Here is a 72089-nt window from a genome sequence, read left to right as displayed (position 1 = left end):
AAAGGTCCTGATGACTGAGACGGAGGTGTAAATTTCCAATAGCAACCCAATCACCAAGCAAAGGCGAGTACCGGGCACGATCTAACAACCATGTTATTTGTAAACAACTGTGAAGGAATGTTAGTTCAAAAAGAAAGTTGTATCTGTAGGCTCTGTAACAAAGAAATGCCAATCCAGTTTTAATATCCATATGGACCGGCATCCATTGAGTGACTATCACTCCTTAGTGGGTAATGTGTTAAATAAGACCGATTGTTGGGTATGCTCTCAAGTACCTCAGGGACACAGCAAATCAGGGCTAGTACCATTTCCTTTAACGTTAGGGGAGGTACTTGAGCTAAGTGGTGGGAGACCGGTGGACCGGAGGTTTAATATCTCCAGCCCTCCTAGTTTGAAGCTCCACCAATACCATGTGGATAGGTCCCTCATATGTTTTAACATCTCCAATCCCAGAAAACCGGGAAATTGGGAAGTGTCATGGAGCAACCTTACCATGACCTTTTCACACAGAGCAGATAGAATGCCTACAGATACAGAGCTGGTACGCCATATAGCCAGTAGAGGAAAATCTTTCCGGTATCGATATACCTTAGGAAATAGGATTACTAGAGTTGGAGAGGTATCACCAGGATACTGTGCACATATCGTACAAACCGATACGTGCATTAAGCAGATGGAAGAATTAGGGTCAGGAGATTTCACCTGGAAGGTTTGTAACATGGTCATGTCCTTCTCCGTCCCTTATGTTCTCCCCGATGATGCATATTTCATATGCGGGAGAAAGGCGTACAAATGGCTTGCCCCAAACTCTGAAGGATTGTGTTATATTGGAAAAATATTGCCTGAAGTGATGACTGTTACACATGACAAAATGAAGGACATACACCGTGGTGCCCAAGCTCCTTATACTCACACTCATTACGAGCACCGAGTTAAAAGACAACTGTCAGAAAGGTTAGAGCATCCGGCCTCTGATCTTATCCATGAATCCACCGGGATTCAGGTTCTGGTAGCGTTAGATTTCACTCGTACCGCTCGGGGAGTGATGAATTATAGATACATTTCCGCACTCGCCAATTTGTTAGATAATATCACTGAAATGTATGATGACACGTTTAGATACACTGGAGGAGAACTTCAAGCTTACAAAACAGAACTAGTTCAGCATAGGATGGTTCTTAATTACCTTACAGCAGTAACAGGCGGATAGTGTGTTACATTGGCAACACAGTACGGCATAAAGTGTTGCACGTATATCACAAATAGCACCGAGGATCCGGTAGAGGTCATAGACCAAAAGATGGATGATATTCTGCAATTAAAGTGGGAATTTCGTCGAAAACACAATCTCACCCTTGCTGCTGTAGGTAATGAGCTGACTGGTTGGGTGTCATGGTTGAACCCGCGAAATTGGTTCTCCGGTTTGGGAGACTGGGCTCAAGGAGTCATAATGGATGTTGGAAAGTTTCTACTATGTATCTTGGGTGTCATTATATCGATTGGATTGATATTTAGATGCGGGCAGGCTTTAATGAGGTGCAAACAAAGTACAAAAGTGATGAGCTTGAGGAGTGAGGAAACCGTAATTAACCTGGATTTGATTTATGACCCAATGATAGAAACCAGAATGTGATGAAAATGCGATTATACGGTCCGTTTCTTTCACCTGTTTTTCTGCTTTTCTCCAAGATACAAAGACCCCCTTGGACGAGGAAGTTGACGAGGCGCTATACAGACAACAGACAAGCACCAAAGAAGAAGATTTGACAACTTTAAATATGGACACTTGATGAACTTTGCCATGGATCCCCAGTTTCCCTAGTATTTTTAAACTCACGCTAGCCCAACATTTTTGTAAATCTGATGGCACTGACAAAGCTTGTTGCTCATGCCTAAGGAGCAAAACAGCGCAAAGAAGACGACTCTCAACAGATACCGAACACAACTTCAACAACAGATGTACATTTCCCTGACATAGAATATCATTGCATTTTTCGTAAGTGTTCTTTATCTTCATCTCTACAACCCTCAGGTAACGACACACATAGACGATAGGGAATTCAGGCACAGATATCAGCAACCACATACCTCCCCCATTCATGTATCATCAACTAAAATGTGCATCCCCATTTTGTTACAACCACAGCCGAAATGAGCTCGGTAAAGTTTGACAGCCCATCCACAGACCTGTACCACAGGATAAGAAGGAATTCAAATGTATACTTCGCAATACCTCGAAGCTTGATTTACCACACGTACGGCACGATGATACATGACCCTCCAAACATGGACTCATACACACATGCTTCTGCTTTCTCACTAGGTCATACCCTCTTCACACCTTCTCCTCTCTCCTCCCCTACCCAACCATGGAAATCAATTAACCCCTGACTTACATTTTTCTCCTTAAATGTTTTGTGGCAGTTATTATTGACTGCCAAAGGGTGGACTGTCAAAGTCAGAAAAATGTCTCAATGCACGTTGCCATATTTGCACCGCACACTGGTCCGCGCTGCGCGTGCATGCGCTCTCCCGTGGATTCGCATACCCGCAATAACGTGCACTCGCAGGCGCGGTATGCGTATTTACGGTAGAGTTTATGTAGTCGTAGCGTGCGACTCATTCGTTACAAATGTTCACAATTAATGTAGTTTATAGATTATGGTCCCTTTGATAGATTCTGAAAGTTTGGTTAATATAGAATGTCCCTGAACGGAGGAATCCCTCTTTGTATTGTGCGAAGGGTCTAACAGGAGTCAGACAGTGGTGTTTGGTACCTATCGGAAGAGTATTTAAATAGCAATATTCCGGTGTTGGTTTGGAGCAGATTAATCGCTCGTGCGAATAGTTATGGACATAAGAAGTTATGTCCATTTATTTATTATTATTTGTCCTTACTTAGTCATGCATCTGAACAGTTGGAGACAGGCATCAGTAGGTCTCAAATGTCTCTTTGACCTCAGAGATCCCCCAAACAATAGTTTGCATGTTAAGAGGGCCTCATATCTACACATGCATAAGGTAAACACAGGAATAGTAATTGAAGATCAATTGTACTCCAAATCAGTATCTTTCCCGCAGACGGAGTACAATAGTCTTTAATTACACTGAGCTTTTGAGACTCAATGAGGAGGGTCAACACCTGTGTTTACAAATGGGGCTGGATTTGTATACAGGAGAATGAGGGCTGAGATGTCATTGTCTCAACTGAAAGTGGACATCATGAATATAGAACAGAACCCAGACAGGATTCTGTTTTGTATTCACCAAACAATACCCCCTCCAGAAGACAGGAATGTGTTAGTTATCACCCATTGTTTTGCATAACCAGGGCCACTGATATGAATCAACTTGTGACCTTTGTTATAATGCGAAGCCGAGTTCCTGCGTCCAATGGACAGTGAGACTGTAGGGACCAATAGATTGCATTGTGTGAGCAGCATAAATAGGCAGGCCGACCACATCCAGCTCACTCTCTCATCAACGGTTATCTGCTGATAGCCGGGAGCTGGATATCGAGGCGCAGGCGATCATACCCTTTGTGCATAAGTTTCTCTCCGTAATCATTGTCTTTCTGTGAGCCAATTCCTCTCTCTCTCTCTCCATCTCTCTCTCTCTTCTTTACTCTTATATCTCTCATAGTATTATAGCATTGTATTGTATAGCATTCAGGTTAGTATAGTATTGTCTTTTTGTATTTATTGTTTAGATCTGTGGTTAGGAAGTCTCTGTTATATTGTAGTGTATCATTTGTACTGTTATCCCCTTTTACAAGTATATTAGACATATTACAGTTAATAGGCCTTGGAACCTAAATCAGCATCTGTGTATTTTCTATAGTGATAAGTGTTCACTTGAGCATCGGTGACGCTCAAGCAGCTTTGTAGTTAGTCAGGTTACACAAGGTTGCACTTACACCCTGTACTCACATTAAGGTATTCAGTGTATTTCATTGGTATAAGGTTTTATCATAAAGGTATAGTGTTGTGAGCGTCTGCATCGCTGGTGACCTCCTCGTGGTCTCGAGCGTAAGCTACGCCATAGCGAATCATTACCCTAGACATAACCAATAACGTGTCCTGTGATCGCTGGGCCGTGAGCGAACGTGACGCTTGAGCGTCTCGCCTACGGCTGAGCGATCGTTACGCAACTAGCGTACCATTACGGTACTTCTTAAGTAAACAGCGTACAGTGTTCTTAGCTTCATAAAGGGTTGTTATAAGGCAAAGGAATTTAGCATTGTCAGCGCGCTCGGGTTAACCGAGCAAGGCGGGAAGATCCAAGTCGCTCGGACCCGTGAAAAAAAACATGAAGTTCGGGCGGGTTCGGATTCAGAGAAACCGAACCCGCTCATCTCTAATTATAACCTGCATGAACTTTATAAGAGACAATATCGCCCACCTGCATGAACTTTATAAGAGACAATATCGCCCACCCTGGGCATTAACCGCACACCTTTAGATTGGCCAGTATACAATAAATACAGTGGCTCACAACAATTAATTCGCATCATATTGTTATTTTTGTGATTTCTATATCCAAGTGCAAACTCAAATTTGGGTCTGTTCATACATTATCCTTTATTACATCTGATGTGCATTCGTTAGCTAAACACACACACCTTAGGGGTTGAGCGCAGTTCTATTGTGGTATATCCACTAAGCTTTTCCATTTACATATAGGTGGGTTGGAACACCCATCAGAACGAGCAGCACACCCCGGCTAGCTATAGAATAAAGACACTCAGTGCGCAGAACCCTCCAATTTATAGTGAAAGAGAATTAACAAAAGATGTTCTGGTCTTCATTTCTGCTAGAACCGTCTGTCTACATAGGCACAGAGAGGAAAGTATATAAAATCCATTATTACTATATACAACAATGTTGCAAAAGAACACACCTCCTGTCTCCTGTGAGCTAGGTACACACCCTCTGATCTCAGACAGTAGTTTCACTCACCTTGCTCTCAGGTAAATAAAACTTTCCATCATTAGAGGCATACGTATTAGTTTCCGCTGATTTGTCCCAATAACTAACATAACAGTGATAAGGGATGTAGATCCAGGGTAAGTTCTCAATTTCTTTATGCCAGGACAACTGCTCTGACAAACAGCTGTCCCATTGAATGCTAACACCCAGTGGCGGATTTTAACTAGGGGTTGCAGTGCTGCAGCCCCTCCAGTAAAATCCACCACCCAGGTGCATATTTAGGGGTGAGGCAGTCCCTAGAAACAATAGTAATGGCCACACCCCGCCTACCTAATTGTATTATTTTTATTGATTGGTTATAAGCCCTCACTTGATGATAGCCAAGTTAATAGAATAATAAAAAGAAAAATCCACTATGACTTATTTTTATTTCAGTGTATAAACTAAGTAGGACAGTTTACAGGGGCACTATAGGCATGTTTTACCCATTTACACTCCATTCAAGATGGAAATATTTTGCACTTATTGACACTTTTTGGGTTGACAGTACCAACACAAGCATCCAAGTGCCACCCCTAGGCATGTGCCTTACATGCCTAATGGGAAATTTGCCACTGCCACCACGCCCAGTGCAGTTAACCACTGAGTCTGTGCACTGGCTGTTTTCCCATTGGAAGCACTACCTGTAAATCAAACGCCAGATAGGCAGTCTGTCAGCCTTACCCGACTACTCTGAGCTGTAGCAGATTCAGTCCCTGGAAGTCAGATTTGTATACATGCACCAGTCCGGACCTCAGACTGGACTGCAATACAGATATCCCCCTTTGTACAATATGTAGGAGACGCCACTGTTACCTATGTTTTTCACAACAGATTTTATTGGCAAAATATTGCACTGCTGGGTTCTGTCTCTGTAATGTTCCTGTCCTACCTTAAGTCACAATTGCGCACAATGGACCAGTGGGAGTGGAGAGCTCTTCAGAGATCCCTCTTGGCATTCTGATTTTATCATTGGAAAGAGTCTGCTGCCTCATGCCTCACAGCACAGAGGTCTTAAGTTTCATTCCCACCTCAGCCCTACATGTGTGGAGTTTCTGTGCTTGTGTGGATTTCCTCCCACACTACAAAAATATACTGGTATGTTAATTGGCTCCAACAAATATTAACCCTAGTTTGCAGGGCCATTTCTAGCCAATTTGGCTCCCAGTACGAGATTTAAAAATGCGCCCCCCCCCCCCCCCATTCACATAAGAAAAAATGCGTGTCCCCCCCCCCATAGATATAAAGAGGAAAAGTATGCGCGCGCGCTCCCGGCAAGGGGGCGTGACCTCGTCAAAGTGGGCATGGCTTTGTTAAGATGGGCGTGGCCTCATCTGATCTCATCATCACGGCCACCACAGGATAAAAAAAAAAAAGCCCTCATTTTACACATTACAGCAGGCAACTGTCCCCATTTTACACAGCACGGTAGGCAAGTGCCCCCATTTTACACAGCACGGTAGGCAAGTGCCCCCATTTTACACATTGCGGCAGGAAAGTGTCCCCATTTTACACATTGCACAGGCACGTGCCCCCATTTTACACAGTACGGCAGGCAAGTGTCCCCATTTTACACATTGCGGCAGGAAAGTGTCCCCATTTTACACATTGCAGCAGGAAAGTGTCCCCATTTTACACATTGCGGCAGGCACGTGCCCCCATTTTACACAGTACAACAGGCACGTGCTCCCATTTTACACAGTACGGCAGGCACGTGCCCCCATTTTACACAGTACGGCAGGCACGTGCCCCCATTTTACACAGTACGGCAGGCAAGTGTCCCCATTTTACACAGTACGGCAGGCAAGTGTCCCCATTTTACACATTGCGGCAGGAAAGTGTCCCCATTTTACACATTGCAGCAGGAAAGTGTCCCCATTTTACACATTGCGGCAGGCACGTGCCCCCATTTTACACAGCATGGCTGGCAAGTGACCCCATTTTACACATTGCGGGGACATGCCCCCATTTTACACATTCCGGCAGGCAAGTGTCCCCATTTTACACATTATGGCAGGCAAGTGTCCCCATTTTACACATTGCGGCAGGCACGTGCCCCCATTTTACACATTGCGGCAGGCACGTGCCCCCATTTTACATAGTACAACAGGCAAGTGTCCCCATTTTACACATTCCGGCAGACAGGTGTCCCCATTTTACACATTGCGGCAGACAAGAGTCCCCATTTTACGGCAGGCAAGTGTCCCCATTTTACACATTCCGGCAGACAGATGTCCCCATTTTACACATTTCCGGCAGGCATGCGTCCCCATTTTACACATTCCGGCAGACAAGTGTCCCCACTTTACACATTCCAGCAGACAGGTGTCCCCATTTTACACAGTACGGCAGGTGGGGGAAGGGGGGGGGGGGAAGAGAGAGAGAGGGGCTGACTTACATTTGAAGCGGTTCTTCCCGCTCTTCAGCCGCCTCTCCCTCGTCTGCGCAGCGCTGGCTGGCTTGGCTCCCCCTTCTCCCTCCTGCCGAGTGCCCAGCTCGGGGGGCGGAGTTTCACGGAATGATGCGATTGCGTCGTGACGTCAACGCAAACGCATCATTCCGCAAAACCCCACCCCCCGAGCTGGGCACTCGGGAGAGGGGAGGGGGGTTTGAAAGTGCTCAGGAAGTGCCGTGGCGGGCACCCCGTGCGGTTGCACGGCTCGTCCGCCGCAAGAAATGGCACTGCTAGTTTGTATGTGCTAGGGAACATAGATTGTAAGCTCCACTGGGGCCAAATATTCTCTCTTCAGAGTGCTGCACAATGTGTGCAGTATAAAAGTCCTTGTACAACTCCAGGAACCTAAATATGTCATTCATAAGGAAAATAAGAATTTACTTACCGATAATTCTATTTCTCGGAGTCCGTAGTGGATGCTGGGGTTCCTGAAAGGACCATGGGGAATAGCGGCTCCGCAGGAGACAGGGCACAAAAGTAAAGCTTTTACAGGTCAGGTGGTGTGTACTGGCTCCTCCCCCTATGACCCTCCTCCAGACTCCAGTTAGGTACTGTGCCCGGACGAGCGTACACAATAAGGGAGGATTTTGAATCCCGGGTAAGACTCATACCAGCCACACCAATCACACCGTACAACTTGTGATCTAAACCCAGTTAACAGTATGATAACAGAGGAGCCTCTGAAAGATGGCTTCCTAAACAATAACCCGAATTAGTTAACAATAACTATGTACAAGTATTGCAGATAATCCGCACTTGGGATGGGCGCCCAGCATCCACTACGGACTCCGAGAAATAGAATTATCGGTAAGTAAATTCTTATTTTCTCTATCGTCCTAAGTGGATGCTGGGGTTCCTGAAAGGACCATGGGGATTATACCAAAGCTCCCAAACGGGCGGGAGAGTGCGGATGACTCTGCAGCACCGAATGAGAGAACTCCAGGTCCTCCTTTGCCAGGGTATCAAATTTGTAAAAATTTACAAACGTGTTCTCCCCTGACCACGTAGCTGCTCGGCAGAGTAGTAATGCCGAGACCCCTCGGGCAGCCGCCCAAGATGAGCCCACCTTCCTTGCGGAATGGGCCTTAACAGATTTAGGCTGTGGCAGGCCTGCCACAGAATGTACAAGTTGAATTTTGTTACAAATCCAACGAGCAATCGACTGCTTAGAAGCAGGTGCACCCAACTTGTTGGGTGCATACAGTATAAACAGCGAGTCAGATTTTCTGACTCCAGCCGTCCTTTAAATGTATATTTTTAAGGCTCTGACAACGTCCAACAACTTGGAGTCCTTCAAGTCGTCTGTAGCCGCAGGCACTACAATAGGCTGGTTCAGGTGAAACGCTGATACCACCTTAGGGAGAAAATGCGGACGCGTCCGCAGCTCTGCCCTATGTCGAATGGAAAATTAAATAAGGGCTTTTATAAAACAAAGCCGCCAGTTCAGATACTCTCCCGGCCGAAGCCAGGGCCAGTAACATAGTCACTTTCCATGTGAGATATTTCAAATCCACCTTCTTTAGTGGTTCAAACCAATTTGATTTGAGGAAATCTAAAACTACATTTAGATCCCACGGTGCCACCTTAGGCACCACAGGAGGCTGTATATGCAGTACTCCTTTGATAAAAATCTGGACCTCAGGGACTGAGGCCAATTCTTTTTGGAAGAATATTGATAGGGCCGAAATTTGAACCTTAATAGATCCCAATTTGAGACCCATAGACAATCCTGATTGCAGGAAATGTAGGAAAACGACCCAGTTGAAATTCCTCCATCGGAGCACTCCGCTGCTCGCACCACGCAACATATTTTCGCCAAATACGGCGATAATGCTTCGCGGTGACTTCCTTCCTTGCCTTTATCAAGGTAGGAATGACTTCTTCTGGAATGCCTTTTCCTTTTAGGATCTGGCATTCAAAACGCCATGCCGTCAAACGCAGCCGCGGTAAGTCTTGAAAAAGACAAGTACCCTGCTGAAGCAGGTCCCTTCTCAGAAGTAGAGGCCACGGATCGTCCGTGACCATCTCTTGAAGTTCCGGGTACCAAGTCCTTCTTGGCCAATCCGGAGCCACTAGTCTTACTCCACTTTGCCGTATAATCCTCAATACCTTTGGTATGAGAGGCAGAGGAGGAAACACATATACCGACTGGTACACCCAAGGTGTTACCAGCACGTCCACAGCTATTGCCTGCGGATCTCTTGACCTGGCGCAATACCTGTCCAGTGTTTTGTTGAGGCGAGACGCCATCATGTCCACCATTGGTTTTACCCAACGGTTTAATAGCATGTGGAAAACTTCTGGATGAAGTCTCCACTCTCCCGGGTGAAGGTCGTGTCTGCTGAGGAAGTCTGCTTCCCAGTTGTCCACGCCCGGGATGAATACTGCTGACAGTGCTATCACGTGATTCTCCGCCCAGCGAAGGATCCTGGCAGCTTCTGCCATTGCCCTCCTGCTTCTTGTGCCGCCCTGTCTGTTTACATGGGCGACTGCCGTGATGTTGTCCGACTGGATCAACACCGGTCTTCCTTGAAGCAGAGGTTCCGCCTGGCTTAGAGCATTGTAGATTGCTCTTAGTTCCAGAATGCTTATGTGAAGAGACTTTTTCAGGCTCGACCACACTCCCTGGAAATTTCTTCCCTGTGTGACTGCTCCCCAGCCTCTCTGGCTGGCACCCGTGGTCACCAGGATCCAATCCTGCATGCCGAATCTGCGGCCCTCCAATAGATGAGCCTCCTGCAACCACCACAGAAGGGATACCCTTGTCCTCGGCGACAGGGTTATCCGCAGGTGCATCTGAAGATGCGACCCTGACCATTTGTCCAACAGATCCCTTTGCATGGAATCTGCCGAAAGGGATTGCTTCGTAAGAAGCTACCATTTTTTCCCAGGACTCTTGTGCATTGATGTACAGACACCTTTCCTGGTTTTAGGAGGTTCCTGACCAGGTCAGATAACTCCTTGGCTTTTTCTTCGGGAAGAAAAACCTTTTCTGAACTGTGTCCAGAATCATCCCCAGGAACAGCAGACGAGTTGTCGGCATTAATTGGGATTTTGGAATATTCAGAATCCATCCGTGCTGCTTTAGCACCTCTTGAGATAGTGCTAAACCCATCTCTAGCTGTTCTCTGGACCTTGCCCTTATTAGGAGATCGTCCAAGTATGGGATAATTAATACGCCTTTTCTTCGAAGAAGAAATATTATCTCGGCCATTACCTTTGTAAAGACCCGAGGTGCCGTGGACAAACCAAACGGCAGCGTCTGAAACTGATAGTGACAGTTTTGTACAACGAACCTGAGGTACCCCTGGTGTGAGGGGTAATTGGAACGTGGAGATACGCATCCTTGATGTCCAAGGATACCATAAAGTCCCCTTCTTCCAGGTTCGCTATCACTGCTCTGAGTGACTCCATCTTGAACTTGAACTTCTTTATGTACAGGTTCAAGGACTTCAGATTTAGAATAGGCCTTACCGAGCCATCCGGCTTCGGTACCACAAAAAGAGTGGAATAATACCCCTTCCCTTGTTGTAGAAGAGGTACCTTGACTATCACCTGCTGAGAATACAGCTTGTGAATGGCTTCCAAAACCGTCTCCCTTTCTGAGGGGGACGTTGGTAAAGCAGACTTCAGGAAACGGCGAGGTGGCTCTGTCTCTAATTTCAACCTGTACCCCTGAGATATTATCTGCAGGATCCAGTGATTTACCTGCGAGTGAGCCCACTGCGCGCTGTAATTCTTGAGACGACCGCCTACCGCCCCCGAGTCCGCTTGCGAAGCCCCAGCGTCATGCTGAGGCTTTTGTAGAAGCCGGGGAGGGCTTCTGTTCCTGGGAAGGAGCTGCCTGTTGCTGTCTCTTCCCTCGTCCTCTGCCTCGTGGCAGATATGAATAGCCCTTTGCTCTCTTATTTTTAAAGGAACGAAAAGGCTGCGATTGAAAGGTCGGTGCCTTTTTCTGTTGGGGAGTGACTTGAGGTAGAAAGGTGGATTTCCCGGCCGTAGCCGTGGCCACCAAATCCGATAGACCGACCCCAAATAACTCCTCTACGCATCGCCTGTCCACTGTCGTGTCCATAAAGCTCTTCTGGCCGAAATGGACATAGCACTTACCCGTGATGCCAGTGTGCAGATATCTCTCTGTGCATCACGCATATAAAGAAATGCATCCTTTATTTGTTCTAACGACAGTAAAATATTGTCCCTGTCCAGGGTATCAATATTTTCGATCAGGGACTCTGACCAAACTACCCCAGCACTGCACATCCAGGCAGTCGCAATAGCTGGTCGTAGTATAACACCTGCATGTGTGTATATACCTTTTTGGATATTTTCCATCCTCCTATCTGATGGATCTTTAAGTGCGGCCGTCTCAGGAGAGGGTAACGCCACTTGTTTTGATAAGCGTGTTAGCGCTTTGTCCACCCTAGGAGGTGTTTCCCAGCGCTCCCTAACCTCTGGCGGGAAAGGGTATAAAGCCAATAACTTCTTTGAAATTAGCAGTTTTTTATCGGGGCACCCCACGCTTCATCACACACGTCATTTAATTCTTCTGATTCGGTAAAAACTACTGGTAGTTTTTTCACACCCCACATAATACCCTGTTTAGTGGTACCTGTAGTATCAGCTAAATGTAACATCTCCTTTATTGCCAAAATCATATAACGTGTGGCCCTTTTGGAAAATACGGTTGATTCGTCACCTTCACTACCGGAATCAGTGCCTGTGTCTGGGTCTGTGTCGACCGACTGAGGCAAGGGGCGTTTTACAGCCCCTGACGGTGTTTGAGGCGCCTGGACAGGCACTAAGTGAGTGTCCGGCCGCCTCATGTCGGCAAACGACTGCTTAAGCGAGTTGACGCTATCCCGTAATTCCACAAATAAAGGCATCCATTCTGGTGTCGACCCCCTAGAAGGTGACATCCTCATATTTGGCAATTGCTCCGCCTCCACACCAATAACGTCCTCATACATGTCGACACACACGTACCGACACACAGCAGACACACAGGGAATGCTCTATACGAAGACAGGACCCACTAGCCCTTTGGGGAGACAGAGGGAGAGTCTGCCAGCACACACCAAAAAGCGCTATATATGACAGGGATAGCCTTATGATTAAGTGCTCCCTTATAGCTGCTTTTATATTAATATATTGCCATTTATTTTGCCCCCCCTCTCTGTTATACCCTGTTTCTGTAGTGCAGTGCAGGGGAGAGACCTGGGAGCCTTCCTGACCAGCGGAGCTGTGACAGAAAATGGCGCCGTGTGCCGAGGAGATAGGCCCCGCCCCTTTTCCGGCGGGCTCGTCTCCCGCTATTTAGTACATTTAGGCAGGGGTAAATATCTCCATATAGCCTCTGGGGCTATATGTGAGGTATTTTTAGCCTTTTTAAAGGTTTACATTTGCCTCCCAGGGCGCCCCCCCCCAGCGCCCTGCACCCTCAGTGACTGCCGTGTGAAGTGTGCTGAGAGGAAAATGGCGCACAGCTGCAGTGCTGTGCGCTACCTTAAGAAGACTGCAGGAGTCTTCAGCCGCCGATTCTGGACCTCTTCTTGCTTCAGCATCTGTGAGGGGGCCGGCGGCGTGGCTCCGGTGACCATCCAGGCTGTACCTGTGATCGTCCCTCTGGAGCTTCATGTCCAGTAGCCAAGAAGCCAATCCATCCTGCACGCAGGTGAGTTCACTTCTTCTCCCCTCTGTCCCTCGTTGCAGTGATCCTGTTGCCAGCAGGAATCACTGTAAAATAAAAAACCTAAGCTAAACTCTCTAAGCAGCTCTTTATGAGAGCCACCTAGAATTGCACCCTTCTCGGCCGGGCACAAAAATCTAACTGGAGTCTGGAGGAGGGTCATAGGGGGAGGAGCCAGTACACACCACCTGACCTGTAAAAGCTTTACTTTTGTGCCCTGTCTCCTGCGGAGCCGCTATTCCCCATGGTCCTTTCAGGAACCCCAGCATCCACTTAGGACGATAGAGAAACAGCAGTTTCTGCATGATTATCTGGTGCAAATGGCTTAATAAATAGGCTAGTAAGTCCTCATAAATGCCTGTGGGCCATTTTACAATATTTAATATGAATGCATGGTAAAAAAAAATGCCTCCATTAAAACATATTAAAATAACTCTCCAAATAAGCCTACAGTATATTGTACAGTATTATGCATACCGGCATTAAACATGGGTGCTAAATGAGTGATATTTTCAACATTAGAGAGGGCCTAGCATTTTGATTCAGTGCTAGGCTTTGCATACCACATTCTGACACTGCAGGCCTTACTGAGCTTTATGCACTAGAAGGCAAGATATCACAGACTGACAAAGCAGGCGTGATTATGTGCAGTTACATAATACCCTGCATGTGTTCTACATTGTGTACAAATACAGCCCTGAGTCTCCTGGTGCTTTACCATTTTTATTGATCTGCCATGTTTGTGGTGGATGCCATGAAATATCAGTAGACCAAAAACAGAATGTCTAAAAAAGGCAATGCCATTGCAAAATGGCTTTATTCAGTAATAGTCAGTCTTAGGTCCTCCTCCTTGCTGTAGCCGTATTGGCACACTATATTGTTAAGAGGAAAGGGTTTTAGAGAACCTTGGTACCACAATATATAGGGAAGAACACTTCATCATTCAGCAATATACCAAGACACTCACTCCAAGCATAGGTAGGCCACAGGGGCATGGTATCTATCACCAGCCACCCAAGACAGATCAAATAATATTTTCCTCATCACCATTTATAAAACATTCAGAAATATATGTATATATCCTGTATATTCCACAGCACTTTAAGAGAATAGCCATTCACATCAGTCACCGCCCATTGGCACTTGCAATCCTTAATTCCCCATTGAGTACACACTTTTTTTAGAAGCCAGTTAGCCTACCAGTACATTAGTCACAAAATTTGACTAGAGAGAGTTAACTTTTAAATCATTGTAAGAACTAGCAATCTATGAGAACAATGCATTGTGCTGTAAAATAAGTGACCAATGATTTCAGACTTCCTGTAAAACGATGGTGTGTGACCTTACAGATGCTGACACATCCCAGCCCTGCAAACAAAATGTACAAGTCGTCATGTTCATACACAATCTTTAGTGCTTATACGGGGAAGGGTGCAATCTGTAACAAGGCATAGGGAGTGCTATTACAGCTTTTTAGAATGGAATTAGACCAGTAGATGTGTAATATATTGTGACATTTACAATAATAAATGTAAGTGTCCATTGCAGACTAGTATCTCTCCTGTTGGGTGGTCTTCAGTATGCCGACTGACGGGATCCCGGCGCCGGAATCCCAACAGCCGGCATACCGACACATTCTCCCTCGTGGGGGTCCTTTGGAGGGAGAATAAACGTGCCACCGTGCCTGTAGCTTGGAGAGTGCAGCGAGCCCGCAAGGGGCTCATTTGCGCTCGCCACACTGTCGCCAGGAGCCCAACCGCCGGCATACCATACTGAACCCCTCCTGTTGGGGTAATACAGATGAGAAGAGACGTTTTGGATTAAGCCACAATGACATAAAATGATTTGTAGTTAGATATTTGTCAATGTTGACTTTTTACACGTTTAAATAAAGGTGCTCTGTATATACATGCATTAAAATAGAGCTATTATAAACCTTTGTTATTTATATAGTGCCTGCATATTACACAGCACTTTAAGAACTATTTCAGAATTCACATCAGTTCCTGCCCCCATTGGAACCTACAGTTAGCCCTGTGTCATCACGTGAAAAAACAAAAAAGTTTAGACTGGCAGAAGCCAAATAACCTAGCAGGTAGGAGGAAACGCGCAGACTCGCGAAGATGAACACTCTGAAGAATAGCGCATCACTACAGCAGCAATGCTAACCACTGTCACCAGGTACACACAAAATGTAGACATTGCAAATGTCAGACAATAGGCTGCAGTTATGATTGGTTAAGACCACTAGTCAACATGCAAACATTATGTTGTCACCACCATTCTAACAAAACGTTTACTACCACACCCACATCACTAAACTCGAAGCTCTCAAAAATAAATGCTTTTACACCTTTTAGGAGGCTGAAATTAGTGTCTATGGACATGAATTATAGCTTATTTTTTATTTTATTTTTTAACAAAATTCAGTTGTTCAAAGCCTACACCAAAGATTTTTTTAGAAGCTCACGGATAATTCCCTTGTTTAATGTAGCAGTATAATCTCCAGCACAAGTGATTTGTCTTCATAAGTGAAGGATTAATACAATAGCTAGCTTACAGTGCAGCATGTACTATATGCCAGTGATGGCTAACCTTGACACTCCAGCTGTTGAACTACACATCCCAGCATGCCCTGCATTCGTTTTAGCAAGGCCAAATAGCAAAACTGGAGCAGGGCATGTTGGGATGTGTAATTCAACAGCTGGAGTGTTAAAGTTAGCCATCACTGTACTATGTAAATATTCACACCTTTTAGCTTTTGTAAAAAGTTCTAAAATCCTCTGCCTTCATTTGATATGCATATTTGTTCCTCTAATCAACTAAAAGGGAAACCGTGCAATAGCAGATCACATAAGGTTGCTCCTTATAAAGCAAGCTCACTTTTGAAAATTAAGCTCAAACCACAATGTACTTTATGTTCTAAATTAGTCTAATAATGGCCCGTTTCATTTACACAGTATAAAGCACCGCAACTTTAAGATTACAGATTAAAGAGGAAGTTACTACATAAAAATATAGGCACAAAACGGACGTACTCATTAAGTACATTACAGCAAATAAAAAACTTCTAAATACACATGAACAAACTAATCTAGCAAAACCCCAAGGGTAATTCCTTTTCTGTGCATGACAGAGCAATGCCAGAGGCCATGCATGCCTTCTGCCTCAGCATTACAGGGTTAGAGCTGTGACCAGTGTGTAATCTTGATAATTGCAGCTTTCATCTTCATGGCCATGCCCAGATATTACTCATTCTGTACTTCAGCTTTGCAGGAAGTACAGACAATCCGAGAGAAAATAAGTTTTGTACCATTAAATATTTGCTGTTTAATGGCAGTGCATACAATGCCGCAAAATTTAAGAAACTTCCAAAATCCTTGCTGGAAAACTGACACTGCCAGCATGGTTCCAATTTATACACCCCACGTGCACTTTAGAATGTAACAGCAGCTGCTATGTAACTGCTATGGCAAAAGCAAGGGTTAAATATCCATCCACTCATCTTTGTTCTGCACGCAGTCTCCGGCTCTGAGCCCCGCCTTGCTTCCCCCACAACAATGGCTTACACGTGAAAAGGAGACGCTTGGCTCAGACATCACAGCAATCTTATTGAATACATCATTTACAATCTCCACCCCAGACTATTTCTTATCAGGAACGTGTTAATCATTAAAAAGCCCTGATAGTCTATGGAGAGCATCTGTTGCATTAATGCTACTTTACACATACTGTACATTGTGTTTAAATAAGTGCATGTAATTGATTCCAGGTTAAATTTATTTAATTATAAAAGCTGCAGCATGACTAAAGCCATACACCTACAAATGCCATACAATTACGCAATTTAGTTTGGTTGCACCTGGACATGCCAAGATAAGCAGGTGTTTAGAAATACATATCATCTAGTATTAATACTGAATCAGCAGTCAATACACTGATTTCATTGTATGGCACTGAACAAGCAACACATCTATACACACACTTACGAGTGTACCATGTAAAAGGTTAGCAGGATAATCTACAGCTGCAAGTCAGACTACACCCACCTGAAACCCATACTATAGTGAGAATGAGCATTGCAAAGAAAAATGAACATTACATAAGCAGTACCATCATTGTGGTCATGGTCAATGCAACACAAAAGAATAAATTAGATTTCTGGGAATAGACCACAAGATCCCCAGAGTGAACTGAGCCCCCTTTGTGCTAGCCCATACTTTTCTTCCAGCACCATGACTTGGCAAGGTTAGAAGAATACAAGAATCAGAAAATGTTTTATACTTTTTATTTGCATATTGAAAAAAATTGTGCATTCCAATAATTCAAATCATTTTGAACAAATAAAATGGCACTCAATTTGACCGCATTTTACAGCTCGCCGGACCTTGGTGCAGCTTCCCTTTCAACACATCACCACATGTTACTCTACTTCTGTAGTTCCACTCCGATTCGCCTTTCATCGTGCAAGGTCTCTCATGCAACCAAAACCAGCGCCTTCCTTCAGTGTTCAGTAGTTCTTTAACTTTTCTGTTTGTTTAACAGGGCAGCACAGTAAACTTTTTCCAACCTCTTTGTATCTTAGTTATTTCTTACAAAGTTAAACAGCTAAAAGAAGAAAAATAAGAAGGCAATGCTTGTGGAATGTACAGTGCATATCAAGGTGATTGGTTTCATTATCAGTCAGACGCTTGCTTCTCTTGCTCAATTGCTAAAAAGAAAAAGAGGGCGGGGAAGAAAAAAAAAATCACTTTAGACATAATCCACAGAAGCAGTTCTTTAGATCAGATAACTGTACAAAAGCAGGCGCAGCCAATAGGCGGTTCTTGGGCAACATGAAAACGCAGCAAGCTCAAATAAAGCACAGGTTAACAATACTCACTTTCTTTAGAAGGAAGTGGGTTTTTCTCTTGCGTTTCTGTTTTCTTCAGCTTGCACTTATCAAATTTCTCAATCTCAGTCATATCTGGTTTGTCAGACATTTTGTAAATTGATCTACACAAAGAATAGAAGAAAAAAATTAAAACGTCATCCTCAAAGGTGAGAAAAAAAAAAAAAAAAAAAAAAAAAAAAAAGAGGCACTTGATATTAGGGGCTGCCACGCCCTTACATCCCTTGGTTTCACTATGCATTCCATCTGCGTAATCTGCTGTTTAAGCAGGCAATGTTTATTCGTTATCTAGATCGTTTTCAGAACACCACCCACGTATTACATCATTAACAGTAGTGGGGGGGGGGGGGGATAAAATAAAAAAAAAAAATCTGCTGCTAAATATGGAACTACGGGTTTTACAATAAGGGATTGCCACCCACTAGCCTAATCAATAAACTGGCGGCACGCCAGGTATGGGCATATACAGCATGTGATCGGGGAGGGTAGCCGTTCCTTGCTGGCAGATGAAGTCATGCATTCTTCTCTTACAAAGGGCTGCAGCTAACCCAAGGAGCACTAACCACCGCCCAATTCTGCTTCAGCCCCCGCTCCTTCTCAGCGGATGATTAGCATAGCACCTCATCCCCAGCTACACAGCGGTAGTCTAGCACGCAGCACCCCGGATCTGCGTCTGTGAAGATCCCTACCACCATACATGCAGCCAGACTAATAAAGAGACGACGACTGAGTGCAATGCAAACCCAGCAACGCATCTACCCAGCCAGGACAGGAAGGGAAAGGGTGGGATTGCTGTAAAACGCACCGATACTGCAAGCCTTGTTCAGCTACAGGAAAATAACTGGAAGATGGACATTAGCATGCCAATATAGAATTTAACCCTTCTTTATAAAGAAAAAGGATAGGGCAACTAAATAAGTAACCACTAAAAACAACATGCATTTGGATACACTCTGTCCAACCAATAACAATGAAATACAGCAACAGGAAAGGCTAAAAACATGTCTATATATCCATAGCTGCTTACCAACAACACACAGCACACTAGCAGAAACAGTCCTCGCAGAAGCAGCCTTGAGTGTGACAGAGAAGCGCTGCAGCTGCTTTTATATAACCTCCTTTATGCAAATGAGGCCTGTCGTCAGCAGCCCTGTAACCCTTCCCTTTCAATGGGCAGCACACTTTGCTTTTCTGCTACGTACGTGCTATCCAGCATTCTATATTCACACGAAAATAAGAACAAATCTTTATTGTATATGATTTTTTTTTATTTGTTATTACTGTAGCTATAGTAACTTCAAAGTATTTATAAAGACTGAAGGCAGCACGATGAAGTCGTTGTTGTTTAAATCTAGGCTGAGTAATGCAGGATGTGATAACATGTAAAGTATTGCACAATGAAACATGTTATCATTAAATAAGAAGTATAATGTAACCTTGTGTTGCATTGTTTGTGTTTCATGATCTTGCTCTTTATTTCTACCAATACTGCAGGACTAGTTGCAACACATCTAGGTAAGTGATCCTAGGTGTAATATTGCAGTGAAAAGGCATATGCATAGAAAAAGCAATTTATATGGGCCCATGTTTTTGTAAAAATCTCACTTATGCATACAACAGTACTGTACCTCCTTAAAAAAAACCTAGCAGTGCACATTCCACTCCTTGTTCCTCTTTGCACATAAACTATTTACTGTTTGTAAGTTCTGATAGATATTGCTCAAGACCCCTTGTAGCTTGTACTTGGCTGAGATCACTGATCCATCCCACATGTTAGTTTTGGAAGACAGATTGTAATAGTATCTTGGTTAAAATACTTTTCTCTCTAACTTTGCAGATATGTCTAGCACTGAGGGGGTTAATGAATGTAATAATGCTTGTAGAGATCTGTGGTAAAGGAATAGTTAGACAGGAAGTGTGTTTCCTGTTCATATATTAACTGTATAAAAAGAAAAAGAAAACCTTAGTGCTATTTAAAATTCTTTATAGTGAATTATTAGCCTATCTCTCACCTACTTTTGTAACAATATGTAATGTTAGATTTGTCACAGTGCGTGGAAAGATGCAGCTGCATTTTCATCAGTAGTACTGATCTTTAAGGCCTACTAAACGAGGTGACATTCAGCATTAGAAAGACCACGCCTGGACAGGCAGATGGATGCTACCAGTGCGAGTGGCAGAGCATATTGCTATCCATGGTTTGCACTGAGAAACATTCATTTGCTAAATTAATTTCCAAGTAAGGAAATGCAGATGCAGAATTTAGCACATTTTGTTTTGAATACTTCCTCTACAACTCCCACACAAGAGAGGACATAGATCCGTTTAATATTATTCTAATGACACTGTGGATTATACCAACTCGCTAAAATAGGGAAACTGTGTCATGACTACGTGTTATGTGGTAATGGTTTCTCAAATCAAGATAGAAAGGTCCACAGATTACCCCACGCAGTATCTCTGTGCATAGGCTGTGTAGGCCAAATTTGTTAAAGGGGAAGTTATTATATTAATATATAGAAAAAAATAACTTTTCCCCAGAAATCTATTTCCCTTTAATGCTAAATAACATGTTGTATGTAGACTAGAGACTTTATGGGGCCTATTTATCAAACATTTTTCATAAAATGAAGAAATGGTAGTTGAATATTTTTAGGAATTGTTGCTATGTATGTGCTAGCAGCCTAATGCAAGAGATTTCACAGAAATCCGCAGTAGGCTAATTAATGCTGCAAACTGCAGTCCCCTTTATTGTTAATGAGGATTAGGATAAGTTTGGTAGTGTTTATACACCAAAGGTTCTCAATCGCAGGCCTCAAGGCATCCCAATGGTCCAGGTTGTAAGGTTATCCATGCTTGGCCACAGGTGACTTAATTAGCCTTTCAGACAAATCAATTTAACCATCTGTGCTGAACCATGAAAATACCTTAAACCAGGACCATTGTGGGCTGCCTTGAGAACCTTAGGTATGCACAGCCTCAGATGCCATAAACTTCTTTATGCCTATGTAGGACTATTTGCCTGAGAATACCTCTCCCACAGCCTCTGGCTGGCTTTGGAAATTGACACTGTGTGCATCTTTCACAAATATGGAAAACTCAGACGATGCTACCGCTGCGAGTTTTCTTTAGTACAAAGAAGGCAGAGCCGTAACTAGGTGCGTGCCGATGGTGCCTTGCCCACAGCGCAACTGCACTGAAGGCGCACCATCGGCAGCACACCCTCACGTTGGGCGTTGTAGTCAGTGAGGTAGTAGTGTAAAGTTGCTGTGTGTCGGCGCCTGTCTCCCGCCTCTGTAAGGGACGGGGAGCGGTGTGGCAGGTGCCATTTGTTGGTAGAGAGCCTCCGTGCGTTGATGCTGTCTGTCAGACCCGCTTGCGTCTCTACAATGGGGAGGGAATGGGAGTGGTAGTGCAGGCAGCAGGCCCGTTACATGATCCGCCGCTGGAGCACTGCTTAGACAGTGAGACCCTGTCAATGGAGAGAGGGGGAGCGCTACTGCAGGCGGTAGCTCGGATCAGCGGTGAGCCATCGCCAGCGATGGAGAGGGGCAGGGAGCGCCAGTATATGATGGACAGCGCCTGTGAAGCCTCGATGCCAGAGCGACCACACAGGTGACTCTCTCTTTCTCTCTCTCTCTCTCTCTCACGCATGAATCCCCAAGTCTGCGAGAAAAAGCCACAGTCAGGGGTTCATGCGTGGGGAAACCCACTGATTCACCAGTTTATGTGGAATCGGTTTCCACGCGATAATCGACAATTTTAGGCACAAAGAAAAGTTATTTAATTAAATAGTCTTTCCCTGTGCTGCACAGTAATTATATGACAATTAGCCTTGGGCTAACTGAATATGCCCCTTTTTTTTGTGCAATTATACAAAACTGAACACCAGGTAAAATATTAACTAATAGCAGAATAAAAACCATTAATGTCTCCTTACTGTATATGTAGCCTCTGCCCACCAGGGATTATTAGAATATCTTATTCCAGGAAAGGAAAAATGCTTCTTACTGCGCATTGATGTAGTCATGTGAATAACTAAGGCATAAAAAGCCAGAGCCGTAACTACGTGTGTGCCAGGTGTGCCTGGCATACAGCGCAGTCGCCCTGAGGGTGCACGGCCAGCAACTATGTCAGCGGCTTGTAATGAGTCAAATTGACTCATTACAAGCCGCCTGTGCCATTTGCGCCGCTGTAGAAGAGGAGCAGCATCAGCGGAGGACCCAGAGGAGGGAGGGGGACTGGAGCCGCAGGAGCAGTCCCTCTAATTGGTAGCGAAGCCGCTGCAGCAGTCCCTCTCCTTCCACATTGGCTGGCCGGCGCTGCTGTGAATGCTGGGATGCGCTTCCCTCATCCCAGCATTCACAGCGGCGGCGGGCAGCCATTGCGGGAGCAGAGGGACTGCTGCAGCAGCGCCTCTACCAATTACATAGCGCTGCTGCGAGCTCCACTCCCCCTCGCTCCTCCTCCTTCTTCCCTGCCCGGGATCTGCCAGCACCGAGGAGCGTGACTGCCTGAGCCAGTAGAGAGAGATGGTAAGTCTCTCTCTCTCTCTTCTGTCTGCCGTAATGTGTAAAAAGGGGGACGCGGTCTGCCGTAATATGTAAAAAGGGAGACCCTGTCTGCCGTAATGTGTAAAAAGGGGACGCTGTCTGCCGTAATATGTAATAAGGGGACGCTGTCTGCTGTAATGTGTAAAAAGGGGGACGCTGTCTGCTGTAATGTGTAAAAAGGGGGACTGGCTGCCGTAATGTGTAAAAGGGGCTCTACCTGGCGCTACTGTGCGGCGTAATTTGAATGGAGACTACTGTGCACCGCAGTACGAATTGGTATTATTTTGTGGCCACACCCATTCCCCATGAAGCCATGCCCCTAAATTTTTGCCACGCGCCTACGGCGCGCACTGCCCGTATTTTACATGAGTGGGGGGCACCAATGCCGTTTCTTGCACACAGCGCTAAAATGCCTTACGGCACTGAAAGAAGGGGAAGTTATGTTTAAAATGAAAAAGTCTATTGACTTTTAATAATTGTGATTATTAATAAATAGGTTCCTATATCTTTATCTTAGGGCCCATACACACGGTGAGATTCTGGCTATGCCCGATTCTCACTATGCGACGGGTTAGGTTGGCATCGCAAGCACATAATGAGTGTGCTTGCGATACTGACTGATGAGCGATTTTGGCTGTCAATTTTGACTATCTCTTCTATAGAGAAAGTCAAAATTGACTTTCCTGCACAGTCTATCCATACCTCCCAACGTGACCCTCTCTAGGAGGGACAGAATGTTCTGCTCCTGCACTTCCCTCTTAATGTATGATTGCCATCACCTGTGGTGAAACACCTTTCTTATCCATGAACCTGTTCAACACAGGTGCCGGCAATCATAAATTAAGAAAAAAGTCCAGAAGCAGAGCATTGTGTCCCTCCTGGAGAGGGTCATGTTGGGAGGTATGGTCTATCTATGCATGTGATGCCGCCTGTGCGGGACCGCGCATCGGCATCGAATCGGGATCGCAAGGTGACTTTCACCTTGCTATCTGCACTAACTTTTCTTACGATTTTAATTATATAGTCAAAATCATAAGAAAATATCTCACCGTGTGTACACACCATTAGAGCACAGGTTCCCAAAGTCAGTCCCCAGAACCCCACACAGTGCATGTTTTGCAAGTAATCCAGCAGATGCGTGAGTAAAATAATTTGCTCCACCTGTGGACCTTTTTAAATGTGTCAGTGAGTAATTAATACACCTGTGCAGCTGCTGGGTGACCTGCAAAACATGCACGGTGTCATTTATAATATTGTGCTTTGGAAGTGGATTGGTAACATTAATATTTTGGTTGCAAGTGGTCATTTATGAGAGTCTCAACATACTCTTTAGAGCTATTAAGTTTAATAAACACAGTTTTTGCATACCATATTGAGTCCTAGGTAAAGTCAGCTGAGCAGTGAGCACTCACAAACCTATGTATAGACATCTCACTTCCAAAATGATAGATTGTGTGGGGAATTCGGTTAATTGCGTTATTTTTTTAAGCAGTTTTTTGCCCAATAGTCATTATCAGTCAATTCAATTATCCCCCATTTTCATGCAAAAAACATACCTGGTTTAATGCAAAAACACAGGGATCTGACAACTTATCTCAGATCCCTGTATTTTCATGATTGTGGCCAGGAAAAATGGCATTTCGGGCAGGTGAAACAATGATAAGGCGAAACAATGATAAGTCCTTTTTTTTAATGCTCTTACACAGTATTCACTTTTAGGGGGGTGTATATCAAAGCATGGAGATAGATAAAGTGGAGAGATAAAAAGCTCTATCCAATCAGCGTCTAACTGCTATGTTACAGACTGCGGGGCCTATTTACTAAGCCTTGGAGAGAAATAAAGTGGATGGAGATAAAGGCCAGCCAATCAGCTACCTAACTGCCATGTCATAGGCTGTGTCTAAAAAATGACATTTAGGAGCTGGTTGGCTGGTCATTTATCACTCCTTATGCGTCTCAACTTTATCTCTTTTTAAGGCTTTATACATTTGGGCTAAAGTACCAAACAACTAGCTCCTAACAGTCATTTTTCATACATTCTGTAGAGTCTGTAACATGGCAGTTAGGAGCTGATTGGTACTTTATATCATTCACTTTATTTTCAAGGCTTGGTAAATAGACCCCTGTGGAGCAGATGTATTAAGCCTGAAGAAGTGATAAAGCGAAAGGTGATAATGCACCAGCCAGTCAGCTCCTAACTGTAATTTTTCAAACCCAGGCTGTAACTTGACAGTTATGAGCTGATTGGCTGATGCGTTATCACCTTCCGCTTTATCACTTCTCCAGGCTTAATACATCTGCCCCCGTGTTTGAAAAATGAAAGTCAGGAACTGATTGGCTAGTGTTTTATTTATCTCCAGTTTACCCCATGTTTTGATAAATACCATCACATACCTCATACCTGCCTACAGGGGTGTAGCCAGAACATTGTAGGCCTCATAGCAACATCTCGAAGTGGGCCCTGTCCTAATGCTTTTAGACACAAAACACCTCTCTGCAGTAGTTGTTATTTTTATGCCCCATAATAGGGGTATATTTACTAAAATTCGTATTTTCCCGACTGAGGTCAAAGTTCAATCACGAATGACATCGAAAGTGTAAATTTGCAACTTTTTGAATTTATTACGACTAATTTACTAAGCTGTCGTATTCTGCATTTTCGTATTTACCGATGTCGATGCCATTCGTTTTTTTTTTCCAGTGTTTTACGTGAGTGACTTGAAAAACACTGCCGACTTTAACACAATGAATCTCGTCCGGATCTGAGAGATCCATGCTGGGCTTCATTGTGCACCTTTATTAAAATAGAAATCATTGCTAAATTCTTATAAAAAAATGCGTGGGGTCCCCCCTCCTAAGCCAAACCAGCCTCGGGCTCTTTGAGCCGGTCCTGGTTGAAAAAATATGGGGGGGAAAATGTCAGGGGTTCCCCCATATTTAAACAATCAGCACCGGGCTCTCTGCACCTGGTCCTGGTTCCAAAAATACGGGGGACAAAAAGCGTAGGGGTCCCCCGTATTTCTGAAACCAGCATCGGGCTCCACTAGCCAGATACATAATGCCACATCCGGGGGATACTTTTATCTAGGTCCCACGGCCCTGGCATTACATAACCAACTAGTCACCCCTGGCCGGGGTACCCTGGAGGAGTGGGGACCCCTTCAATCAAGGGGTCCCCCCTCCAGCCACCCAAGGGTCAGGGGTGAAGCCCGAGGCTGTCCCCCCCCATCCAAGGGCTGCGGATGGGAGGCTGATAGCCTTTTTGTTAAAAATTGAATATTGTTTTTAGTAGCAGTACTACAAGTCCCAGCAAGCCTCCCCGCAAGCTGTTACTTGGAGAACCACAAGTACCAGCATGCTGTGGAAAACCGGGCCCGCTGGTACCTATAGTACTACTACTAAAAAAAATACCCCAATAAAAACAGAAGACACACACCTTGAAAGTAAAAGTTTAATACATACATCCACACCTCCATATACACATACTTACCTATGTTCACACGAGGGTCGGTCCTCTTCTCCATGTAGAATCCATGGTGTACCTGTTGAAAAAATTATACTCACAAAATCCAGTGTAGATGGCTCCTCTTCTTTTCTATTTGTAATCCTGGTACTTTGCAAAATAACAAAACGGACACCCGACCTCGCACTGAAAGGGGCCCCATGTTTTCACATGGGACCCCTTTCCCCGAATGCCAGGAACCCCCCCTGACTTCTGTCTAAGAGGGTTCCATCAGCCAATCATGGAGCGCCACGTTGTGGCACCCTCCTGATTGGCTGTGTGCTCCTGTAGTGTATGACAGGCAGCACACGGCAGTGTTACAATGTAGCGCCTATGCGCTCCATTGTAACCAATGGTGGGAACTTTGTGGTCAGCGGTTGACCGAAAGTAACCTCACCGCTAACCACAAAGTTCCCACCATTGGTTACAATGGAGCGCATAGGCGCTACATTGTAACACTGCCGTGTGCTGCCTGTCATACACTACAGGAGCACACAGCCAATCAGGAGGGTGCCACAACGTGGCGCTCCCTGATTGGCTGATGGAACCCTCTTAGACAGAAGTCAGGGGGGGTTCCTGGCATTCGGGGAAAGGGGTCCCATGTGAAAACATGGGGCCCCTTTCAGTGCGAGGTCGGGTGTCCGTTTTGTTATTTTGCAAAGTACCAGGATTACAAATAGAAAAGAAGAGGAGCCATCTACACTCAATTTTGTGAGTATAATTTTTTCAACAGGTACACCATGGATTCTACATGGAGAAGAGGACCGACCCTCGTGTGAACATAGGTAAGTATGTGTATATGGAGGTGTGGATGTATGTATTAAACTTTTACTTTCAAGGTGTGTGTCTTCTGTTTTTATTGGGGTATTTTTTTAGTAGTAGTACTACAGGTACCAGCGGGCCCGGTTTTCCACAGCATGCTGGTACTTGTGGTTCTCCAAGTACCAGCTTGCGGGGGAGGCTTGCTGGGACTTGTAGTACTGCTACTAAAAACAATATTCAATTTTTGACAAAAAGGCTATCAGCCTCCCATCCGCAGCCCTTGGATGGGGGGGACAGCCTCGGGCTTCACCCCTGGCCCTTGGGTGGCTGGAGGGGGGGACCCCTTGATTGAAGGGGTCCCCACTCCTCCAGGGTACCCCGGCCAGGGGTGACTAGTTGGTTATGTAATGCCAGGGCTGCAGGGACCTAGATAAGTGTCCCCCAGCTGTGGCATTATGTATCTGGCTAGTGGAGCCCGGTGCTGGTTTCAGAAATACGGGGGACCCCTACGCTTTTTGTCCCCGTATTTTTGGAACCAGGACCAGGCGCAGAGCCCGGTGCTGGTTGTTTAAATATGGGGGAACCCCTGACATTTTTTCCCCCATATTTTTTCAACCAGGGCCGGCTCAAAGAGCCCGAGGCTGGTTTGGCTTAGGAGGGGGGACCCCACGCATTTTTTTTTAAACAAAAATAACAATTTCCCACCCCTTCCCACTGAAAAACATGCACGGATCTCATGGATCCGTGCATGCCTATCCGAACACGGTAAAAAAAAGCTGGTCTGTTTTTTTTTTTAGCACTTTTTCATGATTTGAATTTTAGCACGGCAGTGTTTGGCTATTGTCGGCAGTGTTTGTGATTTGCACTTTTTAGTAAATGACCGATTTCTACCAAATTCAAGGCGTATTTGACCGATGGTGTATTGATTCGTAATTTTTTCTTAGGACTTCCAAAAAAATACGAATACCCTCATCACTGCCGTGTTTTGAGCTTAGTAAATTCCCGAGATGACACTTTGAAGAAAAAACATCATCTCGGTCAAAATCGGGACCTTAGTAAATATACCCCGTAGTGTCCTAGTTTATTGTATTAACCATAGTAGTGCCCTGGTTCACATGATGTCATATTGTAGGGCTACCAGTACACATTATGCTACACAGTGCCCCCAATTCACATTATGACATACTGTACAGTGTCCCCAGTTCATATTATACCACACTATAATGCCTCCACTTCTTATTGTGCCACATTACAGTGCCCCAATTCATATTATGTAATATTATAATTAGTGATGAGCGGGTTCGGTTTCCGTGAAAACGAACCCACCCGAGCTTTACATTTTTTTACACGGGTCCGAGCAGACTCGGATCCTCCCGCCTTGCTCGGCTAACCCGAGCGCGCCCGAACGTCATCATCCCGCTGTCGGATTCTCGCGAGATTCGGATTCTATATAAGCAGCCGCGCGTCGCCGCCATTTTCACACGTGCATTGAGATTGATAGGGAGAGGACGTGGCTGGCATCCTCTCCGTTTATATAGTTAATTATTAATAGTATACTACACAGTTGATCTGATTGCTTAGCTTATTGTGGGGAGGATTGGGGACTGGGGAGCAGCTGTTAGGAGGAGTACAGTGCAGAGTTTTGCTAGTTTTTTATCCGTTCTCTGCCTGAAAAAAAAGCTTCATACCATATCTGTGCTCAGTGTGCTGCATGATATATATCTGTGCTGAGTGCTCACACTGCCTAATTGTGGGGACTGGGGAGCAGTTATAGCAGGAGTACAGTGCACAGTTTTGCTGACAGTGACCACCAGTATACGTTTGTCTGCCTGAAAAACACTCCTGTGGTGGCTTTTTTTTATACTAGTTTAGCAGTCTGCTGACAGTGTCCACCAGGTCCATTATACTGTATATAGCAGTACGGTAGGCCACTGCTGTACCTACCTCTGTGTCGTCACTCGTCGTCTATAAGTATACTATAGTATCCATCCATCTACATTGTATACCTGTGGTGTCTTTTTTTTATACTATAAACGCAGTCTGCTGACAGTGTCCACCAGTATATTATACTGTATATAGCAGTACGGTAGGCCACTGCTGTACCTACCTCTGTGTCGTCACTCGTCGTCCATAAGTATACTATAGTATCCATCCATCTACATTGTATACCTGTGGTGTCTTTTTTTTTATACTATAAACGCAGTCTGCTGACAGTGTCCACCAGGTCCATTATACTGTATATAGCAGTACGGTAGGCCACTGCTGTACCTACCTCTGTGTCGTCACTCGTCGTCCATAAGTATACTATAGTATCCATCCATCTACATTGTATACCTGTGGTGTCTTTTTGTTTTAATACTATAAACGCAGTCTGCTGACAGTGTCCACCAGGTCCATTATACTGTATATAGCAGTACGGTAGGCCACTGCTGTACCTACCTCTGTGTCGTCACTCGCCGTCCATAAGTATACTATAGTATCCATCCATCTACATTGTATACCTGTGGTGTCTTTTTTTTTTTTATACTATAAACGCAGTCTGCTGACAGTGTCCACCTGGTCCATTATACTGTATATAGCAGTACGGTAGGCCACTGCTGTACCTACCTCTGTGTCGTCACTCGTCGTCCATAAGTATACTATAGTATCCATCCATCTACATTGTATACCTGTGGTGTCTTTTTTTTTTTTTTATACTATAAACGCAGTCTGCTGACAGTGTCCACCAGGTCCATTATACTGTATATAGCAGTACGGTAGGCCACTGCTGTACCTACCTCTGTATCGTCACTCGTCGTCCATAAGTATACTATAGTATCCATCCATCTACATTGTATACCTGTGGTGTCTTTTTTTTATACTATAAACGCAGTCTGCTGACAGTGTCCACCAGGTCCATTATACTGTATATAGCAGTACGGTAGGCCACTGCTGTACCTACCTCTGTGTCGTCACTCGTCGTCCATAAGTATACTATAGTATCCATCCATCTACATTGTATACCTGTGGTGCCTTTTTAGTTGTGCGCATTAAAATATGGAGAACTAAAATGTGGAGGTTAAAAAAATAGGGAAAGATCAAGATCCACCTCGTGCTGAAGCTGCTGCCACTAGTCACGGCCGAGACGATGAAATGCCATCAACGTCGTCTGCCAAGGCCAATGCCCAATGTCATAGTACAGAGCATGTAAAATCCAAAACACAAAAGATCAGTAAAATGACCCAAAAATCAAAATTAAAAGCGTCTGAGGAGAAGTGTAAACTTGCCAATATGCCATTTACGACACGGAGTAGCAAGGAACGGCTGAGGCCCTGGCCTATGTTCATGGCTAGTGGTTCAGCTTTACATGAGGATGGAAGCACTCATCCTCTCGCTAGAAAAAAGAAAAGACTTAAGCTGGCAAAAGCACAGCAAAGAACTGTGCGTTCTTCGAAATCACAAATCCCCAAGGAGAGTCCAATTGTGTCGGTTGCGATGCCTGACCTTCCCAACACTGGACGGGAAGAGCTTGTGCCTTCCACCATTTGCACGCCCCCTGCAAGTAGCACCCACAGTCCAGTTCCTGATAGTCAAATTGAAGATGTCAGTGTTGAAGTACACCAGGATGAGGATATGGGTGTTGCTGGCGCTGGGGAGGAAATTGACAAGGAGGATTCTGATGGTGAGGTGGTTTTGTTTAAGTCAGGCACCCGGGGAGACACCTGTTGTCAGTGGGAGGAATATGGCCATTGACATGCCTGGTCAAAATACAAAAAAAAATCAGCTCTTCGGTGTGGAATTATTTCAACACAAATGCGGACAACAGGTGTCAAGCCGTGTGTTGCCTTTGTCAAGCTGTAATAAGTAGGGGTAAGGACGTTAACCACCTCGGAACATCCTCCCTTATACGTCACCTGCAGCGCATTCATCATAAGTCAGTGACAAGTTCAAAAACTTTGGGCGACAGCGGAAGCAGTCCACTGACCAGTAAATCCCTTCCTCTTGTAACCAAGCTCCCGCAAACCACACCACCAACTCCCTCAGTGTCAATTTCCTTCTTACCCAGGAATGCCAATAGTCCTGCAGGCCATGTCACTGGCAAGTCTGACGAGTCCTCTCCTGCCTGGGATTCCTCCGATGCATCCTTGAGTGTAATGCCTACTGCTGCTGGCGCTGCTGTTGTTGCTGCTGGGAGTCGATCGTCATCCCAGAGGGGAATTCGGAAGACCACTTGTACTACTTCCAGTAAGCAATTGACTGTCCAACAGTCCTTTGCGAGGAAGATGAAATATCACAGCAATCATCCTGCTGCAAAGCGGATAACTGAGGCCTTGGCAGCCTGGGCGGTGAGAAACGTGGTTCCGGTATCCATCGTTACTTCAGAGCCAACTAGAGACTTGATTGAGGTACTGTGTCCCCGGTACCAAATACCATCTAGGTTCCATTTCTCTAGGCAGGCGATACCGAAAATGTACACAGACCTCAGAAAAAGAGTCACCAGTGTCCTAAAAAATGCAGTTGTACCCAATGTCCACTTAACCACGGACATGTGGACAAGTGGAGCAGGGCAGACTCAGGACTACATGACTGTGACAGCCCACTGGGTAGATGTATTGCCTCCCGCTGCAAGAACAGCAGCGGCGGCACCAATAGCAGCATCTCGCAAACGCCAACTCGTTCCTAGGCAGGCTACGCTTTGTATCACCGCTTTCCAGAATACGCACACAGCTGAAAACCTCTTACGGCAACTGAGGAAGATCATCGCAGAATGGCTTACCCCAATTGGACTCTCCTGGGGATTTGTGGCATCGGACAACGCCAGCAATATTGTGCGTGCATTACATCTGGGCAAATTCCAGCACGTCCCATGTTTTGCACATACCTTGAATTTGGTGGTGCAGAATTATTTAAAAAACGAAAGGGGCGTGCAAGAGATGCTGTCGGTGGCCAGAAGAATTGCGGGCCACTTTCGGCGTACAGGCACCGCGTACAGAAGACTGGAGCACCACCAAAAACACCTGAACCTGCCCTGCCATCATCTGAAACAAGAGGTGGTAACGAGGTGGAATTCAACCCTCTATATGCTTCAGAGGATGGAGGAGCAGCAAAAGGCCATTCAAGCCTATACATCTGGCCACGATATAGGCAAAGGAGGGGGAATGCACCTGACTCAAGCGCAGTGGAGAATGATTTCAACGTTGTGCAAGGTTCTGCAACCTTTTGAAATTGCCACACGTGAAGTCAGTTCAGACACTGCCAGCCTGAGTCAGGTCATTCCCCTCATCAGGCTTTTGCAGAAGAAGCTGGAGACATTGAAGGAGGAGCTAAAACAGAGCGATTCCGCTAGGCATGTGGGACTTGTGGATGGAGCCCTTAATTCGCTTAACCAGGATTCACGGGTGGTCAATCTGTTGAAATCAGAGCACTACATTTTGGCCACCGTGCTCGATCCTAGATTTAAAACCTACGTTGTATCTCTCTTTCCGGCAGACACAAGTCTGCAAAGGTTCAAAGACCTGCTGGTGAGAAAATTGTCAAGTCAAGCGGAACGTGACCCGTCAACAGCTCCTCCTTCACATTCTCCCGCAACTGGGGGTGCGAGGAAAAGGCTACGAATTCCGAGCCCACCCGCTGGCGGTGATGCAGGGCAGTCTGGAGCGAGTGCTGACATCTGGTCCAGACTGAAGGACCTGCCAACGATTACTGACATGTCGTCTACTGTCACTGCATATGATTCTCTCACCATTGAAAGAATGGTGGAGGATTATATGAGTGACCGCATCCAAGTAGGCACGTCAGACAGTCCGTACGTATACTGGCAGGAAAAAGAGGCAATTTGGAGGCCCTTGCAGAAACTGGCTTTATTCTACCTAAGTTGCCCTCCCTCCAGTGTGTACTCCGAAAGAGTGTTTAGTGCCGCCGCTCACCTTGTCAGCAATCGGCGTACGAGGTTACTTCCAGAAAATGTGGAGAAAATGATGTTCATTAAAATGAATTATAATCAATTCCTCCGTGGAGACATTCACCAGCAGCAATTGCCTCCAGAAAGTACACGGGGACCTGAGATGGTGGATTCCAGTGGGGACGAATTAATAATCTGTGAGGAGGGGGATGTACACAGTGAAAGGGGTGATGAATCGGACGATGATGATGAGGTGGACATCTTGCCTCTGTAGAAGGAGAGATTGATTGCTTCTTTTTTGGTGGGGGCCCAAACCAACCAGTCATTTCAGTCACAGTCGTGTGGCAGACCCTGTCGCTGAAATGATGGGTTCGTTAAAGTGTGCATGTCCTGTTTATACAACATAAGGGTGGGTGGGAGGGCCCAAGGACAATTCCATCTTGCACCTCTTTTTTTCTTTCATTTTTCTTTGCGTCATGTGCTGTTTGGGGAGTATTTTTTGGAAGGGCCATCCTGCGTGACACTGCAGTGCCACTCCTAGATGGGCCAGGTGTTTGTGTCGGCCACTTGGGTCGCTTATCTTAGTCACACAGCTACCTCATTGCGCCTCTTTTTTTCTTTGCGTCATGTGCTGTTTGGGGAGTATTTTTTTGAAGGGCCATCCTGCGTGACACTGCAGTGCCACTCCTAGATGGGCCAGGTGTTTGTGTCGGCCACTTGGGTCGCTTATCTTAGTCACACAGCTACCTCATTGCGCCTCTTTTTTTCTTTGCGTCATGTGCTGTTTGGGGAGTATTTTTTTGAAGGGCCATCCTGTCTGACACTGCAGTGCCACTCCTAGATGGGCCAGGTGTTTGTGTCGGCCACGTGGGTCGCTTAGCTTAGTCACACAGCTACCTCGGTGCAAATTTTAGGACAAAAATAATATTGTGAGGTGTGAGGTGTTCAGAATAGACTGAAAATGAGTGGAAATTATGGTTATTGAGGTCAATAATACTTTGGGATCAAAATGACCCCCAAATTCTATGATTTAAGCTGTTTTTTAGGGTTTTTTTGAAAAAAAACACCCGAATCCAAAACACACCCGAATCCGACAAAAAAATTTCGGTGAGGTTTTGCCAAAACGCGTCCGAATCCAAAACACGGCCGCGGAACCGAACCCAAAACCAAAACACAAAACCCGAAAAATGTCCGGTGCACATCACATAATGTCGTCCAGTTCATTTTATAACACATAAAATGATCAGGTTCATGGGCATAACTAGATATATTGTAGGCCTCAAGACATAAGTTTGTAAGGGTCCCTATGTACCACCCAATAGTGAAAAATGTATATAACACATGTAACTGTGACAGGGAAGGTGGGCCCCTCTTAGCTCTGGGCCCCTATAGCAGCTGCAATCCCTGCACATATGGCAGTTATACCATACCTCCCAACATGACCCTCTCCAGGAGGGACAGAATGCTCTGCTCCTGGACTTTCCTCTTAATTTATGATTGCCATCACCTGTAGTGAACCACCTTTCTTTTCCATTACCCTGTTCAGCACAGGTGAAGGCAATCATAAATTAAGAAAAAAGTCCAGAAACAGAGCATTTCTCTTACGTCCTAGAGGATACTGGGGTTCCATTTAGTACCATGGGGTATAGACAGGTCCACTAGGAGCCATGGGCACGTTAAGAATTTGATAGTGTGGGCTGGCTCCTCCGTCTATGCACCTCCTATCAGACTCAGTTTACAAAATGTGCCCGGAGGAGCCGGTCACGCTTATGGAAGCTCCTGAAGAGTTTTCTGCATTTATTTTATATGCAGAGGCGTAGCTAGGGTTTTCGGAGCCCAGGGTAAGATAGAAAATGCCCCCCCCCCAAAAAAAAAAAAAAAAAACACCAAAAGGAGCATGTGCGCGCGCCGGAAAATGGCCCACAGTGCCAGGTACATTGCCCCACAGTGCCAGGTACATTGCCCCACAGTGCCAGGTACATTGCCCCACAGTGCCAGGTACATTGCCCCACAGTGCCAGGTACATGCCCCACTCAGTGCCAGATACATGCCCTACTCAGTGCCAGACACATGCCCCACTCAGTGCCAGATACATGCCCCACTCAGTGCCTGTTACATGCCCCACTCAGTGCCAGTTACATGCCCCATTTAGTGCCAGATACATGCCCCACTGTGCACCCCCCCCCGTCACTCACCGCTTGTTGAATTGAATGTTGATATCTATGTGAGGGGAGGAGAGCGCAGCGCCTCTCCTTCCCCTCACCGCTCCAGGTCTCCGGCGGCTGTCTGGCGCTGGTTTGCTAGCCAATCGGAGCTCGCGGACCGGCAGCCAATCAGGAGCCGGTCCGCAAGCTCTGATTGGCTAACGCCGCCGGAGGCCGGACACAGCAGCGCTGCTGGCAGCGCTGCTAGGGCTTTCAGCGGCGGTGAGGGGAGGGAGAGACGGTGCGCTCTCCTCCCCTCACATTTCGACTTGACGGGGGCGAGTGGGGCATGATGCCCTGGCCACCTGCGGCGCCCCCCCTCTCCTGGGCCTGTCAAGGCGCCCAGGGCACGTGCCCCACTCACCCTACCCTAGATACGCCTCTGTTTATATGTTTATTTTCAGGCACCAGTCTGCCTGCTTCGTGAGATTTAGGGGGGGAACGGCCCAACCTTTTGAAGGGTTAATGGTCCCATTTCCCGCTGTCAGGACACTGAGCTCCTGAGGGAACTTTTCGCAAGCCCCACCACGGTGAGCGTACATTCCCGCAGCATGCCGCCACCCCTAACAGAGCCAGAAGAAAGAAGAGTGGTGAGTACTAAGCCGGCATCCCGGCTAGCGGGTCGCCGGCCATTATGGCTGCACGAGGGTATGGAGACACACGGCTTCTAACTGGGGCGGAATGCATCTCCAGACACAGTACACAGCTGCGTCTCAGTACACTGTACACAGTACCCACACTGGCAAAAACAGCCTTAAAACGGTTTTCTCTCCATTTTAAGCACCAGATTACCTCAGCCAGTATAAAAAAAGCGAGAAGACCGAGAGTCATTGAAGGGGCGGGGGCTTCACTATGAGCGGATCCAGCAGCTCACCAGTGCCATTTTCCCTCTGCAGTGGACACAGACACTGACTGACAGGGGGGATCCGGTCTGAAGGTCGACACTGTCTAGGTCGACAATGTTTAGGTCGACCACTATAGGTCGACAGTCACTAGGTCGACATGGATGGAAGGTCGACAGGGTTTCTAGGTCGACATGTGCTAGGTCGACAGGTCTAAAGGTCGACATGAGTTTTTCACATTTTTTTCTTTTTTTGAATTTTTTTCATACTTAACGTGGACTACGATTGGAACGGTAATCTGTGCCGAGCGAAGCGGTAGTGGAGCGAAGGCACCATGACCGAAGCATGGCTTGCGAAGCGAGCCATGCGAGGGGACGCGGTGCACTAATTGGGGATCCCGGTCACTCTACGAAGAAAACGACACCAAAATAAAAATTAAACCTCATGTCGACCTTTAGACCTGTCGACCTAGAAACCCTGTCGACCTTCCATCCATGTCGACCTAGTGACTGTCGACCTATAGTGGTCGACCTAAACATTGTTGACCTAGATACTTTCGATTTGATGAACCACACCCCTGACAGGGATGCGCAGCTCCTCCGGAGAGACTCCAGATTACCTCAGTGGTACCAGGGGGTCATAGCAGGGAGGGAGCGATTATTAGTGTGTTTGTAAAATCACGACGCTGATGTATAGGAGGATTTACAAGGGAGACCTTGCCCTGCAGTCCCGGAGACCAGTCGCAGCTATGCTTAGAAGATGGCGCCCAGCGTCTCAGTCAGGGAGTGAGGGACAGTGTGAGGCAGCTCCAGGGCGGGAACACCAGCAGTAGATGGCGCCCTGGGCCGGGGAAGGGGCTACAGGTCAAACGCCATTGCCCCTATGCTGGTCCTCACCACCTGGTACTATGGAGTCTTCATAAAGTGGGCATTAGTACACCTGACCTGTACCCCTATGCCCTGGTGGTTATAGTGGGGTCCTTGCTTGGCGACAGTGTCCACGCCAGCATCTCCCTAGACTGCGATCGGAACGCGATTTTGTGGTGGGTCCCACCTGGGGGACCCTCTTACCTCCTCCATTCTTAGCAGACATGTGAACCAGGAGAGCGCTGTGACCATGTACCCAATGCCAAAGCGTCCCCGCCGCAAGTACCTGGGAACTGAGCCAGCGGGAGTATGCAACACCGATGGGGAGGTGATGGAGCCGCAGCATAGAATGTCACCCTGACATGTAAGTGCTGCGGCCCTTGAAGTCTTCAAGAAAAAGCTATTTTTAAGGGCTGTCCAGTGCAGCCCCCCTGCTAAGTGACCTGCTCTGAGCGGGACACCAACTCAAAACTGGGCTCACAGCGCCTGGAAGCGGAGTTATAGAGGAGGCCCCAATGCATCCTTGGACAGTCTAAAGCTTTAGCCTGTTGGTGTTTGGATTTTTAGGTATGTTTAGCATTTATTTTATTTATTAACAGTTTCTTATATAGCACAGCAAATTCCGTTGCGCTTTACTGACTTTATTATACCTTCCAATTTAGAACAGTTCCAAACTGCTGGCTCTGTATCGGATTGTAGCCACACCTGCCATGGAGTGCCCGGCCATCAAATCGTCCTTTTGAGGGGAAGAATGAGCAGACCAGAGTGTCTGAAGTGCTGCACAGGCCACGTTGATGCATGACTTCCATTCTCTGTGACACGTGACCATGGGCGAGATGTACTAAGCCTTGAAATGTGATAATTTCACTGTGATAAAGTACCAGCCAATAAGCTTCTAACTTCCATGCCACAGGCTGTGTTTAAAAAATGGCAGTTAGGAGCCGGTTGGCTGGTTCTTTATCATAGTGAAATTATCACTTTTCAAGGCTTAGTACATCCTGCCCCATACCCCCTCCTAGTGCATGCAGCCAACACTTCGGATGATTATGTCATCACTGCTGTGACTTTGTGACAATATGCCACTCCAGCAGGTGGTGTCTTGTAGGAACAGGAAAAGGAAAAGAACTGCGCTAATCCTACAAAAACTCTCTTAAGCTGGTTGCTGCTATATAACACGATGCAGGTATACTATAGGATCCCACTGAGAACAAACAGATGTGGTAAATATAGTGTTCAGTGCACCCCTAGCTTAAAGCATTTCACTAAAGCATTCTATGACTATAAATGATGTCAACATTGAGACAGTGATGACATTTCATAAAGGATAATTTATTAAAAACGAGAATAAATTTTATGAGTAATAAAAAGTGTACTTGGATACACTGAATGCGCTCAAAATTAAACTATCTAGTTCCGGTACACATACCAAACACATAGACAAACATATATATGTGAACCTGTGGGCACACTGATAGCATTTTACCCCACTAATGGTTAAGTTCTTAGACTGTGATATCAAATAAAAGTCAATACGGAGGCAGTCTCTGCTAATGAGTGAAACTTATTTTGTTTCTCTGCCTACCGTATTCTTCCTCTCCCGTTTGCTTTATAAAGTTGTCCATGCAGGGAAATCCTCACATTCGTTGGTGGTGTAGTGGTGGTGACTGTAGTCTGCCGGCAGACTTCCGCTGCTCCGTGTTTCCGTCCGTGTGGCCACTCAAGCGTGATCGATTACTCTGCAATCAACGCGTTTTGCCTAGAGAATAGGCTTCCTCAGGATGGCTGTGTAGTCGATCTACAGTTCTCTGCTACCTTTATTTGCTGCGGCGAGGATGATTCACTTACGCCCTTAAGCAATATGGTTTAAACTGTGTTTTGCCCATACTTTATGTAGTGGTCTTAAAATTTAGTTTATAACATACTATAAGTTACATATAACACGCCACACAACACATAAACACACATGGACAAGTTCTTATCCTCTATTATGTATATATGGTATCTCTTCTCTGTATTTACGTATCGGATAGGAGCGCTACAATACTTTAGCCAAGGTGTAATTTGATAACTCTCTGATGATATTGTAATTAAATTAATCACACTAAAGCAAGAAAAGGATTATTAAATTAGCTACTAAAAAAAGTGTGATTATATATAATTTCATTATTCTCTAGGCAAAACGCCTTGGATTTGGGTTTGAGGCCTGATTACTCAGAACAGTCCCTCCTCAGCAGAGGCCTTTCCTTCACGCCTACTGAAGGACTGAACAAATTTGATACTTTTATTGATTTTAATAAATTTGTGCGCAAACTAACACTCAAAAGACATTTTATAAAAAAAGAAAATGCTATTATCTCCAATTATGAGGATAGATGCAAATCAGGCCTCAAACCCAAATCCAAGTATTATCCAGAGGAATCAAAAGGGAGCAATGTGAGCATTTTTTATGACCTAGTGAAAAAAGACTTGTGTAAGACCAAACCAGCACTGGTGTTAATTAAGAATCTTAACAACAATGAAATTGAAGCACTTAAGAACCACCAGAAAAACACTGATATAGTTATAAAACCGTCTGACAAAGGGGAGGGGGTGGTGGGGGGTTTGATATTGGATCGTGATAAGTATGTCAAAGAAGCTCAAAGACTTCTTGGGGACTCTAACTATTACACCATGCTATCAGGCGATCCTTAAGATATATATGTATATAGATGAACTAAGATCGCTACTTCTGCAGGGTCTAAGGAGCAAAATCATCACTAAGGATGGATTTTTGTTCTTAATGCAATCCAACCCCATCACCTTTATTTTTATTTCTTACCCAAAATCCATAAATCCTTGTCCAATCCACCGGGGAGACCTATTGCAGGGATAGACTCCCTCACCTCTTATCTATTGTAATATGTGGATGTATTTTTAAATCCCCATGTCAAGGAATTACCATCCTATCTCAAAGACACCACTATGGTGTTGAATGAGATGAAAACAATAAAATGGAGAGACACTTAAGGTGTGTACACACGGTGAGATTTTTTCTTGAGATTTTGACTATATAGTCAAAATCGCAAGAAAAGTTAGTGCAAATCGCAAGGTGAAAGTCACCTTGCGATCCCGATGCACGGCCCCGCCAGGTCGGCATCGCAAGAAAAGATAGACTGTGCAGGCAAGTCAATCCTTGCTAGATCGGTGTACGATCTAGTTCATCTCACATGTCAATGACATCTCACATAAGCCAAAATCTCACATAAGCCAAAATCGTAAGCACACATAGTCCATATCTCAAGAAAAGTTAGTCAAAATCTGTCCTATCTGGGCTCCAGGGAGTTCAAGGGAAGTCGCAAGTAAAAATCGAACATAGCAAGGATCTCACCGTGTGTACACACCCTTACCTATGGGTGACTATAGATGTCCAATCATTGTATACCTGCATTGAACATCAGAAAGGTATCACAGCATGCAGAGAATACTTGAGTAAAGACCCCTCAATTACAGAAATCCACAGAGATTTTGATTGTGATATAATGAATTTTATTTTAAATCGGAATTATTTTACATTTTTAGATCAATTTTATTTACAGCGCTGTGGTACTGCTATTGAACTGTGTTTGCACCCAGTTTTGCTAACTTATTTATGGGTAAGTGGGAGGAAAATCATGTATATACTACACACTTTTATGAGGAATATGTCGTATTTTATAAACAATATATTGATGACATTTTAATCATATGGAATCGTAGTACTGCATTATTCATGGAATTTTTTAACATCTACAAGTCAACGATATGAATTTATCCTTCACTTTTAACTCAAACAAAACATCCATTGAATATTTGGACCTGATCTTAATGGGAGATGGAGAGATGGTGTCCACTAAAAATCATATCAAGGAGGTGGACAAGAACAGTTACCTTCACTACAAGAGTAGTCACTCAAAACATGGAAAAATAACATCCCGTATTACCAATTTCATAGGATAAGGAGAAATTGCAACAAAACAGATGACTGCGAGGAACAATTGGAAATATATAAGAAAAGATTCAAAGAAAAACTATACCCAAAGGCCATCTTGGAAGAAGCAATAACTAGAACTAAAAATCTGGAGAGGAATGACCTGCTGAATTATAACAAAAAGGTGGAGAAGAATGAATCTGCTGCCTTCATTACCACATACAGTTGCCATGAGAACCAGGGCCGGCTCCAGGCATGTTCGACTAGAGCGGCCGCGCGGGGCGCCACTCTTACAGGGCGCCGCACGCTGCGGCCGCCATTTTCCTGCCTGGAGCCAGCCTCTGTGTGTCCGACTCCGACTCCCGGCCGCTTGTGTGCGCGCTATGCAGCGCGCTGTGCGGCGCCGGCGTCTGACGTTGGACGCCGGCGCCGCGCAGCGTGCATAGCGCGCACACAGTTTTGTTCCTCCGTCCGCGGCCCGCCCACAGCAGTATTCCCGGCTCCCAGCAGCACCGCAGTGTCAGTGACAGACAGGTAAGTTAAAATCTGTCTGGCACTGTGTGGGGCCGTTTATTTTTCTGGCACTGTGGGGGCATTATTTTTCTGGCACTGTGGGGGCATATCTGCACTGTGGGGGCATTATTTTTCTGGCACTGTGGGGGCATTGTTTTTCTGGCACTGTGGGGGCATATCTGCACTGTGGGGGCATTATTTTTCTGGCACTGTGGGGGCATATCTGCACTGTGGGGGCATTATTTTTCTGGCACTGTGGGGGCATATCTGCACTGTGGGGGCATTATGTTTCTGGCACTGTGGGGGCATTATTTTTCTGGCACTGTGGGGGCATATCTGCACTGTGGGGGCATTATTTTTCTGGCACTGTGGGGGCATTATTTTTCTGGCACTGTGGGGGCATATCTGCACTGTGGGCATTATTTTTCTGGCACTGTGGGGGCATATCTGCACTGTGGGGGCATTATTTTTCTGGCACTGTGGGGGCATATCTGCACTGTGGGGGCATTATTTTTCTGGCACTGTGGGGGCATATCTGCACTGTGGGGGCATTATTTTTCTGGCACTGTGGGGGCATATCTGCACTGTGGGGGCATTATTTTTCTGGCACTGTGGGGGCATATCTGCACTGTGGGGGCATTTATGTTTCTGGCACTGGGGGCATTTATGTATCTGGCACTGTGGGGGCATATCTGCACTGTGGGGGCTTTTATGTTTTGTGGCACGGCGGGCATTTATTTATCTGGCACTGTGGGGGCATTTATGTTTTGTGGCACTGGGGGCATTTATGTATCTGGCAGTTATGTATCTGGCACTGTGGGGTCATTGATGCATCTGGCACTGTGGGGGCACTTATGTATCTGGCATTGTGTGGTCATTTATGTATCTGGCATTGTGGGGGCATTTATGTATCTGGCACTGGGGGCATATCTGCACTGTGTGGCCATTTATGTATCTGGCACTGCTGGGGGCATGTCACGTGTAGCTGGCACTGCTGGGGGGTATGTCACGTGTAGCTGGCATTGCTGGGGGGCATGTCACGTGTAGCTGGCACTGCTGGGGGGCATATCATGTAGTGTATCTACTAGGCATCTCTGGCTAGGCAATGTGTCTATCGTGCGCTGCCTGGCGCAAAGTGTCTATCGTGCGCTGCCTGGCGCAAAGTGTCTATCGTGCTCTGCCTGGCGCAAAGTGTCTATCGTGCTCTGCCTGGCGCAAAGTGTCTAACGTGCTCTGCCTGGCGCAAAGTGTGTAGGAGGTTCTACCTGGTGCAATGTGTATTAGCTGCACTACTATGTGGTGTAATGCGAATTGCCACTACTCTGTGGTCATGCACCTTCCCCACGAAGCAACGGCCCTAAATTTTTGCTGCGCGCCTTCGGCGCGCACTGTCCCTGCTTCAGCATGTGGGTGGAGGAGCACCAAGTATTACAGTATGTACATCATTTTGCCCTCCTTACTTAAAAATGTGCCCTCCTTGTGATCAGCACCCTGCCCTAAAACGTGAACACTATCATGTGTAGCTGGCACTGCTGGGGGTCTATTGTGTGTAGCTGGCACTGTTGAGGGGCATGTCATGTGTAGCTGGCACTGCTGCGGGGCATGTCATGTGTAGCTGGCACTGCTGCGGGGCATGTCATGTGTAGCTGGCACTGCTGCGGGGCATGTCATGTGTAGCTGGCACTGCTGCGGGGCATGTCATGTGTTGCTGGCACTGCTGCGGGGCATGTCATGTGTAGCTGGCACTACACTGGAGACATTGTGTGTAAGGAACACTACTGTGGCTGTTCTGCATAAGGCTGCTAATTGTGTGCATAGAGGGGGTGTGAAAAAATATATTTATTTATAGTTTAATAATATGAAGTTACGAGGCCACACCCACTTTCCCAGGAGGCCACGCCCACTTTTCCCGAAGCGCGCGCGCCTTCGGCGCGCGCATAGGGGTTAGGGGGCGCTTTTACATTTTCTCGCACAGGGTGCTAGTAGGCCTGGAGCCGGCCCTGATGAGAACACCATCAGGACTTCACTGAGGACCCATTGGGACATACTTCTCATGGACCCAGTACTTAAATAGATTCTTCCAGCTCAACCAGAAAGCATTTTCCATAAATCAAAGAACCGAACAGATACCCTTGCACCCAGCATATTACGAGAACTCCCCCTTGGAGACACCCACCACTCTCTCCCAAAATGTATAGGAGCCTACAAGTGTTGACCCTGCAATATCTGCAAATACCTCAATCCAAACAGGAAAACCTTCAGTGATACAGATGACACCCAGGAATTCAGGATAAAAGATTTTTTGAACTGTAATACCACATCAGTTATATATTTACCGGAATGTACATGCCGTAAAAAATATGTTTCGGAAAACAAAAAGAACACTGAAGCTGAGGATCCAGGAACACGTCCGCAACGTTAGAAATAAAGTGGACACTCATTTAATATACATACATTTTAATCTTGAACACAATTCGAACCCAGAAGAGATGTCCTTCAAGGCCATTGAACATGTGCTAAGTGGCGAGAGGGGTGGAGACCCGGCATAAAAGTTGTCCCAATGATAGATGTTTTGGATCTTTCAACTAAAAACTACACATCCCATGGGCTTCAATGAAGGATATGAAATTGCACCATTTATTTAAAGAAGTCGTTCGGCTCAAGTACCATCTGCTATTTAGTCGTTCGGCTCAAGTACCATCTGCTATTTTCTTCACTCACGTGCACCTTACACCACTTCCCTACTCACTATAACTCTTTCCTTCATTGTCATGACTATCACCCCTTATATACACAATATTTTATAAGCTTTGCACAATAAAAAACGAGGATTGGAATGCTATTGGATTGAGTCTTTTTTGCCGTAGTATACAGTCATACCACACTGGTCATACACCCAATTCCATTTGATCTTGGAAGCTAAGCAGTGTTTGGCTTAACCAGTACCAAGTGGGGAACCACTTGGGAAGTATGAGTACTATACAAGGAGGCCCAGACGGGCTCATAATAGTATTTATATATTTAATATACATTTGTATATAATTAGTTTTATGATTATTACACCCTGTATTTTATCTAATTTCACTCATGAAATATAAATACTTGATTAGTACTCACTAACAGTAATATGCACTAGCACTTCAGTCACTATACCAAACCTGGTTTATAAGTACTGTAATAAGTTCTTAGATTATGATTTGCCACTAATTTATAGTTCATCTCTTCCTCCTATTTTATTGGTTTAATCAGAGTTTCAATATTTCCACACTGAGGTTTCTAACTAACAGGTGGTGGTAAATTAATATGCATAATTACTTACTCTTATCTCTTTACATCCTTTACTGTAAAATTGTCTTCCCCCCCAAAAAAACAGATTGTATTTATATATATATATATATATATAGTTACATAATTTTTATATCCCCCTCTCATTTAATTTTTATCTCACACAAATGTTATTATTGATACATCAACAACAATAACATAATAAAAGATCTATAGTCTCATTATCATACTAGTACAGAGGTTCCCAAACACGGTCCTCAAGGCACCCCAACGGTCCTGGTTTTAAATGTATCCATGCTTGGCCACAGGTGACTTAATTAGCACCTTAGTTAATTTGATTTAACCATCTGTGCTGAGCCATGGATATACCTAAAACCTGGACTGTTGGGGAGCCTTGAGCATCGCGTTTGGGAACCTCTGTACTAGTACTATTTCAGCTAGTGCTGTATAGACTATTTGAGATTAATACTAAAAGTTTTGTTTCTTTCTTATGAGCTGCCCCGGGATTTGGGAACACTCCTTAACAAAGTCTGCAATTACGGGACTCCATAAAGATGGCCGCCGCTACCATTGACTGCTGTAGGCACCTGTACTTGATGGAATGACGCTGCGCCCAGCCGCGACTGGAAGTGCGGCATGAATACTGCACAGACAAGGCTGGAAGTGTGGCATGTTAAAGCACCCATTGAAGCCGCACCGCCCGTTCACCGGAAGTGGGGCAGGCTGCACATGCGCACTGCCACGTTTAGGACACAGGAAGTGTGGCGGAAGTGACGTCGGTCACTGATTAGAACTTTAACTTGCTAATTCTGAGGTTTTTAATGCTCATTTTCTGGTTTACTTAACAAATAGGGTTACTTAAACATTTTATTATAGCTCAGATAAATTTATACTTATATTTATATACGAAAAGTGTTATGTAGTCTAAATAGGATATGATGTCACATCCTCTGGCTCCTAATTACACCTGCTATATATATGAGATCTGCTCAGTAGTCTTTCACCCCTTGATGAAGTCGTGTAGACGAAACACGTTGGATGTACCTAGAGCCGGCCCAAGCTTATTTTTTTTAGTAAGCAAAAATCTATTTTGGCGCCCCTTCATGGGATAAAAGGGGTGTGGTCTTACAAGAAAGGGGTGTGGCTACACAATTGTACTCCCCGTGGTACAGGGTGATAGTGGGTGACAGGGAGATAATAGATTACTGGTGAGGGAGGGGTGACAGGGAGATAATGGGTGACTGAGGCAGGGTGACATGAGATAGTGGATGACTGATGTCCCAGTGCCAGATACACATATCCTCACAGTGCCAGATATACCCCCAGTGCAGATACACATATCCCCACAGTGCCAGCTATGCCCTCAGTGCAGATACACATATCCCCACAGTGCCAGATATGCCCCCAGTGCAGATATACATATCCCCACAGTGCCAGCTATGCCCCCAGTGCAGATACACATATCCCCACAGTGCCAGCTATGCCCCCAGTGCAGATACACTTATCCCCACAGTGCCAGCTATGCCCCCAGTGCAGATACACATATCCCCACAGTGCCAGCTATGCCCCCAGTGCAGATACACATATCCCCACAGTGCTAGCTATGCCCCCAGTGCAGATACACATATCCCCACAGTGCCAGCTATGCCCCCAGTGCAGATACACATATCCCCACAGTGCCAGATATGCCCCCAGTGCAGATACACATATCCCCACAGTGCCAGCTATGCCCCCAGTGCAGATACACATATCCCCACAGTGCCAGCTATGCCCCCAGTGCAGATACACTTATCCCCACAGTGCCAGCTATGCCCCCAGTGCAGATACACATATCCCCACAGTGCCAGCTATGCCCCCAGTGCAGATACACATATCCCCACAGTGCCAGCTATGCCTCCAGTGCAGATACACATATCCCCACAGTGCTAGCTATGCCCCCAGTGCAGATACACATATCCCCACAGTGCCAGCTATGCCCCCAGTGCAGATACACATATCCCCACAGTGCCAGATATGCCCCCAGTGCAGATACACATATCCCCACAGTGCCAGCTATGCCCCCAGTGCAGATACACATATGCCCACAGTGCCAGCTATGCCCCCAGTGCAGATACACATATCCCCACAGTGCCAGCTATGCCCCCAGTGCAGATTCACATATCCCAGCAGTGCCAGCTATGCCCCCAGTGCAGATACATATATCCCCACATTGCCAGATATGCCCCCAGTGCAGATACACATGCCCCCACTGTGCCAGATATGCCCCCCAGTGCAGTGCAGATACACATGCCCCCACAGTGCCAGATATGCCACCACAGTGCCTCCCACAGTGCCAGATATGCCCCCAGTGCAGATACATATGCCCCCACAGTGCCTCCCACAGTGCCAGATATGCCCCCAGTGCTGCTACACATGCCCCCACAGTGCCAGATATGCCCCCAGTGCTGCTACACATGCCCCCACAGTGCCAGATATGCCCAGGGCCGGCTCTACCATTAGGCAGCTTTAGGCAGCTGCCTAGGGGCGCTGGCCACTGGAGGGCACCACTGAATTCATCTATCAAAAAACTGAAGGATGTCTCTTTATGCGGGTTAGTAATGAACTTAGAGATAGGGGGTTGGAACAAAATAAGGAGCATACAAATATATGTATGTCTGTGTACGTATTTACAGATGCCAAAATCCCGACACCTATCAGAATACCGACGCTGGAATCCCGACAGCCGGCATCCTTAATGTTAGTATGCTGGTGAGGGTTAGGGCTGTGGTGAGGGAGGGTTAGGGAATTATGTGTCGGTATTATGGTGGTCAGGATGCCGCTGTCAGTATTCTGGCAGCGGCATCCCATACCCAACCCCAATTAAATATCCCCACCAGACCCCCATATACAGTATTTTACAGTATATAAAGAATTGACAGCACTCAAGGACTTTTAACATGAAAGTATATTGTGAATAAAGTCACAAAATTTAGTGACTTGTTTACATTATATTTTACCACTTTAAAAGACCTTGAGTTCACAGGAGGTGGTGGTGGCTTTGCAGGTTAGGGGGCGCTAGACTGAAGTTTTGCCTAGGGTGCAGAGAGATCTTGCATCGGCCCTGGATATGCCCACAGTGCTGATACACGTCCCCACAGTGCCTCCCACAGCACCAGATATGCCCCCAGTGCTGATACATGTCCCCACAGTGCCTCCCACAGCGCCAGATATGCCCCCAGTGCTGCTACACATGCCCCCACAGTGCCAGATATGCCCCCAGTGTAGATACACATGCCCCCACAGTGCCTCCCACAGTGCCAGATATGCCCCCACAGTGCCAGATATGCCCCCAGTGCTGCTACACATGCCCCCACAATGCCAGATATGCCCACAGTGCTGATACATGTCCCCACAGTGCCTCTCACAGCGCCAGATATGCCCCAAGTGCTGATACATGTCCCAACAGTGCCTCCCACAGTGCCAGATATGCCCCCAGTGCTGATACATGTCCCCACAGTGCCTCCCACAGCGCCAGATATGCCCCCAGTGCTGCTACACATGCCCCCACAGTGCCTTCCACAGTGCTAGATATGCCCCCACAGTGCCAGATATGCCCACAGTGCTGCTACACATGCCCCCACAGTGCCAGATATGCCCACAGTGCTGATACACATCCCCACAGTGCCTCCCACAGCGCCAGATATGCCCCCAGTGCAGATACACATGCCCCCACAGTGCCTCCCAGTGCCAGATATGCCCCCACAGCGCCAGATATGCCCCCAGTGCTGATACATGCCCCCACAGCGCCAGATATGCCCCCAGTGCTGATACATGCCCCCACAGTGCCAGATATGCCCCCACAGCGCCAGATATGCCCCAGTGCTGATACATGCCCCCACAGTGCCTCCCACAGCGCCAGATATGCCCCCAGTGTTGATACACATGCCCCCACCGTGCCTCCCACAGTGCCAGATATGCCCCCACAGCACCAAATATGCCCCCAGTGTTGATACATGTCCCCACAGTGCCTCCTCCCCTGAAAAAAAAAAAAAAAGTGCTTCTCACCTGCTACTGCTGCTGCTGCTGTGAGGGGAGTAGAGGGCAGCGCGTGCCTCTCCTACCCCTCCGTCTTCAGCGGCGGTATGTATCTGAAACTCGGCGCCGGCCCGTGAGCCAATCAGAGTTCGCGGTCCGGCAGCCAATCAGGAGCCTCAGCTGCCAGTCCGCGAGCTCTGATTGGCTCACGGCCTGGCGCCGAATTTCAGATACACACCACTGCTGGAGACGTCAGTGCGCGCCGGGCAGCGGTGGCCGGGAGCGGGTCGAGCCGCTTGCTAGCCACCGCTGCTGTAGAGAGTGAGTCACTGTGACTCACTCTCTGCAGCAGCGCCCTCTACGGCCCGGCGCTCAACGCGGCTGCGTAGCCCGCGTATGCGTCGGGCCGGCCCTGGATGTACCTCATGTGACTCTCCATATAAAGATAAGCAGGAATCTCTCATTTTTAATTTTATTTTCTATCTCTTGTCTATTGAATTCTATGGTTTTAGCCCTTTACTAATATTCAGTGCCATGCTACTCCCTCTATAATTGTCCATTTCATTTTATAATTGTATCCTTTTATCTAATTTTATTATATGTAGAAATAAATTAATTGTTTAAAACTTTTTTTTACCCCAGAACCACGTATCTTTTTATGCCATTTCTTCATAGATATTTATATTTATTCAGACACCGTCGGTCGCTGATACCCCTATCCCTATGTGTGTGTGTGTGTGTGTGTGTGTGTGTGTGTGTGTGTGTGTGTGTGTGTGTGTGTGTGTATACACTGCTCAAAAAAATAAAGGGAACACTAAAATAACACATCCTAGATCTGAATGAATGAAATATTCTTATTGAATACTTTGTTCTTTACATAGTTGAATGTGCTAACAACAAAATCACACAAAAATTATCAATGGAAATCAAATTTATTAACCCATGGAGGTCTGGATTTGGAGTCACCCTCAAAATTAAAGTGGAAAAACACATTACATGCTGATTCAACTTTGATGTAATGTCCTTAAAACAAGTCAAAATGAGGCTCAGTAGTGTGTGTGGCCTCCACGTGCCTGTATGACCTCCCTACAACCCACACAAGTGGCTCAGGTAGTGCAGCTCATCCAGGATGGCACATCAATGCGAGCTGTGGCAAGAAGGTTTGCTGTGTCTGTCAGCGTAGTGCCCAGAGCATGGAGGCGCTACCAAGAGACAGGCCAGTATATCAGGAGACGTAGAGGAGGCCATAGGAGGGCAACAACCCAGCAGCAGGACTGCTACCTCCGCCTTTGTGCAAGGAGGAACAGGAGGAGCACTGCCAGAGCCCTGCAAAATGACCTCCAGCAAGCCACAAATGTGCATGTGTCTACTCATACAATCAGAAACAGACTCCATGAGGGTGGTATGAGGGCCCGAGGTCCACAGGTGGGGGTTGTGCTTACAGCCCAACACCGTGCAGGACGTTTGGCATTTGCCAGAGAACACCAAGATTGGCAAATTCGCCACTGGCGCCCTGTGCTCTTCGCAGATGAAAGCAGGTTCTCACTGAGCACATGTGACAGACGTGACAAAGTCTGGAGACGCCAAGGAGAACATTCTGCTGCCTGCAACATCCTCCAGCATGACCGGTTTGGCAGTGGGTCAGTAATGGTGTGGGGTGGCATTTCTTTGGGGGGCCGCACAGCCCTCCATGTGCTCGCCAGAGGTAGCCTGACTGCCATTAGGTACCGAGATGAGATCCTCAGACCCCTTGTGAGACCATATGCTGGTGCGGTTAGCCCTGGGTTCCTCCTAATGCAAGGCAATGCTAGACCTCATGTGGCTGGAGTGTGTCAGCAGTTCCTGCAAGACGAAGGCATTGATGCTATGGACTGGCCCGCCCGTTCAAAAGACCTGAATCCAATTGAGCACATCTGGGACATCATGTCTCGCTCCATCCACCAACGCTACGTTGCACCACAGACTGTCCAGGAGTTGGCGGATGCTTTAGTCCAGGTCTGGGAGGAGATCCCTCAGGAGACCATCCGCCACCTCATCAGGAGCATGCCCAGGCATTGTAGGGAGGTCATTCAGGCACGTGGAGGACACACACACTACTGAGCCTCATTTTGACTTGTTCTAAGGACATTACATCAAAGTTGGATCAGCCTGTAGTGTGTTTTTCCACTTTAATTTTGAGGGTCACCCCAAATCCAGACCTCCATGGGTTAATAAATTTGATTTCCATTGATTAATTTTTGTGTGATTTTGTTGTCAGCGCATTCAACTATGTAAAGAACAAAGTATTTAATAAGAATATTTCATTCATTCAGATCTAGGATGTGTTATTTTAGTGTTCCCTTTATTTTTTTGAGCAGTGTATAATTAATTTTTTTTTACCAATGTAGCACTTCTTAACACCCTATTATTTATAACCTCTCACCTATGTAACACTTTCAACACATGGCTGCTGCATCTTATAATGTAACACTTTTAACACTATAACCTCTCACTAGTATGATGGCCTGCCATGACACAGGGGCAGATCTAGACTTTACTTTTAGGGGGGTAGGTTTAATTATTTATCCTGACTCCTCCTCTTTCTTGTCCTGGCACCTCCCCTTTCTGGTCCAACTCCTCCCCTTTACAGTGTCTTTTACGATGACCTTGGCCTAGCGCAGATCATCACTTCTTATATGCGGCTCAGGCCTATGGGCCTGCCTACTTGTGGGCACTCAAACTAATAGACCCTAACGTGACACAGGCCTAAGGCCGGACTTTTAGCCACGGGCCTTGTGCCCGCTTACCATGTGGCAGGTTGGGTTACCTGGGCGTAATGCCCACAGTCAGCTTATACACCTACAGGGGCCACCTTAACTGAAGGGCTTAGTGCCCTCTGACGTGCCCACAGGCCTAAGCCTGAACTTAGCCACGGGCCTAGTGCCCGGTATCTGAGCTCCAGTCCAAAGGGCTTGTCTAGTGGAAGGAGAATGGTCGCATATGCAGACTACAGCCAGTACGCGTGCGCAGACATGGCCATTGCATGCGGCTGCGCCCATCTCTAAATCAGCCCCTAAATCCCGTTAAATTTACCATACCCCCACTTTAAAATTCCCGCTTCGACCAGTGTATATACAGTACAGTGTATATATATGGGAGGCAATCACAAGACTGCCTGTCGGGATTTCGGCAGTCAAAATGTCGATGCCAGGATTCCGACAGGCGGTGAAATGCTGCCGCCGGAATTCCGACGCCACAGGCTTTTCTCCCTCTATGGTCACACCTATAACATACCCGTTTTTCTATGTAATAATAACAGTACTTTCAAGGCTAGCAAACCAATGTGACTTCACAGCAAGGCTTATTAGAAAGAAATATGTGGGCAGCCAGTATCCTGTAGGTGTGGTTTCCTATAGGTGTGTAAATAGAAATCCAATGTGCGATATATATATATATATATATATATATATATATATTTATATATATCTAACCTTTTTATGGGAATACAGCACAGAGAACTTACTGGTTTTATAACCCATAAAAAGTGAAATAATTCTAAGTTTATCACAATACACACAGGTGTTACCACTTGTATTTATTCTGCAATACAGTCACTGTCTTTCTGATTTAATATTTCTGAATAGAAGTCCCAGAATTACTTATTACACTCTTCATGTACTGTATTGAACTTACTGTAATGAGTGTATCAGGGGCATCTATATATGACATACTGTAGTGATCTATATAATCTAATAATTAGCTCAACTTTTCGTAGAGATGTGCACTGGAAATTTTTCGGGTTTTGGTTTTGGATTCGGTTCCGCGGCCGTGTTTTTGATTCGGACGCGTTTTGGCAAAACCTCCATGAATTTTTTTTGTCGGATTCGGGTGTGTTTTGGATTCGGGTGTTTTTTTTTTTTTAAACTCAAAAACCGCTTAAATCATAGCATTTGGGGGTAATTTTGATCCCATAGTATTATTAACCTCAATAACCATAATTTCCACTCATTTCCAGTCTATTCTGAAGACCTCACACCTCACAATATTATTTTTAGTCTTAAAATTTGCACCGAGGTCGCTGGATGACTAAGCTAAGCGACCCAAGTGGCCGTCATAAACACCTGGCCCATCTAGGAGTGGCACTGCAGTGTCAGACAGGATGGCACTTAAAAAAATTAGCCCCAAACATCACATGATGCAAAGATAAATAAAAAAAAAGAGGTGCAAGATGGAATTGTCCTTGGGCCCTCCCACGCACCCTTATGTTGTATAAACAGGACATGCACACTTTAACAAACCCATCATTTCAGCGACAGGGTCTGCCACACGACTGTGGCTGAAATGACTGGTTGGTTTGGGCCCCCACCAAAAAAGAAGCAATCAATCTCCCCTTGCACAAACTGGCTCTACAGAGGCAAGATGTCCACCTCCTCCTCATCGTCCGATTCATCACCCCTTTCACTGTGTACACCCCCCTCCTCACAGAGTATTAATTCGTCCCCACTGGAATCCACCATCTTAGGTCCCTGTGTACTTTCTGGAGGCAATTGCTGGTGAATGTCTCCACGGAGGAATTGATTATAATTCATTTTGATGAACATCATCTTCTCCACATTTTCTGGAAGTAACCTTGTACGCCGATCGCTGACAAGGTGACCGGCTGCACTAAACACTCTTTCGGAGTACACACTGGAGGGGGGGGGAACTTAGGTAAAATAAAGCCAGTTTGTGCAAAGGCCTCCAAATTGCCTCTTTTTCCTGCCAGTTTACGTACGGACTGTCTGACGTGCCTACTTGGATGCTGTCACTCATATAATCCTCCACCATTCTTTCAATGGTGACAGAATCATATGCAGTGACACTAGACGACATGTCAGTAATCGTTGGCAGGTCCTTCAGTCCGGACCAGATGTCAGCACTCTCTCCAGACTGCCCTGCATCACCGCCAGTGGGTGGGCTCGGAATTCTTAGCCTTTTCCTCGCAGCCCCAGTTGCGGGAGAATGTGAGGGAGGAGCTGTTGACGGGTCACGTTCCGCTTGACTTGACAATTTTCTCACCAGCGGGTCTTTGAACCTCTTCAGACTTGTGTCTGCCGGAAAGAGAGATACAACGTAGGCTTTAAACCTAGGATCGAGCACGGTGGCCAAAATGTAGTGCTCTGATTTCAACAGATTGACCACCCGTGAATCCTGGTTAAGCGAATTAAGGGCTCCATCCACAAGTCCCACATGCCTAGCGGAATCGCTCCATTTTAGCTCCTCCTTCAATCTCTCCAGCTGCTTCTGAAAAAGCCTGATGAGGGTAATGACCTGACTCAGGCTGGCAGTGTCTTAACTGACTTCACGTGTGGCAAGTTCAAAGGGTTGCAGAACCTTGCACAACGTTGAAATCATTCTCCACTGTGCTTGAGTCAGGTGTATCCCCCCTCCTTTGCCTATATCATAGGCAGATGTATAGGCTTGAATGGCCTTTTGCTGCTCCTCCATCCTCTGAAGCATATAGAGGGTTGAATTCCACCTCGTTACCACCTCTTGCTTCAGCTGATGGCAGGGCAGGTTCAGGAGTGTTTGCTGGTGCTCCAGTCTTCGGCACGCGGTGGCTGAATGCCGAAAGTGGCCCGCAATTCTTTCGGCCACCGACAGCATCTCTTGCACGCCCCTGTCATTTTTGAAATAATTCTACACCACCAAATTCAATGTATGTGCAAAACATGGGACGTGCTGGAATTTGCCCAGATGTAATGCACGCACAATATTGGTGGCGTTGTCCGATGTCACAAATCCCCAGGAGAGTCCAATTGGGGTAAGCCATTCTGCGATGATGTTCCTCAGTTTCCGTAAGAGGTTGTCAGCTGTGTGCCTCTTATGGAAAGCGGTGATACAAAGCGTAGCCTGCGAGATGCTGCTACTGTTGCCGCTGCTACTGTTGCCGCCACTGCTGTTGTTGCTGCTGGAGGCAATACATCTACCCAGTGGGTTGTCACAGTCATATAGTCCTGAGTCTGCCCTGCTCCACTTGTCCACATGTCCGTGGTTAAGTGGACATTGGGTACAACTGCATTTTTTAGGACACTGGTGAGTCTTTTTCTGACGTCTGTGTACATTCTCGGTATCGCCTGCCTAGAGAAGTGGAACCTAGATGGTATTTGGTACCGGGAACACACTACCTCAAGCAATTCTCTAATTGCCTGTGAACTAACAGCGGATACCGGACGCACGTCTAACACCAACACAGCTGCCAAGGCCTGAGTTATCTGCTTTGCAACAGGATGACTGCTGTGATATTTCATCTTCCTCGCAAAGGACTGTTGGACAGTCAGTTGCTTACTGGAAGTAGTACAAGTGGTCTTCCGACTTCCCCATTGGCTTTCCTGTCTAAGGAGGAAATTGACACTGAGGGAGTTGGTGGTGTATTTTGCAGGAGCTTGGGTACAAGAGGAAGGGATTTAGTTGTCAGTGGACTGCTTCCGCTGTCACCCAAAGTTTTTGAACTTGTCAATGACTTCTGAGGAATGCGCTCCAGGTGACGTATAAGGGAGGATGTTCCTAGGTGGTTAACGTCCTTACCCCTACTTATTACAGCTTGACAAAGGCAACACATGGCTTGACACCTGTTGTTCGCATTTCTGTTAAAATAATTCCACACCGAAGAGGTGATTTTTTTTGTAATTTGACCAGGCATGTCAATGGCCATATTCATCCCACGGACAACAGGTTTCTCCCCGGGTGCCTAACTTAAACAAACCACCTCACCATCAGAATCCTCCTTGTCAATTTCCTCCTCAGCGCCAGCAACACCCATATCCTCCTCATCCTGGTGTACTTCAACAGTGACATCTTCAATTTGACTATCAGGAACTGGACTGTGGGTGTTCCTTCCTACACTTGCAGGGTGCGTGCAAATGGTGGAAGGTGCCACCTCTTCCCATCCAGTGTTGGGAAGGTCAGGCATCTCAACCGACACAATTGGACTCTCCTTGGGGATTTGTGATTTAGAAGAACGCACAGTTCTTTGCTGTGCTTTTGCCAACTTAAGTCTTTTCATTTTTCTAGCAGGAGGATGAGTGCTTCCATCCTCATGTGAAACTGAACCGCTAGCCATGAACATAGGCCAGGGCCTCAGTCGTTCCTTGCCACTCCGTGTCATAAATGGCATATTGGCAAGTTTACGCTTCTCCTCAGATGCTTTTAATTTCGATTTTTGGGTAATTTTAACTGAACTTTTGTTTTTTGGATTTTACATGCTCTCTACTATGACATTGGGCATCGGCCATGGCAGATGACGTTGATGACATTTCATCGTCTCGGCCATGACTAGTGGCAGCAGCTTCAGCACGAGGTGGAAGTGGATCTTGATCTTTCCCTATTTTACCCTCCACATTTTTGTTCTCCATTTTTTAATGTGTGGAATTATATGCCAGTAATATATCAATAGCAATGGCCTACTGTACTGTCTGTACTACTACTACTGCTGGTCACCAAAATTCTGACACAGAGCTGCAAGATACAGCAATTGCCTACTGTACTGTACTATATGTATGCTGGTGGTCACCAAAATGCTGCACTGTCCTACTATATACTGCTCACAACAATGCAGCACAGATATGGATAGTATACTTGACACAGAGCTGCAAGATACAGCAATGGCCTACTGTACTGTACTATATGTATACTGCTGGTCACAACAATGCTGCACTGTCCTACTATATACTGCTCACAATAATGCAGCACAGATATGGATAGTATACTTGACACAGAGCTGCAAGATACAGCAATGGCCTACTGTACTGTACTACTATAATTATATACTGGTGGTCCCCACAATGCAGCACACTGAGCACAGATATTTGCAGCACACTGAGCACAGATATTTGCAGCACACTGAGCACAGATACGGAGCTTTTCAGGGAGAGAACGCAGCCACGTCCTCTCCGTTCAATCTCCAATGCACGAGTGAAAATGGTGGCGACGCGCGGCTCTTTATATAAAATACGAATCTTGCGAGAGTCCGACAGCGGGATGATGACGTTCGGGCGAGTTGGGGTTAACCGAGCAATGCGGGAAGATCCGAGGCTGCCTCGGACCCGTGTAAAATAGGTGAAGTTCGGGGGGTTTGGATCTCAACGAACCAAACCCGCTCATCTCTACTTTTCAGATATATATTCTGTAAGTATAATAGTGCTCCAGTCTTCATTATTTTAATAAACAGTTATAGTAAAAACACTGTGTTTATACATATCACTTTATCATACCTCCCAACTTTTGTATTCCTGATTGCAGGACCTGCGCGCAGCCGCGAGCAGAAAGGGTGTGTGGCATCGGTCGAAGAGACAAAGCCTCTGGAGAAGGGGCGGGGCATGCAAACGGCATCTATTTAGTGATCACCGGCTTCTTTGCAAAGCAGAGCAGCAGTGATCACTTGGAGAAGGAATAGCTCAGTGGTTAAGGGTATGGACAGTAATCTTCCAATCACTCTAATAAGGCCCATATGGCTGCATCTAGACAGGGGCGGATTTGCCACAGGGCTCCCCAGGTAGATTCATGCTAGGCTGACATGACTGGCGGGCTTGTTTTGTGTGCTTTCATGAGGCCCCACCCCCACATGACAGGTAGCCCAGCGCACTCAGGGTCTTATTCAGTATGGATCGCATCACACTACACAAGTTTATGCCCAGTGCGCACACGCAGGAGCCGTACTGAGTGTGCGCATGCAGTGAGATGCGATTGCATCTCACTAATATGAACATCTCTGCCTGATTGACAGTTAGAGGCACTTGCACGGCGGTCCATGGCGACAACGCAGTGTTGCAGGGGTGGTGAGTCTGCATTGTGCGGGCGTAGCATCGGTAACAGGGGCAGGTTTGGGGAGGTCACGTGATGTCATATGCAGTGATGGCAAACTGGAAATTTTCAGCGGGCAAATTGCCTTTGCAGCCAGGCTGTGGAGGCAGGGGGCTTCACAATTGAATTGCGACCGCGTCGCTGCCCGCCATTAGCATGCTGGATGGCCTTGCCCTGTGCTGGGTGGCCCCCAGCATGTGACTGATAGAAGTTGCAGTTTTGCTATATTAGCAAAACTGCAAATTTAGCTGAATGACCCCCTCAGTACACTGCATTGTCCCCATTCATTCTGTTATTCCATTTCTGCACTACAGCAACTCTGCCATCCAGTGTCATTGCAATGGCTACACGGTATGTTATACCTCTTGTGCTGCCCATGTAGGGCTACGTTTACAAAATTTTACAGGGCCACTTTCAGTTCCCAATCCTTGGTCTGCAGTAAAAAACACAAGGAAGGACACCATTGCGTACAATCAGGCCCTATGAGAAGAAACCCCACCCTCCTCAACAGACCCCACCCCCTCATCAGACCGCACCCCCATTAAGGCTGCTTCCATAAATGTCCTGGGCTGGTTCTCCATCCCAATCCGCCCCTGCATCTAGATACCTAAATATGTGAGCAAATAACGTATAGATCCTATTAATCAGCCCTCTGGCAGTATAAGACATATGTGGTTTTCATTAACCAAGTCACGTAGTCATAGGTTCCATGTATCCTACCCTTCAATAACAACTACCATAGCTGAAGTTCACACACCTAATTACTTGTTATCAGACTAGCAGATATAAAATCAAAATGGATGTGTCTGGTCCTACAGTATTGCTTTATGCTTGTATTTTTTTTTTTTTAAACTCTTTGTTTCACCATTTAAACAGAACAGGTCATACAGACCATTAAATGTAAACAAAAGATAGTAAACTGAAGCATTCTCAGTAGAATCAAAAACCAGAAAAACAGATAAAATAAATGACCCCTGGTGGCCAACAGATGGCAATACATTTAGTGCTGAAACACACTACCCGGCTTTTGCCATCCGGGAAAAACCGGAGTGTGTGTTACAGCCCTTACAGTGCTGCAGCAGATGGAGACCATGGGGCATATTCAATTAGCTGCGAATCTACCAAAACTTTCACACCCGTTACGTTTCTCCTACAGTTGTGAGAATTTTGGTATTCAGTTCGGTGAGTTTTTTTTTTTTGGGGGGTGGGGGTGGGGGGTCGCTTAGATTTTTTTTGGGGGCACCTTAAGAGCAATTCCAGTTTTTAGGAATAATTGTAGGGACTTGCTTCTATACCACTAACACCCATCCCCCCCAATAACTTATTAAGTGATTCAGTTATTGGGTTGTTTGGGTAGTCACAGCTGATTCTGATTGTCTGCTGGCCCGTGAGCCACGATTAGCTTGCAGCTGGCTCCAAAATCAAATGGCCCCCACTTCTTTTTATTGAGTAATGGTCTGCAAGCTGTGATTTTCTCATGGTTCACGACAAGTTTAAATTGCTGCCGCATCCGCCCTGGCACCAGGACCCAATGCTACATCCCAGTGCTGATAAGAGATGTGTCCCCAGCAGGACACCTCTCCACAAATGCCACCGTTCAGAGGCGTCACCAGGTGCACCGCTCCCCCCAACGCTCCTGGAGCAGCAGTCCGAAAAAGGGGCATGGTCTAACAAAAAGGGACATGGCTTAACAAAAAGGGGGCATGGCATCGCAGGGGTCCCCATTTCTTCATTCCGGGGGCATGTCCAGCTTCCCTGGGAGATGCTGGCTGCTCCGGAGACTGGGCTGAGTGCAGTGCCGGCTCTTCATGTGTGACAGGAGTCGAGTGCTGCAGGTGAATATCACACTGCAGCACCTGGCTCCTCTCTCTGCAGAACAGCCGTCACTTTGGTGTCACCCATTCCGAGTTTCATTCCCGGTACGCCCCCCCCCCCCCACCCCCTGGCATGTGATGCCACTGCCACCGCTGTTGCTGCTATACCGGTGCTGGAAGTGGCAAAAAGGAAGTGGCGATGTGTCATACTGAGGATAATATAAAGACTATTTATGGTTCTATTATGTATTTTTTGTTTTATCACAACCAGAGGCGTAGGGAGGGTGGTTCTGGCGCAAGCTACAGGCGCCAAAATTGTCAGAGGGCGCTGGTGGGTCCCAGGAGCTGCATGGAGCGGAGCGGCGGGTCCCGGCTCTGCAGGGAGCGGAGGGTCGAAGCGGTGGGTCCCAGGGCTGCGGGAAGCGAAGAGTCCCGGAGCTGCGGGGAGCAGAGGTTCCCGGAGCTGCAGGGAGTGTCAGAGCCGGATTAAGGCAGAGGCCCAGGGGGGTGATCTGCTCTCTGCTGCACGTACAGACAGAGCCGGCGCCGCATAGCACTAAGGACAGCTAAGCGACGGCTCAGCTGTCCAATAGTGTGTGAAACAGCAGCCTGTGGCTCAGTCATTGGCTGGGCGTGCAGGCTGCTCAGCAGGGAGAAGAAGGAGGAGGGCTGGATTCTGGACGGTATGTGGAGCCCTGTGTCACAGCAGCCTGTCTTCAAACAGTAAGGCTGGCTTTTTATAAGATTTTTCTTCCCCCTGCTGCTAACATTAAAATTTAAATCTGATGCTGTGGGTCATATATATATCTATATCTATATCTATATATTATCTATATCTATACACACACACACACACACACACACACACACACACACACACACACACACACACACACACATATATATACACTGCTCAAAAAAATAAAGGGAGCACTTAAACAAAACAATGTTGTTGTTCGCTCGTTGCCGATTTTCGCAACAGAGCGATTAAGGCAAAAATGCGCAGTGCGCATGCGGTAAGTATTTTAGCACAAAACTTAGTAGATTTACTCACGTCCGAACGAAGAATTTTCATCGTTGAAGTGATCGGATTGTGATTGACAGGAAGTGGATGTTTCTCGGCGGAAACTGACCGTTTTCTGGGAGTGTGCGGAAAAAAGAAGGCGTGCCAGGATAAAACACAGGAGTGTCTGGAGAAACGGGGGAGTGGCTGGCCGAACGCAGGGCGTGTTTGTGACGTCAGACCAGGATCGAAACGGGCTGAGCTGATTGCAGTTTAGGAGTAAGTCTCAAGCTACTCAGAAACTGCTAAGAATTTTGTATTCGCAATTCTGCTAATCTTTCGTTCGCAATTCTGCTAAGCTAAGATACACTCCCAGAGGGCGGCGGCCTAGAGTGTGCAATTCTGCTAAAAGCAGCTAGCTAGCGAACAACTCGGAATGAGGGCCAATGTTGCTCCAAGTCAATCACGCTTCTGTGAAATCAAACTGTCCACTTAGGAAGCAACACTGATTGTCAATCAATTTCGCATGCTGTTGTGCAAATGGAATAGACAACAGGTGGAAATTATAGGCAATTGGCAAGACACGTCCAATAAAGTAGTTGTTCTGCAGGTGGTGACCACAGACCACTTCTCAGCTCCTATGCTTTCTGGCTGATGTTTTGGTCACTTTTGAAAGCTGGCGGTGCTTTTACTCTAGTGGTAGCATGAGACGGAGTCTACAACCCACACAAGTGGCTCAGGTAGTGCAGCTCATCCAGGATGGCACATCAATGCGAGCTGTGGCAAGAAGGTTTGCTGTGTCTGTCAGCGTAGTGTCCAGAACATGGAGGCGCTACCAGGAGACAGGCCAGTACATCAGGAGATGTGGAGGAGGCTGTAGGAGGGCAACAACCCAGCCGCAGGAGCGCTACCCCCACCTTTGTGCAAGGAGGAACAGGAGGAGCACTGCCAGAGCCCTGCAAAATGACCTCCAGCAAGCCACAAATGTGCATGTGTCTACTCAAACGATCAGAAACAGACTCCATGAGGGTGGTATGAGGGCCTGACGTCCACAGGTGGGGGTTGTGCTTACAGCCCAACACCGTGCAGGACGTTTGACATTTGCCAGAGAACACCAAGTTTGGCAAATTCGCCACTGGTGCCCTGTGCTCTTCACAGATGAAAGCAAGTTCTCACTGAGCACATGTGACAGACGTGACAGAGTCTGGAGACGCCAAGGAGAACGTTCTGCTGCCTGCAACATCCTCCAGCATGACCGGTTTGGCAGTGGGTCTGTAATGGTGTGCGGTGGCATTTCTATGGGGGGCCGCACAGTCCTCCATGTGCTCGCCAGAGGTAGCCTGACTGCCATTAGGTACTGAGATGAGATCCTCAGTCCCCTTGTAAGACTATATGCTGGTGCGGTTGGCCCTGGGTTCCTCCTAATGCAAGACAGCGCTAGACCTCATGTGGCTGGAGTGTGTCAGCAGTTCCTGCAAGACGAAGGCATTGATGCTATGGACTGGCCTGCCCGTTCCCCAGACCTGAATCCAATTGAGCACATCTGGGACATCTTGTTTTGCTCCATCCACCAACGTCGCATTCACGTTGCACCACAGACTGTCCAGGAGTTAGCGTATGCTTTAGTCCAGGTCTGGGAGGAGATCCCTCAGGAGACCATCCGCCACCTCATCAGGAGCATGCCCAGGCATTATAGGGAGGTCATACAGGCACGTGGAGGCCACACACACTACTGAGCCTCATTTTGACATGTTTTAAGGACATTACATCAAAGTTGGATCAGCCTGTAGTGTGTTTTTCCACTTTAATTTTGAGTGTGACTCTAAATCCAGACCTCCATGGGTTAATAAGATCTAGGATGTGTTATTTTAGTGTTCCCTTTATTTTTTTGAGCAGTGTATATATATACACACAATATAGCATGTGTGTGTGTGTGTATATATACTATACTATACTATATAGTGTGTGTGTGTGTGTGTGTGTGTGTGTGTGTGTGTGTGTGTGTGTGTATATATATATATATATATATATATATATATATATATATAGCAGTGACTGCTGGTGGCACTCTTTGGACTTAATACAGAAAGACTCACACATGACTAACAAGTCCTTCTTAGTCCAACACTTCGGTGTTGCCACTTTTATCAAGACCTCACTAATTTCTTGATAAAAGTGGCAACACCTAAACGTCGGACTAAGAAGGACTTGTTAGTCGTGTGATTCTTTCTTTATTAAGTCCAAAGAGTGCTGCCATCCGTCACTGCTGTACTACCTGTATGTGTCCGTTCGTCACTTTGGATAGCACCTTGGCAAGTATTAAATTTACAATTGGAGTGCCGGCCTGCTTTCTCTCTGTATATATGTGTATATATACCTTTGCTTATATAATTTATCTGGCTGCCTCTTTATTAGGGGCCCCACTGTCTGAAGTGCCCCGGGCCCCGCATCGCCTTAATCCGGCTCTGGGGAGTGTGAGACACACACACTCTCACCCTTTCCGGGCTACCTAGCAAAATGTGTAGGTAAGGGCTACCTGGCGCAATGTGTATATGGGTCTACCTGCTGCAATGTGTATATGAGTCTATCTGCCGCAATGTGTATATGGGGCTCCTTGCCACAATGTGTATATGGGTCTACCTGCCTTAATGTGTACAGTATATGGGGCTATCTGCCGCAATGTGTATATGGGGCTAGCTGTCGCAATGTGTATATGAGGCTACCTGCCGCAATGTGTATATAGGTATGTGTTTGAGTATATATGGGGGTGGGCGCCATGATATGAGCTTGCTCCGGGTGCTATGGATACACGCTACACCTCTGATCACAACTTATTGGGAGGTTTTGGGTGGCCCATGTTCCATAATGGATACTAGACAAGAAGGAACTCCCATACTTGTTTTGGAAGTGTAGCCTGTGGATATGCATCCTCTATTGGTAAGATATTGATATAATCCAGAACACAATAATGGTAGTGATTGCCCAAAATATGTTTCAGTTCATCCAGGCAAGTACTCTGGAGTGAAATTATTTTCCTTTTCATAATCAGGTTTTAGTATTATGGGCCTCGATATCTTACAGCTTGAGGAAAAGGGTTGTAGCCTCTGGCTTTTACACTGGGAGCTATTCAATTTACAAACCTTTTTCATGCGTAGTGAATCTGTGGCTAAAACGTTAATCCATAGTATCCAGAGCTATGACTTAATGCATTTGCTGTAGCCGCGATAAGGGCATAAAGCTTAACTTAATGCCCAACTTAATAGGGATTTCTGTTTTGAGGCTCAGGAGAAGCAAACAGAATATGCGTCAAGTGCAGCCTTCAGGCTGATTGTGGGCTATAATCAATTAGTCACAGGCACTGCATCATGGCTAATTCTAATATTGAGGCTAATTGAATTTGGCCCTATATGTTGTTTACATGTGTAGTTGTGTTTTCCTACTAAGAGGTTTATTTACAATACACACCTGGTTTTGCACTTCATAATATTTCTGCTTTAAATTCTGCAGGCAAAAAAAAAAAATGCAGATAATTCACAGCTTTGAAAAGCTTCCATTAGTAAAAAAAAACCCTAGTGATAGTTTATAAGATTACTATTATTTTGGAAAACTAAAATGTATAAACTAAGAAAGCTGATTATTATTTGTACTACTGCAAACATAAAAAGTCATTCCATGGGTATATATTTAATTTTACACAAATGTACAGTACATATTTTATCAACTATTTTATTTAAAACATTTTTAGTGCATAATTGACCTTGGAATAGTTAATGAGTTAAAGGTCTATTTACTAAGACTTGGTCGTAGATAAAGTCGCTGGAGATAGTACGAGCCAATCAGCTCCTAATTGACATGTCACAGGCTGGGTTTGAAAAATGACAATTAGGAGCCGATTGGCTGGTACTTTATCTCCAGCGACTTTATCTCCATCCAAGGCTTAGTTAGTAAATAAACCCCTTAGTGTCAGAACATTGTTCAGGTCCAAGGAATTAATGTTTCTATTTAAAAGTAGCATTGTATTAATTATACACTGTGGTCTAATCATCAGTGTCACAGAAAACTAAAAGTATAGGCCCTCATTCCGAGTCGTTCGCTCGGTAATTTTCATCGCATCGCAGTGAAATTCCGCTTAGTACGCATGCGCAATATTCGCACTGCGACTGCGCCAAGTAATTTTACAATGAAGATAGTATTTTTACTCACGGCTTTTTCTTCGCTCCGGCGATCGTAGTGTGATGGACAGGAAATGGGTGTTACTGGGCGGAAACACGGCGTTTTAGGGGCGTGTGGATAAAAACGCTACCGTTTCCGGAAAAAACGCAGGAGTGGCCGGAGAAACGGGGGAGTGTCTGGGCGAACGCTGGGTGTGTTTATGACGTCAAACCAGGAACGACAAGCACTGAACTGATCGCAGATGCCGAGTAAGTCTGAAGCTACTCTGAAACTGCTAAGTAGTTTGGAATCACAATATTGCGAATACATCGGTCGCAATTTTAAGAAGCTAAGATACACTCCCAGTAGGCGTAGGCTTAGCGTGAGCAACTCTGCTAAATTCGCCTTGCGAGCGATCAACTCGGAATGAGGGCCATAGTACACTGGGGTTTAGCACCCAAAAAAAATATATATATTTTTAAATGATATATTTAGCTTTTATAACTGGTGCAGAGTACCCCTAGATTGACAGAGGAACCCTGGATCTCCTAATTGGTGCACAGGTGTATTCATTACTGGCTGACACATTTTAAAAGATCCACAGGTGGTGCTGATTATTTCAGTTGTGATACTGAGGATATCTGTAAAACATGCACTGTTAGTGGTCCCTGAGGCAGTGGTGTAACTACCGTGGGTACAGGGGGTGCATGCTGCTTCGGGGGCCCACTGCTTCCCCTGCACCCAGTCATGGAACACCTCTAAGGCCCGTATCTCCCCTTCACCCACCACTCAGAATGGCCCCAATAGCATAAACCCCCCTTCCCCGAGGCTGAAGTGGCATTGAGAATGCAAGGGGGTGGGAGGGCTACCTGGTCATCTCTGAGTGCCGTGATTCGTGGGTTTTTTAGGGGTCGGGCCTAGTGCTGGGGAAGGGTCCGCCCCCATCAGAGACCTCTACAGGAGTCAGGTAGTGCTTGCTCCCCATCCCTCTCATCCCTCAGTCTGACATTCTCTCTTATTCCTCTCTCATTTTCTCTTTCTTTCTTTCTTTCTTTCTTTCTTTCTTTCTTTCTTTCTTTCTTTCTTTCTTTCTTTCTTTCTTTCTTTCTTTCTTTCTTTCTTTCTTTCTTTCTTTCTTTCTTTCTCTCTCCCTATTAACACTGTCTCTCTCTCCCTCACTCTCTTCCTGACACTCCCTCTCTCCCTCAATCTCTCCCTGACACTGTGTCCCTATCCTCCTCTCTCTCTCTCCCCTTGCTGCTGTCTCTTTTCCTCTCTCTCCATGACACTGTCTCTCTTTCCCTGACACACTCTTCTTTTCCCTGACACTGTCTCTCTCTCTCTCCCTGATACTCTTTCTCTCTCTCCCTGACACCCTCTTTTCTTTCTCTCATTTTCTCTCTCCCTCTTTCTCTCCCTGACACTCTCTATCTCTCTCAATCGCTCTTGCTCCTCTCCCTCTTTTGCTTTTCCCCCTTCTCTCTGACACCCTCTCTTTCCAACACTCTCCCTGACACTGTCTCTCTATCTCTTCCCCTGACACTATCTCTCCCTCTTTCTCCATGACACTCTCTCTCCATGATACCCTCTTTTTTCTCTCTCTCTCTCCATGTCACCCTCTCTCTCACTCCCAACCCCAGTTCCCCATCACTCTGGGGGTCCCGGGGATGTTGGGCTGTCTGCAGTGCCGGCTCCTACACTATGACCGGAGGCGAGTGCGACTTTGGCACCCCCATAGTGACTAGAGATGAGCGGGTTCGGTTCCTCGGAATCCGAACCCCCCCGAACTTCAGCCTTTTTACACGGGTCCGAGGCAGACTCGGAACTTCCCGCCTTGCTCGGTTAACCCGAGCGCGCCCGAACGTCATCATCCCGCTGTCGGATTCTCGCGAGGCTCGGATTCTATTGCGAGACTCGGATTCTATATAAGGAGCCGCGCGTCGCCGCCATTTTCACACGTGCATTGAGATTGATAGGGAGAGGACGTGGCTGGCGTCCTCTCCGTTAGAATAGATAGAGACACTTGAGTTGATTTACTACTAACTTAGTAATTTTGGGGAGCATTAGGAGTACTCAGAGTGCAGAGTTTTGCTGATAGTTACTAGTGACCACCACCAGTTTTATTTATTATTTAATATAATCCGTTCTCTGCCTGAAAAAAACGATACACAGTCACATACCATATCTGTGCTCAGCCTCAGTGTGCTGCATGATAATATCATCTATGTATATCTGACTGTGCTGAGTGCTCACTGCTCACACAGCTGCATTGTGGGGGAGACTGGGGTGCAGTTATAGCAGGAGTACAGTGCACACTTTTGCTGCCAGTGTGACTGACCAGTGACCACCAGTATATTGTCTGCCTGAAAAAGTTAAACACTCCTGTGGTGTTTTTTTTTTTTTATTCTATAAACGCATTCTACTGACAGTGTCCAGCAGGTCCGTCATTCATTATATTATATAAATATTTACCTGCAGTAGTGTTATATTTTTTTTGTTCATCTCTATCATCTTTATCATCTCTATATTAGCAGACGCAGTACGGTAGTCCACGGCTGTGGCTACCTCTGTGTCGTCAGTGCTCGTCCATAATTGTATACCTACCTGTGGTGGGTTTTTTTTTTCTATCTTCTTCATACTAGTAGTTTAGGAGTCTGCTGACAGTGTCCAGCAGGTCCGTCATTATATTATATATACCTGCAGTAGTGATATATATATATATATTTTTTATATCATTATCATCTCTATACTAGCAGATGCAGTACGGTAGTCCACGGCTGTAGCTACCTCTGTGTCATCAGTGCTCGTCCATAATTGTATACCTACCTGTGGTGGGGTTTTTTTTTCTATCTTCTTCATACTAGAAGTAGGAGTCTGCTGACAGTGTCTTGCAGGTCCGTCATTATATTATATATACCTGCAGTAGTGATATATATATATTTCTCTGACGTCCTAGTGGATGCTGGGGACTCCGTAAGGACCATGGGGAATAGACGGCTCCGCAGGAGACTGGGCACATCTAAAGAAAGATTTAGGACTATCTGGTGTGCACTGGCTCCTCCCCCTATGACCCTCCTCCAAGCCTCAGTTAGATTTCTGTGCCCGGCTGAGCTGGATGCACACTAGGGGCTCTCCTGAGCTCCTAGGAAGAAAGTGTTTGTTAGGTTTTTTATTTTCAGTGAGACCTGCTGGCAACAGGCTCACTGCATCGAGGGACTAAGGGGAGAAGAAGCGAACCTACCTAAGTGGTGGTAGCTTGGGCTTCTTAGGCTACTGGACACCATTAGCTCCAGAGGGATCGAACACAGGACCCGACCTCGTCGTCCGTTCCCGGAGCCGCGCCGCCGTCCCCCTTACAGAGCCAGAAGCAAGAAGGTGGTCCGGAAAATCGGCGGCTGAAGACTTCTGTCTTCTCCAAGGTAGCGCACAGCACTGCAGCTGTGCGCCATTGCTCCTCATGCACACCTCACACTCCGGTCACTGATGGGTGCAGGGCGCTGGGGGGGGGGCGCCCTGAGCAGCAATACTGACACCTTGGCTGGCAAACTGGCACCATATATAGCCCCAGAGGCTATATAGGTGCTTTTTAACCCCTGCCAGAATCCATAAAAATGCGGGAGAAAGTCCGCGAAAAAGGGGCGGAGCTATCTCCTTCAGCACACTGGCGCCATTTTTCCCTCACAGCTCCGTTGGAGGGAAGCTCCCTGGCTCTCCCCTGCAGTCAATACACTACAGAAAGGGTTAAAAAGAGAGGGGGGGCACAATTTAGGCGCAGTATACAATATATATAGGCAGCTATAAAGGAAAACACTCTTTATATGCGATATCCCTGTGATATATAGCGCCCTGGTGTGTGCTGGCATACTCTCCCTCTGTCTCCCCAAAGGGCTTTGTGGGGTCCTGTCCTCTGTCAGAGCATTCCCTGTGTGTATGCTGTGTGTCGGTACGGCTGTGTCGACATGTATGAGGAGGATAATGATGTGGAGGCGGAGCGAATGCCTGTAAATGTGATGTCACCCCCTGCGGGATCGACACCGGTGTGGTTGGACTTATGGAAGGATTACGTGAAAGTGTCAACTCCTTACACAAAAGGTCGACGACACAGAACAGCCGGCTACTCAGCTTGTGCCTGTTCCAGCGTCTCAAATGTCATGGGGGGCTCTAAAAACGCCCGCTACCTCAGATGGCAGAAACAGATGTCGACACGGATACCGACACCAGTGTCGACGACGATGAGACTAGTGTACCCTCCAAATAGGTCCACCCGTTACATGATTGAGGCAATGAAAAATGTATTACACATTTATGATAATACCCCAGGTACCACATAAAAGGGTATTATGTTTGGTGACAGAAAACTACCAGTAGTTTTTCCTGCATCTGAGAAATTAAATGAGGTGTGTGAGGAAGCGTGGTCTTCCTCCGGTAAGAAATTGATAATTTCTAAACGGTTATTGGCAGCGTACCCTTTCCCGCCAGAGGATAGGTCACGTTGGGAAACACCCCATAGGGTAGATACAGCGCTTACACGCTTATCAGAAAAGGTGGCACTACCGTCTCCGGATACGGCCGCCCTGAAGGAACCTGCTGATAAAAAGCAGGGGGTTACCCTAAAAGATATAGTCACACACTCGGGCATTATATTGCGACCAGCCATTGCTTCGACGTGGATGTGCAGTGCTCCCGCTGCGCGGTCAGATTCCCTGTCGGAAAATAACTATGGATAGGGACAATATTTTGCTGACAATAGAGCATATAAAAGACGTGGTCTTATACATGCATGATGCACAGAGGGATATTTGCCGGCTGGCATCAAAAATAAGCGCTAGGTCCATTGCCGCCAGACGGGGGTTATGGACTCGGCAATGGTCAGGCGATGCTGACTCGAATCGGCACATGGAAGTTTTGCCCTATAAGGGGGTAAAACTGTTTGGGGATGGTCTTTCAGACCTCGTTTCCACAGCTACGGCTGGGAAATCGACTTGTTTGCCACAGGCTACCCCACAACAAAGGAAAGCACCGTATCATCAAGTACAGTCCTTTCGGCCCCAGAAAAGCAAGAGGGCTAGAGGCTCATCCTTTCTGCCGAGAGGCAAAGGTAGAGGAAAAAAGCTGCAGCGCACAGCTAGTTCCCAAGAGCAGAAGTCCTCCCTGCGTCCGGTAAGTCCACAGCATGACGCTGGGACTGCTCAGGCGGACCCGGGTACGGTGGGGGCCCGTCTCAGAAATTTCAGCGCCCAGTGGGCTCTCTCACATGGATCCCTGGGTCCTTCAAGTAGTATCTCAGGGGTACAGGCTGGAGTTCGAGACGTTCTTCCCCCCGCCGTTTCCTAAAATCTGCCTTACCGGCACCTCCCTCTGCCAGGGAGGCGGTGTTGGTGGCTATTCAACACTATAATCACAACAAGTGATTGTCAAGGTGCCCCTCCTTCAGCAAGGAAGGGGTTACTATTCCACAATGGTTGTGGTACCGAAACAGAACGGTTCGGTGAGACCCATCTTAAAATTAAAATACTTGAACTTTTATATCAGAAGATTCAAGTTCGAGATGGAATCGCTCAGGGCGGTTATTACGAGCCTGGACGAGGGGGATTACAGGGTCTCCCTGGACATCAAGGATGCGTACCTGCATGTCCCCATTTACCCTCCTCACCAGGAGTACCTCAGATGTGTGGTACAGGACTGTCACTATCAGTTCCAGACGCTGCCGTTGGAGTTGTCCACGGCACCGAAGGTCTTTACCAAGGTAACGGCCGAAATGATGATACTCCTTCGCAAGAAGGAAGTTTTTATTATCCCGTACTTGGACGATCTCCTGATAAAGGCGAGGTCCAAAGAACAGTTGGTAGTAGGGGTAGCACTCTCTCGGGAAGTGCTACAACAGCACGACTGGATTCTCAATATTCCAAAGTCACAGCTGGTCCCGACGACATGTCTTCTGTTCCTGGGAATGATTCTGGACACAGACCAGAAAAGAGTGTTTCTTCCAGTGGAAGCACACGAGTCCTGAAAAAAATGGTAGCTTCGTACGAAGCATAATTCCATTCGGAAGGTTCCACGCAAGGACGTTCCAGTGGGACCTGTGGGACAAATGGTCCGGGTCCCATCTACAGATACAACAGCGGATAACCCTGTCGGCAAGAAACAGGGTGTCGCTGCTGTGGTGGCTGCAGAGGGCTCATCTACTAGAGGGCCGCAGATTCGGAATACAGGACTGGGTCCTGGTGACCACGGAGGCCAGCCTTCGAGGCTGGGGTGCAGTCACACAGGGAAGAAATTTCCAAGGAGATTTCGCTTCACATAATTATTCTGGAGCTAAGGGCCATTTACAATGCCCTAAGCCAAGCAAGGCCCCTGCTTCAAAACCAGCCGGTACTGATCCATTCAGACAACATCACGGCGGTCGCCCATGTAAACAGACAGGGCGGCACAAGAAGCAGGATGGCGATGGCAGAAGCCACAAGGATTCTCCGATGGGCGACCTACACCCGGGAGAATGGGGACTTCTTCCAGAAGTTTTCCAAATGCGGGTAAACCGTTGGGAATGACCACGGGTGGACATGATGGCGTCCCGCCTCAACAAAAAGTTGAAAAGATATTGCGCCAGGTCAAGGGACCCTCAGGCGATCGCTGTGGATGCTCTAGTGACACCGTGGGTGTACCAGTCGGTTTATGTGTTTCCTCCTCTACCTCTCATACCCAGGGTGCTGAGAATAATAAGAATGCGAGGAGTGAAAACCATACTCATGGTTCCGGATTGGCCAAGAAGAGCTTGGTACCCGGAACTTCAAGAGATGCTGGCAGAGGACCCTTGGCCTCTGCCGCTCAGACAAGACCTGCTGCAGCAGGGACCCTGTCTGTTCCAAGACTTACCGCGGCTGCGTTTGACGGCATGGCGGTTGAACACCGGATCCTAAAGGAAAAGGGTATTCCGGAGGAAGTCATCCCTACCCTGATCAAAGCCAGGAAGGATGTCACCGCAAGACATTATTACCACATTTGGCGGAAATATGTTGCTTGGTGTGAGGCCATGAAGGCCCCGAAGGAGGAATTTCAACTGGGTCGATTCCTACACTTCCTGCAAGCAGGGGTGACGTTGGGCCTCAAATTGGGGTCCATCAAGGTCCAGATTTCGGCTCTGTCGATTTTCTTCCAGAAAGAACTGGCTTCACTGCCTGAAGTTCAGACTTTTGTCAAAGGAGTTCTGCATATTCAGCCTCCTTTTGTGCCCCCAGTGGCACCTTGGGATCTCAATGTGGTTTTGGCATTCCTGAAATCACATTGGTTCGACCCACTTAAGACTGTGGAATTAAAATATCTCACGTGGAAAGTGGTCATACTGTTGGCCCTGGCTTCGGCCAGGCGGGTTTCAGATTTGGCGGCTTTGTCTTGAAAAAGCCCTTATCTGATTTTCCAGATGGATAGGGCAGAATTGAGGACTCGTCCTCAGTTTCTCCCGAAGGTGGTCTCAGCTTTTCACTTGAACCAACCTATTGTAGTGCCTGCGGCTACTAGGGACTTGGAGGATTCCAAGTTGCTGGACGTAGTCAGGGCCCTGAAAATTTATGTTTCCAGGACGGCTGGAGTCAGAAAAACTGACTCGCTGTTTATCCTGTATGCACCCAACAAGCTGGGTACTCCTGCTTCTAAGCAGTCTATTGCGCGCTGGATTTGTAGCACTATTCAGCTGGCGCATTCTGCGGTAGGATTACCGCAGCCTAAATCAATAAAAGCCCATTCCACAAGGAAGGTGGGCTCATCTTGGGCGGCTGCCCGAGGGGTCTCGGCTTTACAACTTTGCCGAGCAGCTACTTGGTCAGGGGCAAACACGTTTGCTAAATTCTACAAATTTGATTCCCTGGCTGAGGAGGACCTGGAGTTCTCTCATTCGGTGCTGCAGAGTCATCCGCACTCTCCCGCCCGTTTGGGA

The 72089-nt window shown here is 46.5% G+C and overlaps 1 protein-coding gene across 1 annotated transcript; it reads right to left on the bottom strand.

Moving 5' to 3' along the window:
- Positions 1-17385: 17385 nt before the first annotated feature.
- On the bottom strand, positions 17386-19135 carry TMSB4X (thymosin beta 4 X-linked). The gene is made up of 3 exons (XM_063953513.1): positions 19030-19135; positions 17994-18106; positions 17386-17822 (listed from the first exon to the last, which is right to left on the bottom strand). Exons 2-3 carry the CDS (start codon positions 18091-18093, stop codon positions 17791-17793), a joined length of 132 nt encoding a protein of 43 aa, XP_063809583.1. The 5' UTR covers positions 18094-18106; positions 19030-19135; the 3' UTR covers positions 17386-17790.
- Positions 19136-72089: the final 52954 nt, after the last annotated feature.

This window comes from Pseudophryne corroboree, chromosome 2, assembly GCF_028390025.1.
Source record: "Pseudophryne corroboree isolate aPseCor3 chromosome 2, aPseCor3.hap2, whole genome shotgun sequence".
Taxonomy (NCBI): Eukaryota; Metazoa; Chordata; class Amphibia; order Anura; family Myobatrachidae; genus Pseudophryne; species Pseudophryne corroboree.
This window is presented reverse-complemented; position numbering and strand designations above follow the sequence as displayed.

Coding starts and splice junctions, on each gene's coding strand:
- TMSB4X (XM_063953513.1), bottom strand. CDS start 18,093: ATGTCTGACAAACCAGATATGACTGAGATTGAGAAATTTGATAAGTGC. Junction 17,823..17,993: donor CCCACTTCCTTCTAAAGAAA/GTGAGTATTGTT, acceptor TTTTCTTTTTAG/CAATTGAGCAAGAGAAGCAA.